General features: G+C 42.3%; 1 protein-coding gene across 2 annotated transcripts; it reads left to right on the top strand.

Moving 5' to 3' along the window:
• The first annotated feature begins 10,147 nt into the window (after window positions 1-10,147).
• On the top strand, window positions 10,148-62,822 carry lpcat1 (lysophosphatidylcholine acyltransferase 1). Of its 2 annotated transcripts, XM_061255178.1 has the most exons (15): window positions 10,148-10,502; window positions 31,368-31,507; window positions 35,855-36,069; window positions 39,653-39,765; window positions 41,184-41,244; window positions 48,299-48,357; window positions 49,600-49,634; window positions 50,457-50,511; window positions 50,887-50,969; window positions 51,484-51,609; window positions 52,423-52,576; window positions 54,564-54,662; window positions 54,991-55,132; window positions 56,648-56,872; window positions 57,127-62,822. In XM_061255178.1, exons 1-14 carry the CDS (start codon window positions 10,383-10,385, stop codon window positions 56,833-56,835), a joined length of 1,590 nt encoding a protein of 529 aa, XP_061111162.1. In that variant the 5' UTR covers window positions 10,148-10,382; the 3' UTR covers window positions 56,836-56,872; window positions 57,127-62,822. The 2 variants fall into 2 exon arrangements, with proteins under 2 accessions (XP_061111162.1, XP_061111161.1); XM_061255177.1 differs by having other exon boundaries at window positions 56,648-62,822.
• Window positions 62,823-68,283: the final 5,461 nt, after the last annotated feature.

Here is a 68,283-nt window from a genome sequence, read left to right as displayed (position 1 = left end):
AAACCTCTGTGTTGCATAAAAGCTAAAAGCTGCTTCACCAGTTCAAACTATTTTTTTGTTCTTAGCGTAATTAATTGACTCAACTAATTGATGAATTAATTAAATCGTCTGTTGGCTTCATATTGCTTGAGCATTTCAGAGTTGCATTTTGGTCCTCATCTAGTGATTTCCAGACAGGTAATAGCACTTTAAAATCTATTCTATGACAGACTGGAAGCCAATGTAGAGATCTGAGGATTGGGGTAATGTGTGCAGTTCTTTGGATCGGGTAAAGAGCCCGCCAGCAGCGTTTACTTAGACTTACTACTTACACCCAGACACTCAAGTGCCAGCACTGACGTGTCACAGCCCCCTCAGAATCTCGCTAATTGTTGTCAGGAAGTGCCAGGGTGAGAACCACTGAACTGTAAAGTGAAAACCAAAGGTCGCTGCAGACGATTAATGCGTTTTGCACAGGGTAAAGGGAATAGTCATTTGTATCTGCTAGAGCCCAGATTTTTCCATCCTGTTCCTTTACTGCAGTGGCAGGGGACCTGTGGTCAGACTGCCAGCATTATGTTCCCAAACAAATATTTAATTGCAACAATGGAGAAAAAATATCCATACTGTTAAATGTTTTGTGATCTATTAAAACAGAAGTGTGATTGTAGGGTCAGTTTCATAATTATACAAGACTCACTCAATAGTCAATATAAACATGAGTAATTACACTGAGGGTTCATTAATATTAATGTACTGTAATTTGCACACCTTACTTATTCATTTGTCATACCCTGTGTACTTGAATGACCATTGTAAAATAAAACTTTATACTGAGTCTTTATAAAACGCTCATTATAATTGAGTGTGCTGCAAATCATCCAAGATCAATTGTAATAACAAGTGTTATTTGAACTGTTATTCATATATTGAACTTCAGCATCCAAATGTGCCCCTCTCCTGTGGCTTTTTTTCCCTGAAACCTGAATCTCACAGTACAAAAGTGCCCCCTTTTGGCAGTAACATATATTGCACATGGACATGGGACGGGAATTATTTAACAGCTAATAAATGATTAATTACAGTACAAAATTATGAACACATAATAATAATAATAATAATAATAATAATAATCATAATAATAATGTTGTTGTGCAGCACTGAACTTGGATAACAGATAATGGATAATCTCATGGTTACAAAATTAGTGTTGATGTTCATGATTGGTTCTGTGTCAGCAGAACTGTGACCTTCTGGTGTTATGGACTTGATAAACTCTTGTTTTTCCTAAACCATCATCTGTCTGATTTTCACATCACACCATGTTGGGTCTCATTCCTTGTCTGTTAACATATGTTTGTATGTGTGTGTGTGTGTGTGTGCATGTGTGTGTACCAGGGGTAGATGCAGGATTCGATTGTCCCCTCATTTAAAGGTAGAGCTCTTGAATAGGGTAAATGGTCTAAATGGTTATGAGTGTCTGTCGGCTCAACAGAGGGCTCACTGGCTGTGACTGCAGCAAAATTGTAAGTGGTATGTCCAAGTTAGCTTTGGCACCAAGAAAAACACTCAGTCTCGCCCCAGGCAGAATCCTACCCAGGAGTAAAGCAACTCATGGATCCTTTTAATCATTTCTGCACATGAATGCCAATCCTGGCTGTTGCTAGGACTACTACCTACAGGGCGACACACAGCTGATGGTGTCAAACAGAGCTAGACCTTCAGGATATTCCCTGTCTCAAAGCTCAGCAGCAACTCTCCTTTTTGATTGGTTGCCTGTGATCTGCCTGTGGTTGGCTCTGCGTGTTTTTGAGAACGTGCATGCTATTCTTCCCGCTGCAGAACCAATGGAGAACATAGGGAAAGACATACAGTTGTGATTGTAAAATAAGATATTACCAAAAAAGAAACAAAATGTGGGCATATTTTTTAAAAGCAAAAATTTTGTTTGGTTTTTTGGTAGTGTCACATTTGCATCTGAATGTATATAAAGTGTAGTAAATATTTAAAGTGTATTTAAATATTGTAATGCAATGCCTTTAAAAACACCACTATATATATATATATATATATATATATATATATATATATATATATATATATATATATAATTCTAAAGAAAATGCCAAAAATATTTTTTGTCATATGGGTTGAGTACTGAGGGTAGCTTTACTCAAAGGGGTGGAGAAAATGTTAAAATACATTGCCCTGCAGCTATAATGAAATTGGACAAGAAGCGCGAAATTGTGTCACCGCTGAAAACCTTTTCCTTTGCGCCTTCAAATTGCATTTTTCTTCCATTTCCATTCTCCAGTGCTGTTGACACAGGAGGAGGGATGCAGCTTTCCCGTTCATTAGAATTAACCTTGCCTCTTCTACTCCTGACAACTGCAAATGTCAACATCTGATCCAGACTACCCAAGGGCTGAGTACAGTCACAAAGACTTCAGAAATGCGATTGTTATTGACAGTGTGTGCATGTGTGTACACTACACATTTCAAAATGAAAGGGGGGAGAGAGAGAGAGAGAGAGAGAGAGAGAGAGAGAGAGAGAGAGAGAGAGAGAGAGAGAGAGAGAGAGAGAGAGAGAGAGAGAGAGATGTATATGGATGTAGGATTGGATGGATGTATAAGTGAATCAATAAATGTCCCCAGCTCAGTGGGTGAGTTGGGGTGTCAATATTACAAATACTGTCCAATTATTGGTTGCACATATTTACCTTTGAAATATAGGAATGTGTCACACTATCTGAAAAGAATACTATGCCAGGTAGCCAGGCGGACATGGACTTCACTGATATTAACCAGCTATCCACTAGGTGTCAGGCTGTACTTGTCACAGCATGCTGATGTGTTCTTTTAGTGCTAGGGAAGAGAGTAACTGCCACAAGATGGAGCCAGTGACCACATGAGATGAAGGTGTTGTTCATCAATTCCACACTGCCCACTATAGTTTTTCTAATTTAGTGTACATACTCATAACAAATCAATGCTATAATTCAAATGAATAAAATGAAGGCTGAAATTAATGTGGATATTTATATGTGTCTAAGATTTGATTCATAATGAACTCCAGATGTACACTCAGTGAGCACTTTATTAGGTTTATTAGACTTATGTTTTATACTTAATAAGTTCCTGCTCAATATTTGCATGATTTTATGCATTGTACTGCTGCCCCACGATTGGCTGCTTAGATGGTCGCATGCATAAGTAGGTATACAGGTGTTCCTAATAAAGTGCTGAGTTAGTGTATAACATCACTTTTCAGTCCTGTTATTCTCACATATATTATCTGCATCAGGATTTCCAGCAGTCAAAATGGATGTGTAAAATTTCAACCATTTGCCAATCATAACATGTCCTTCATGCAAAGAAACTTACTCTGTGGTTGTGACTGGAGCAATGATGACTCCATGCACCACAGAAACACCATGAGACCGTTTATGCTACCTGCAATTGCAGCCTGGAAATTTTATAAATGCTTCATCCCCATGAATAAAATATTCCATTTCCTTTATTAGACATATGCGCGTGAGGCGTCAGACTGTGGAGTATCGATTCCTTCCACTGAGGGGGAATAAACACCTTGACTTCCCCACAGATCTTGCGGGACAAAAATGAGTCTTTCACTGTCAAACTTTTTCTATCAAAACAGGACATATTTTCAAGGAACCAGCGAAAGACATGGTTCATCAATCTATGATTAACCCTTATTATTACTTAAACAATGTGTATTACATTCAGGTTATAGTAGGTGACTAATAATCAACACATTGCTTTAAATTATAGTTTGTGGAACATCCATGTGTCTTCATGGTAAGTAAACACATGATCGTTTCTTCGTTGTATGGTGGATTTTTCTTTATTAATCAACATTTGATTCCATTTCTGATATATTTCTGGATCCCGTATCTTGTATGGCACAGATGGAACCAGGTAGTGTAATCAATGCACCAATAAAATTAAGTCCAGCAATGAAGATGGACAGTGGGAGGGGAATCTATGTATACACAACAAGATGTACAATATAGTTGTATTGAATTTCTATTGATTATTGATGACATTAGCTGTCTGTTTATTTATATGTACAGGAGACACTGTGCATCTGTAGAGCAAACCCCCCGCATGCTATATGCTCAGTGTGCACCTCTGCATGAATCCTCCAATGTGGATAAAGGTCAGAAATGAGGAAGTACAGTAATGCTGAATCTAAGTGGTTGCCATGGAACCACAGGCGAAGCAAAGAGCAGTTTGTCTCTCTTCCTCCCCCACTTCAATGATTTTCTATTTTTATGATAAACGTATATAAATGTGCTGTCAGCATTTGTGCGCCGGGAAACGCAAATGTCAATGCTAATATTGATTTATTGCTGAGTTTTATTGGTGCATAAAGAGGCAAATGAGATCAAAAAAGCAGATATTGTTCCTCTGCATATTTATATAAGATTACATTTTATTTCATTCTGATATTAGTGTCAATAACAAGACAGATGATACGTATTTTTGTTTTTCATAATCCAAGTTAATCCATTATTATACATCTTTGCCTGTTTCGGAAATATCCTATTACTGCCCTCAAAAGTTGGAAGTGCTATTCTTGCACTGCAGATATGCGCTGGACGAAATCAATAAAGCCCGCCACAACTCAAATGGAATGCGAGATGAGATCTCGCTGTCATACCCAGTTAAGTATGCGGAACCTGCAATCCTGCAGCTTTTTGGTCTGAACGCAATCTGGACAATTGTAGCGCAGCCACGCTATCGCAATGTTTAGGAAAATTTAGGCGCCGAATTGAAACGAGAAGTGGGAATAGGGTCATGTGGCTGTTGCACAAGCGCTTTGTTTGATTTATGGGTCTCCTGCCAAACGCGCAGCCATAAATGCGCTCACATGGTTTTAGGGAAGTATTACTTTCGCACCGGCTCCCTTAAACCATGCATTATCTATTCCCACGGCAGTGTATAAATGCCAGGCTCGCACGTAAAAAAGCAGGGGGCCCTCTGTCCCCCTTGCTGTTATCCAGTGCCTCGCATGGGAGGTGTGGGTGGATGCTCCATGAAGAGTATATTATTTGTTGGTCCACAGAGGATTTGTGGTCCACAGAGGATGGACATTTGCATTTTCACTGCACAGGATAGGAGAGCATCTCAGGATATAATAATGTGTCCATTTATTTCCAAAAGTGTTCTCCCAGGAGAATCATTTCAATACACTTGGTTTATTTGCCTATGTGGTTTGCCTCTAGCCTAAAAAAGGTAAACGTTCCATTCATATCCTGGCTGGTCCACTATTTGAGGTTCTCCTCTGGTAGAACTAAGGATGGTAGGGCTGAGGATTCCATGAAAATGATTGTTTGGTAAAAAGGGAACCGTCTCGTTTGTGGGTTACTGTGGTTGAAATTGTTATATGCATCTTGGCTATGCTACTGTTCATTTCATTTGAGATCAGTTGGATTGACATGACCGTGCTGTTTTATGTAGGTATAGAATATGTAAAAATATGTAAAGAATGAACAGTACCAAATGCTTTAAAAAGGATAAACCAAAATATTGATGTCCACTTCTGAAACATTGAGCGGTACTGTAAGTCAACCCAAAGTTAACTGCAAAAGTTTTGTAATGACACTGACATTCTTTCAACAGAGTTTACAGATCCTATTTCTCTTCCCAGTTAACTACCTGTATTTGCAAAAGACAAATCAATTGTAAGATGTAATGCAATATTGACTAACCAAATGATGAAAAGCGTATTGCCCACGTAAAGGTGTTGTGTCAATATACAGTGCAAACACCAGATCGATATCTCTCTTGTTTGAACAAGTGTCTGGTGGCAGATTATCTTACTGAAAAAAACCATACCCTCATGCTACAGAGAATGTGATTTGTTCTGTCATTGATTGCATTGATTTTCAGCCTTGTCTTGTAAGATATTGTCCTTAAAATGTATTTGTTATTCTTTATTTATTTATTTAATTGGGGAGCAGATTGAAACATACATTCAGATGCTGTTAATTCCATTTCCCACAAATCATTTATTTTGCAGAGCACTAGGCTTATGGCAGACTGATGTAACGGAAGGAAAGATAACCCACTCTGTCACCACATTTTTAAGAGTGGGGGAGGCATTTTACTGAATGGAAGTCAATGGGAATAGTGCCAAGAGACAGCAAAAATAAAACAGAAATGGGAAATGTCTGCATTTGTATAGCTCCTTTATCCAAATCACTGTACAATTGCTGCTTCTCATTCACCCATTCATATACACTCACAGCAATTGGCTGCCATGCAAGGCATGACCAGCTCATTAGGTGCCTTGCTCAGGGACACTTCGAACACACCCAGGGCGGGATCGAACCAACAAATGCTCTCACCTCCTGAGCCAATGTCGCCCCCAAACAATAGAGTAACCTAACAACAACCTGTCTTTCTTTATCCTGTTATGTCGCATATCAGGGTATGTTCCACAGCACAATGTTACATGCAGATAAAGACATAATGTATTTTAAGGATGGCCACTCAGTGATCATTCTATTAGGTAGACCTGTACACCAGCTTGTTAATGCAAGTATTTAATCAGCCTAACTGAGGTTCAGCTGTTTTTCAGATCAAGTTTTAGAATGGGGAAGAAATGTGATTTAAGTGACTTTGACCACAAAATGATTGTTGGTGCCAGACAGGGTGGTTTGAGTATCTCAGAAACAGCTGATCTCCAAGAATTTTCATGCACAACAGTCTCTAAACAAAAACAAAACTACATTCAGTGAGCAGCAGTTCTGCAGACAGAAATGCCTCGTTAATGAGAGAGGTCAGAAGTGAAGGACCAGACTGGTCAAAGCTGATATGAAGGTGACAGTAATGCAAATAACCACACAACACAGCAGTGGTATGCAGAAGAGCATCTCTGAACACACAACTTGTCAAACCTCAAAGAAGATTAATAAGTCTGAAAACTAAGTCTAATAAATACCTAATAAAGTGCTCACTGAGTGTATGTAGCCTATAGTTCCTTGCACATGCACAGATACCCATAAGACACATATCTAAATGTCTGCTTGAGCTGTCTCATCACCCTGTGGCCTGTAGCATAGTGGTTAAGGTAAATGACTGGAACTGGGACTGGACTGGGCAAGGTCAGTGGTTCTAATCCCGGTGTAGCCACAATAAGATCTGCACAGCCGTTGGGCCCTTGAGCAGGCCCTTAACCCTGCATTGCTCCAGGGGAGGATTGTCTCCTGCTTAGTCTAATCAACTGTACGTCGCTCTGGATAAGAGCGTCTGCCAAATGCATGGCATGTACTGTATATGTATGCTCTATATACCGGAGGCCTTCAAAATGACTGCTAGAATATGTGCTTCTCTTCTGAAAAAACATCTTACTGTCCAGAATAGGTTGTAATATTCAAACAATATTCATTATAACTTTTCTGCAAGCAATTTTGGCTTTGATTGAAGCACAAATTTTAATCGGTTGAAAATAACTATGCACTGTGAGAAAGTTATATTCACTCCAAAGACCATTTAGCTTAAAAATGTTCCTTTGTTCTTATTTGGCACCGTTAGCTCTGCACACTGCTCTCAGACAATTTCCAACATTGCAGCAATTCATGGAGTGAACGGTGAAGATACGTAATATTTACTCAGTCTCACTAAATGAGCAACGGCCAGCTACATTACAGAAGATATAACATCATAAACTAGGTGCGGATGGGTTAGCATATGGTTTATGGATGTTCCTTCTGACTCCTAATGTGACTAGAATAGTAGTGTATCAGGGGCATATGGATTTGCTCCATTCAAAAAGGCATTATTCCTTTGCTGGGGCAATTTGAGCCGATCATTCTATGGAGCAAATGTCCCTTGCCATCATATTTGTAAGCAACATCAACCGTGTGCTGTTTCCAACCATGTAGATTGCTGTGTCTTCTGTATTTTATTCATTTGTTTATTAATTCAAGTCTTGCTTTTCAGATATATGGATATTTGGTTTCCTGCAGTAAGCTACTTTTCAGATGGATCAAATTACTATGGTGATAAAAGGACGATAAAGGATGAAGCACTTAGACACTTAAATACCTTAGATAAATAAAATACATCAAAAATAATTGTAGAATTGGTACATCGCGACAATAGAGAGACAGTGCGCAGGCTGAGCATACAGAACAGAACTACAGTGATATTTGTGATATTTAATTCCAATAAATATCTACTCAACAACAAAGCTTGTGTGGCTCAATATAGCTTACTGAGGGTAAACATGGCTGATTTGTATTTTCTCAGCACAGAGCTTGCCAGATTTAAAGATCCAGATTTGATGGCAGTGAATTTTGAAGAAGCCCTGCTTCAAAGAGCTTAAGTCATATTCCCCAGCTATCTCCTCTCTGGGCTACATCACTTCTGCACATTCCCCTGCTATAACAGCCTATGGAGAAAGTGGGGAGTTGAAAATGAATGAGACTGAGTACATTAGATATACAGTACCCATCAACCCAAATATAGACATGTAATCTTGCTGTCCTTTCTGATAATTTAGGTTGTCTGTTTATTTCCTGTATTCAATTATGAAATAATATCAGATGAGACAAAGAGAGAGAGAGAGAGAGAGAGAGAGAGAGAGAGAGAGAGAGTCTTAAGATATATTTAATGGGGGCAAGTATTATTTAAATACAATATAAGTGTGGTTGGCAGGGTATCAGCATCAATGTTCTGACAAAACCATGTTGACAGTGTATGATACGTACTTGCCTATTAGAGGGATACAAACACTACTGTATGACTATATAGACGTAGTCTATTACCTGGGATCCTATGTCAAGAATAAAATATAAACTTACACAAATGGCTAAAAATATTGCTATGCCGAAAAGCATAGCAAGTTATCTTAAAAGGTTTAAACAATCCTTTTGGACCGGGTTGTAGGCCTATTCTCATACTGCGCTCTCATACTACAGGTGGTCAGCACAATCCAACTTAATTGAATAATGAATAATGGTCAGCCTAGGACAACCACTTCTGTTTGTAAAGACAGTAACAGCTTCTCTGACAAGAGTGGTTTCATTCAGTCCGACATTATGATAACTGATTATGTAAATGTTGACTACATGGAATGTGAGCGCGACTGTTTGTAAACTTCACCTCCAAATTAGTTCGTATAATTAGGAATCGTGCCCTAACAGTAATTGCGTCATCAGCAAATAGCGATACCGTCCAGCAGGTGGCAATGTTTTCAAATACAGCATAACTACACGTTGCTGATAGAGCTGATGGTTTACTTGTAATCGCTGAAATTTCGGGGGTCTAAAGGTCTTTAATAAACACGCGGTCAATCCTGCGCTACCTTGGCACATCCACGGGTTACAATCTCGCCATCATAGCAATTGTGTTTTGCTTCCAGTACCCATTTAATAGGGTGTGTTTCTGGAAATAGTTTGACGCATCACATAATCCAAGCATTGTCTCCAAGATTCTCTGCAATTTGCACAATTGGGAAATATTAATGGTTTTGTATGTTGAAAAAAAAAAAGTTTATAAGTTTATCAGTATTAATGTATCCATCAAAAGCAGAGCAACGTTCAGCAGCGTGCAATGATTCAAAAATCAAATCAAAGATGGTTGCAGGTAACAATATAGGTCATTTAACCTGTATTTCTACAGTTCTTTAAACAACAATGATTGGAATTTTTTCTGCAATAGTACAATATATATATATTTACTATCGCAGAAAGAAAATATATATTGTACTACATATATATGTATATATTATTTGATATATATATATATATATATATATATATATATATATATATATATACTTCCCAATACAACTGTACATTTCTCATTGTGGGTTAGAACTGGTATCCATTTTCTAACTTTCATTGCAGCCGTATCCATTTGTGTGTCTAAGCGCATATATATTAATTGAAATACAGACGATTATGACATTTGGCATTGAGTATGTTCGTATGTAATTGTTCTTTTTCAGCAGTTCAACTGTTGCTGCGGTTCATGCCTTCACAAAGGGCACACCACAGCATACGCACACACAGTTGCGCGTTGTGAATCCCCATACAGTACTGTATCAAGCCGGCGCTCACCTCTCTAGTGATGTCAGTGTGGAGAGCCGCTGACGCATGCGTATTAAAGGCACACTAGTGGATCCTGTTTGTCTTCAACCCTACGCATCCACCAGCACGGACCATAGCATACGTGAAGAACTATCACCGAATTCAAATACATGATCCTCGCTTAATCACCCCAGCTCTCACCAGCAACCCAGCTGGATAACGACGAGCTATTGAAATACTTCGGAAATTTGCGAAAACAACCGACTGAGCTCTGGAGATTGGAGCAAATCGTTACAGTTTTTGTTATTTTTGGGATAAATTTCCTCCTCGCGTGTGAGGATGAGGTTGACCAACAGCAGACGGTGCTCAACAGTGGATGGGGACGGAAAGGAGCTGGCTCCCCCCTTTAGAAACCCCTTTGTGCATGACTTGCGGTTCACCCCCTTGCAGAAAGCCAAGGTAAGCACGCAATTCAAAGTGAACACGCGCGCGTAAAAAGATGTAGCAAGCAAGGTATCCGCTAACTTTGCGAGCTAGCAGTAGCTAGCAACCTACAACAAATTTTCCATTAGGATATTGTTCCAGCTAGCTACTTAGCTAACTAGCTGGCTACGCATGGACAATACAATTCAGAAGTGACTTATCGAAAGACAAGCTTCAAACCAGAACATATGGCTCCGATATAATTGTAGTTACTCAAGATATGATGTTTCTTATTTGATTTATTGTGGTCAATAAATGACCACATAACTATTGCTTGCGCAGTTTTGATACAGTGTTGCAAATCTTCATCAAATCATAGATAACGGTTACCGCGGTCGCCGACTACCTAGAAACATGGTCGCTTGGGCCCTCACCATCGGTTAATATCGGAGCTAGTCAGTTACATGCAACATGTCATTGTTCGCATATGAATTCTAGTGTACGGATTTGATGTAAACGCTTATCATTTCATTTGGATTGTAAACTGAACCTAGATTTTTAGTACCGTACCATTTACGAAGCTACAGTCAAGTTGACTGAAATAGGACGTTAAAAGCTCTGAGCGTACCGAATGTTGTCATAAATTAGAATGGCATGATACGTCTCTGATGCTTTTCCTGTATAGAGTGTTGTTGATAACTTTCCAGATTTCTGTGCCTTTTTTCCATCGTGACCACGCAACAGTGCCCACCTGTATGTTGCTAGGGTAGTTGCCCACAGCTCCATCAGCGAATCTAAGCCAGTTTCTAGCTATCACGGTTGTTGATACACGCTAGCCCGTACATACGCGGCTAGTTCGTAAATACGATGCTAGTTGTGTCTAATATGAAGGTAATGTACGGACCCGGAGTACCCTACAGACTGCACGCGAGTGTTGATTACAATGAAAGTGAATTAGTCGAGAGCAGGTCCACGTGATTGCCCCTCCACGCCCCTCATACATCACACATGTTCGATATTTTAATATTAAACTATTAATGTATACAGTTGATTGTATCTTAAGGATGAAACCAGCAAACTAATGTATTCACCTTGCTCAAGCTACATAATAATGACATGGTATATGACACAACTGAACCGGTTTTATAATGGTTAAATCTACATAAGCAACATATTTTAATTTAATATACCCCTGAGGATGGTGCAGTCAATTTTGTCAACGCTACATTTATGTGTATTTGCAAATCTATACCATTTGCGTGGACGTCTTCGTCTGCGTAGAAAAAGGGAAAATCCTTTTTCATCCTTGAAATCTGCAACCAGATGCAGTGATTTCGTTTGGCAATATAGGAAAACTAGTACTAAACGTTTATAAAAATCTTGTATAGTGTCTCTGAATTGGAAGCAGACTCTCGCACGTGCCACATTGTGCTGCATGTTGACCTTAACCACGATGTTTCTAAACACGTCCGTCTTTGATCACAGAACTAGAGCTTCCTCCTAATTCTTGCAGTATCATTGTGTATTGCAATTAACTTTCCAGTCAGGTTCCTTTCCAGCATTGTGTGCATTTCCACGGCAGTTTAAAAACGGAAGAAAAAAAAAACAATCTTTAAGATCTCAAGAATATCCATACTATTCTTTGCCTGTAAGTTTGCTTCTTCATCCTAACCTATTATCATAATGCTGCTGTGTTGTGACGGTGTGTTTTGACTGTAGATAAGGAGTTATTTCATATGCACATTGCTATTTCCAAAGCTCATAGACATTTAAAAAATATACTTTCAAATGTAAATCTGTCTCTCTGAAGATGTGACAGTTTAGACATGCCTTAATCCAACCCCTTTGTCCTGCCCTGCATGATGGATAGCTTCTTTTCAGGGTCAACTGGTAGTAACCTGTTGACCTGCATCTCGCCTCATTGATATATCTGTAAGGGAGAAGTGACCTCTTTGTCTGACTGTTCATGGTGGATGTGCTATACGTGTGCCTACTGTTGCTGATCTGCAGATGTCTGTGTGAAGGTCTACTCCTAGCGATTTGCAATTGAAATCTTCAAATGAAATCTTTTGTGGTTTCAGTTTGTGCATTCTCTCTGAGTAAGGTGAGTTCTGGCTGGCTCAATTGATAGCCTGATCATTGTATCAGTTCATTAAATCCCATTTTGTTTCTGGCACAATGGCTTACAGTGTCTTTTCTTATACATTGATGAAGCTGGACGATTGCTGGACGAAGCTTTTTCTTGCAACTTGCCATATGGCTGCGCCACACCCAAGGTTTGAAACGACACACTGTCCACAGATCAAGTTCCCCTAATCACTGTTCCTCATCACTGATGGCAAGAGCATCCCAAGAGGATGATATGCACTCAATTCTTCTATTTCGGTCTCGCACACGTCCTTTAAATATAATCTCACATTGAGTTGAATTAAGATGCATGCCCACATCCGCAGTTCGGATACGACGGCGATCATTTTAACAACGATTTATACGTCAAACATTGACATTTAGAAAAAAGAAAAGAAAAACAGGAAGTCATTTGCAGTGTACGTGCAATTAATCTCCATGCTATCAATAATAGCCATCCAGGGTTGGTTACCATAGACAGCCCCCCCTCTCAGTGTGAATTATAAGCCTTACAATGTCAATAAACAAGACGCTTGAGAGGGAAGAGCGCGTCCCCGGGATCCGACTGTTCAGCTGTAGAGTGACCATGCGCCAATGCTGAGGGACTGGAGGTACCAGCATGCTTCCTCTTCATAAACAGGCACAAAGGTCAGCCATACTTTCCAGTCAAGGCAGCAGTGTGTGTGTTATATAATGCCCGGCTGCTCTCTCTGTATCTAAATCACTTGTGCTGTAACATTAAGGAGCTGGTTTGCTGTTCGTTTGAACTGGAAATGCAAAAGAGAGAGAAAAAAAAAACATGGATAAATGTAAAGGCTGAATGTGGGAAAATGACTTTATTTTATTTTAGTGTTTGTTATATTATCAATAGAAATCATCATTGCTGAACAAATTCTGCTCTAAGATTCTTCAACTTCTGCCAATTGACTTAAATGGCATGTCAGACTGGTGGTGGTACATCAGAATCTTTGGAATGTTTGGAAACCTCCCAACTTTGGAACTTCAATCCCAGAGTGCTAGTGTTTGCCCCAGTCATTCATGCTCAGTTTTTTTTGTTAATGCTATAGACTTTCATTCATAATTTTGAAGCGGTTATGGTAACTGTCAGTGAAGCGGTTGCTTGGCTGGGGTGTGAAGTCCGTCTCCACTGGGGGTTGAGGTGTTTCCGATGACGTGGTGTTAACCCACAGAGATTCCTCCTTGTCTGTGTTAACTGGAATGTATTTCAGCCGCTTTTGGGTGGATGGATGGATATGTAGACCTGGACCATGTCACAAATCTTATTCTGGGCTGATCTCCCTTTCCTTCCCCCTGTTCCCCTTCCTCTCCACCTTGTCTTCCTTTTAACCCCATCTTCCTTGTACCTATTAACCCCCTCTTCTTTTCCTGCGTTCTCTCTATTTCCCATGCATCCTCACCCATTTTTCCGGTTTCCTCTCTCTTTACTCCCTCCTAATCCTTCATTGTTTGTCATATTGGACACACATTTGTTTTTAGAAGCGTCTTCTAAAGTATCTTCCAATACTGAAGAGTCTTGTCAAATCTCAGCAATGCACAATTACAAATGGTCCTATGAACTGTGTGTGGGGTGGTAAAGTTAGAGCAGCTGTTGAATAAGCAAAGCGCAGGTCAGGACAGCGTGTAGTCGCGTACAGTATGCAGGTTCATGGGTCATGGCTCCGTTGGGCATTTTGGGAACGGGAATGCGCCCCTCCTCACAAACTGCATTGCGACACTGAAGGCGGTAGGGGGGCGGGGGGGGCAGGGGGTTATTTGCACCGCCATGTGCTGATCAGCATTTATCAGAACATGAAGCCAAGGCTATAAAACCACATGGAAAACTCACAAAGTGTAGCTTAGGCTCCTCTTCTACAGGCAAAATGTAGGTACAGTATTACTGGTGCAGTAGATGCACCAGGATTTCTGCCTGTCATTTGCAAGGTTGATTGATAGTGTTGCTTATCAGCCAGGAAGTGGTGTAATGTTTCTGTCTACTCTTGCTAAGAATTTCGCAGGGCTGTGATACTTCTGGTCTCAACCTTGTTTTCTCATTGCTTTGACTTCTAGATCTATCTAGAGCATCTTCACTGGTAGTCCGTTAACTGTATAGCATAAATGTTGAAGGAAGCACCACTGTCAATGGAAGACAATATTTTTTTGTCTGGTGAGTTGCTACCCAATGTAGCAAGTTCAACATGTAACACAATTTTCCAATTCAATGTTTTGAGATTCTGATTAATTTACTGCCAATGCAAATGAGTGTGGTACAGTGAAAATACCCTTTCACTCCCATATGAAAATACTGTTACTTTATACTAGTTTTGAAGTGTAAAACTGTGCGGAGTGATTTTGGTAATATTAATTTAATGTAGTAATAAAGTCTAGGGATTCTCCTTTTGTCTTCACATTTGTGTGAAATGACAGATGTAGGTTCTGAACGTTTAGCCATCTGTCAACATTAAATGAATCTGTTCAACAGCTGCTTTTCATTGTTGGAGTTCTTCTATATCATTTTGATGTTTGACTTGACAGGTGTCAATACTTCCTGTGGATACTTAACTGTGAATGCATCAATGTGTTTTGCTTTAAAAAAAAAAAAAAAAAAAAAAAACAGGCCTGCTACTCTATTTGTGTCAGTGTATTGTATTGATGTTGATCGTCTGAAATGCCTGCTTTTAGCATTAAGAGCACACTTTAAGCGATCAATATTAAAGTGGAACATAGGACCATCTAATCAGAAGTACAGTAGTTCATTGGACCATGCAGGCAAATGAGGGATCCACAGCGATTTCATGGTGGGTAGCTCCAATTTCATGTGTGAGTTTTGTTCATTTTTCTGATTAAAAACAGATAATAAACACAGAGTTTATTCCTTGTGGAGTTTTGTTGTTTTGTGGTACACTGTTTGGGCGCGAACTGGTAACCGTTAAAGTGTCTCAAAGTTTCCTCAACCTGCACATATGAGAACCTTACCGAGATTAAATGTCTTGGATAACAGCTGTAGAGTTTCCAGCCCATTTCTTCTGACTGTGCCTGTGTGCAACACTCCCGCTGCCCTGAGAGTGCAATTGGGCACATTGTGCGGGCTGTTATATTAATAGTGTTAATTTAATGTTGATGCTGATGGAGTATGGGTGAAAAGTTGAGGCCTTTCATTATTCAGGAGAATAAGAGGCCCTCAGGCTCTGAAATACTGTAGTTTTGCCATATTTGGTCAAAGCTGAAATGGGTCTTTATTACTATATTTTTGTTATTGTTATTGTTATTATTATTATTATTATTATTATTATTTTATTATATATATTTCAATAGTCTTCCTCTCAAATAGAAGGCATGCGTCTTCCTTTCAAATCCTTGAATTACCTCACCACAACAGCAGCGTTATCCTACAGATGTTAATCCATCCATCATTTATCCCGTGTGTGAGTGAAATTGCCGTGTTTCATTTACCTGACACTCATATCTTGCAATGTGTCTCTCAAAAGCATAGTTTACCTCAATAGTGAACTGAGAATTGACCCAAAGTTAGTGAGGTATTACGCTCGCAGTAATATGTACTGAATACCAGCAAGAGATTGGTTGTCCCTCTTGGGCAAACTCAGTGGAAGAGGTTTAATGACAAAGGGAGGTGAGACGAGTGCAGTTACAGCAGAACTTCAGTGCTCAGAAGTTTCTAGAGAACCTGTTGTTATGAAACATTATAAGTTGTTTATCTGGAAAATGGTTTGAACATTTTTATGGAGTGGTGAAACATTTGAAGCTTATTTTTTACGTGAGGTATAGGCTACCTTTTGTTTGTTTTTGTAGTAATAAGATCAATTACACTTCTCACTTTTCCAGCAAACTGTGTACACAAAAACTTCAGAAACAATCCTTCTATACTTTTATACTTTGTCACATAGGACTCTCTTTTGCTTGCTATTTTTTACCAAGAGAAATTAGTTTTGATCTTAAAAAGACTTTGTCATAAAATGCTGTGGATAGTAATGGCAGTATGAAATTGATTTATGAGCCTTATGAGACGACAGTCCCTTTGCCAGACATTTTTTACTGCAGGAGCATACATAGTTTGATAACCCTGCACTGCTAGAGTGCCGTTTAAGACTATTTTTAAAATTAAAACATCCTCACTGCGATGAGTATAAAAACTGAAATGACAGTTATTGCTGCATTTCTCCAGACATTTACAGCCCGTCACCTCGACGGGAACTGCAGCAGATGGAAACTGCATGTGTTCCAAGCGGCAATTAGAAGTCAGCATTGATATGCAGTGAAGCAGTTGATATTGGAATGAATCTAAATATGATTACGAGGCAAAGGACGTGGTTGAGGGGGAAGTGATACAGGGTGTCTCGACCTGTTGAACTTTTTCAATGGTGTTTCGTTTCATGTCGAGTATTTCCTGCAGCGCTATCTGTACATAGCCACACTCATTCATCCAGCTTTTGACTGACGAAGGCCTTTTTCATACTGACTGGCCTTGACTTGTGTTGGTGCATTCTTCTCCTCCACCACGGGCAGTATGCTTGCATCCTGTTTTATTTCCTCTGCCAAAGAAGTTGCAACTTGCAAGTCAGTTCTTGTGTACAAATATGGCAAGTCTCTGAATGATGCATAATTGGCGTTTTGGCTCCCGTCAACCAGTAGAACACGCTGTACTTGCTCAGAGTAGCCGTCAGCTTATTTTCATGTTATTTCGAGAATGTCACTGCCACATTGTCAGCATGGAGTTTATTTGGTGTAATGACTGAACGAGACGTTGCTGTAATATCGTAATTTATTCCCCTTATCGTTTTTTTAAAATGTTTTGACAAAGGCACCTGGAGCTACCCATATCAGACCCCAGGGAGAACCAAAACAAAGACATCTTCTCAGGCAATATCCACCCTCGGCAATGGAGAGAAAGGGCAAATGAAATGTTATCACTTTCCCGCCTTGTTTTCCATTATTCTCCATTTGAGAGCTCGTTTCAAGACTAAGTTGTTTATTATTAATACAAAGATGAAGGAGTTATGGTATATATATTTGTGGTAATATATTTCTGTATCGCTGCACTGTAAACAAGCTCATGGTAACGTAATTGGCGCCACAGAAAGAAAACGAAAACAATACTGTCTTGTGGAAATTGCTTTACGCGAAAGTCTCCAGTGCTACAATAAGGTAGTGGTGTAGACAGTAATACAGGAACCTCCAGTTTCTTTTCTGCTTCAGAACTGAGTCCTTATTCTGCTCCACAGACTGAATCACTTCATGAAATTAGCATAGGTTTCAAACGAACATGTCCAAACACTCTTTAAATGTTAAAACATTTGAATGGATTTATCTTTTAGCAATTTATTTAGTTTTTTTTTTTTGTGAAATTTTAAAGACGGGTACAGTCCCATGGTGTTGAGCCTGCAGTGGGCCTGCTCTCTTCCAGGAGCCTGGGGTAATGGAGCAGAAGGCTGTAGTGTAGTAAAGGCTGATGTCCCTCCCCTCTCCACGAGCGTCAGCCAGCCCTCTGACCCAACCAGCCACGCAAGGAGCCCCACCCGCATTAACCAATGGGTCAGCTAGCTAAATTAGTTTAATGAATGGAAAAATTTGTGTTAACAAGCCCACCACCAAGTCTCAAGACTGTAAAGTTTTGGGAAAAACCCTTTATAAACAGATGGTTGTATTATACACTGGGTACATGGGTTGACCCACATCACCTTGCACATCACCTTGCAATTTGGTTTCAACTTCATTTAACCTGGAGGTGTCAGGTTTGTTTCGCAGGATATTTGTAGGATAGTCGGCACTATTTTTAGCTTGATAAAGACCTCATATGGCCCTGTAATGGCCTCTGTGCTAAAACATCATTCTGCCAAAGCTGGCCTGTGATGGTAGCAATGCAGCAGTAGTACTGCTACTTGAAGACAGCATGGGGTTTTCTGTAACAAAGATGAGTGAGAAAATACATCCCAAATTTGAGTCCCTCTTTAGCTAACCAGCACATTGTGAAAGCACAAACTAGGGCTGCACTATATGAGGAAAATATGATATGCTATAATTTGTTGTGATGTCGATATGATTTGCGATAAATATTGAAGTTTGCACAGTCCTTATGTCTTTCTGTTTTTGGGTACATTGACCCCAGCCAGTGAATAGCCTATGCACGCTGAATAGAATATTATGTGCCAATAGTGTCAATAGGCGTCAGAATTCAAAATCTTATAACAAAACACAGACACCCATACATATGGGTCCAGTTAATATGATTCTTCACTCAGTGAGCAACCTTCTCTCTGAGTGCATGAATAAATTATTTAATTATAAGAGGTTACAATAAAAATACTTCATTTAAATTGTTGGAGAGCAATACATATCACAGAAAAACACCATTAAGCCAGTCCAAATACATCCAGTAAAAGCCCATAATGAGTCACCAGCAAGAATAGGTGGTGGAGGTAGCCTACAAGCTGTAGCCAGGCGTTGAGAGAGAATAATTTAGCCATCATATAGGGAGGTAAAGTGGATGTTTCGGGAACAATACTTACGGTATACCGCTCCCTATTAAATAGATTATTAATCATTATTACATGGACAGACAAGGTAATTTGTATACACAGCATTGTAAATTCCAAGCAAATCATCTGCAAAAGGAAAGGATTCTAAATTGGTAAAGTGGGGTGGACTGCTCAGAATGTCTACAATATACAATTATAAATTGAGATCGATTCAAGCCCTGCTTGCTGTTGGGATGTGTATGAATTGTAAATTGCTGACCATAAAACCATTCTGCTGCAAACTGCATCTCATTCCAGTTTTGCTAGTAAGTGAATGGCTGTGCCCGCTAACTTAACACAGCACGTTCATCTGGCAAGCAGAGCTGACATACTGTTGGATTACAATGTTTACTGCTTACCTACGATTTTGTCCCAACTTCATCATCAAGGAAAATCTGTCCGTATATTTATATTGGTGCCGTCTGGCGAAAAGAGACCCATGCCATTTGGCACATTCAGCTGTGAGTAGTTTTACTAAGTAGTAAAGTAATTAAAATTTGGCACAACCTCATGTGTTTACTTAAGTTTGAAATGCAAATACTGAAGTAATAGTTACTTACGCAAGGAAATTACGAGGATAATCAAAAATATTAATAGCACAAACTAGCGATGTTTTAAAATACACTCCATTAGATTTCTTTGTCATCCAGTTGATATTCTGTGTCCATGCACAATTCCAAGTTGGTAAGAACCATGGGGAATGGTGTACTTTAAGTGAACTAATGTGAAACAATCACACATGGTTCTGCATTGCATGGACATTTTTCAGCCTAGAACTCTGCTCATTCACATGGTGTTCCCTTTGCCATTTCCGTTTTGATGAGGCCTCCGGCTCTTGAGTTCACTTGTGACAACTCCGTGCACTGTATGCGCTGATTTGATTGGCATCCATTCAAGTGCTGACTTCTAAAGGTGAGGGCTTGCTTCATAAATTTTATTGCATTACATTTTCTTGCCTTCCCCTTAACAGAGTAATAAAAATTCAATTTGGTTCAAAAAATTCAGTTGGTTTTTCCAAGAGAAACTGAAGTAAATTTATTTAACTGGAGGTTTATGACAGCTGTGCCATTTTGCAGTATCAGGGTTTTTTTCCTGCACAGAGAATTCTCAGGTGGTCACCCTGATCATTGTCCATGCCGTCTTGACAGAAATGTGACCAGTGTCAGTAAAGCCCATTTCAAAAGCCTCCCACACAGTCGATTGCTGTGCTTTGAATACTGTAATGTAATCAACACTAACGCTCCTTCTGAAGGTGGTGATGACAAAGAAAAACAGTTGTAAATCTGCAGGTTTTTGGCTGGCAGCAGTGCTGGCTTGGTTTTGGGAACTTTTTCTGACAAAATAGTTCTTGTTGCGTTGTTTAAGAGGTTGGAATTCTGATCACAACTGACATTTCACTTTGCATTTATGGAATTTAGAATTATGAGCATGACCACTTGAAGCCGCATGCCACTTACATAGGACTTGGCTAATATTGCCACAGCCGATGTGAATGTGTTTTCAAGATATATATTATTTAACAAGCATTATTTTTGAAACTTCACCAATATAATTAATAATTAAGTTTTATTTATATTATTTTTTATAATGAACTACTTTAAGTAATTAAATATTATTTACTCATTTTTAAGGGCAGGGGAACACTGGCATGACCTGTGGTATCAGTTCTGACTACAAATGCATAATTGTTTTTGAAGTTAATTGTCAAATTATGTACTTTGAACAAACATAAAGGATATGTAAAGAATATGTTCAGAATTCAAAATACAAAACACACACACATAAATATGGGTTTGGTTAATATGATTCTTCTAATTTCTTCTTAATTCTAAATCAGGTCATTTTCACATTGCTGTGTTAACATTGTTGCTGGGGTATAATTATTACATGGACAGACACATTTGGGCTCATGTTTATACACAGCAATGCAAATGGGCAAGCAAATCTTTCTCCTGTAAAAGTAACCACTTTTGCCATTTTGAGCCAGTAAAACCCCTGATTATGAACAAATGTTTCAAGGTACCAATAGGTAATTTCGGACTCCTAATGGTCAAGAGAGGAATTGTACCAACAAACAAGTGACTTCTGAAATCTTGATTTTGGTGTGCTACGCAACACTATTTATATTTTTTGTCTTCTAAGTTTTCATTTGAACTAACCAACTATATTATGAGCAAGCAAGGTATTTGGCTATGTAACTAGCTGGCTGTATACCTAAGGTATGATAGTCTAGCACAAATGATGCAACTGTAACTTACAGTTTGAGAGAAATAAAGGTTGCTAAACACTGATGATTGAACATGTAAAGAGATAAAAGGGACGTATAGCTGCCCAAATTGCACTCCAGACAAGCGATCACTGAAACTCTATACTATTGCTTATCTAGTTAGAAAACAATACCAGTTCGCTATCAATAAAAACAAGCAAATTACTTATTACTAGTTAGCTTCCGGAATTTACAAATAACCACCTGAGGCACAGCGCTTGTGCACTATCCATCGCGACTATGTTCGTATTGTCTCTGGCTATTTTATCGTAAATGGATATTTGTAAACTTGTCAAACAAACTAAAGCTTATTTGCTTGTTGCTACTGATAGCGAACTGGTATTGTTTTATAACTAGATGTGTAGTCTTTGCTTGGATAATAAGCAATAAAAACAGCAATTGGCTGTTGCAGTTAGAACAAATTTTCAACCAGTGAGCTTGAATTGTTGTACAACTGTACAATGTTTTGATAGATTGAGGGCCCGACAAATGTACACTTTGAAACCCAAATTTAAGGACTATAAACACAGGCAGAGGGTGAGTCAACATGTCTGTAAGCCTAATAGGAAGGATTTGCAATGGTCTTGTAACAATGTTTTAACACAAAAATCTTACCTAGTGTACCTTTAAGACTACATCAGTGACCACATTCTACCATTCTAACTTGATTAGTGACATTTCTCATGTGTTCATTAATGACCTGGTCTGGTTAGGCCTTCAGGTCTATGTTTTAGGGTATCTATAGGTCAATAGGGTGCTATAGGTTTTGAAGTAGACCAATGGTATATTAAGGGTTTATACAGTTTGCATGCATTGTTGTGTGTGATGCTATTATTTAAAGGTACAATTTGTCTTCATGTCTGACAAGTAGTGAACATGCATACATCCATGAGGTGTCTGGAGGCTGTTAAACATTGGAGTGAAATTAGTACCAATGTTCATTATGAGAGTGGAACCTGGATGACTCATAAGTACTCATAATTGTCCATTGTAAACAGTTTTGTAACCTCTCGGATGCTGCCGAATCTGAACTGAAAACAAAGCTTAACTTTTGAACCTGTGAAGCAGGCCTACGTGTAGCCAGGCAGCGAGGATCCTAATGACTCAGCATATTTTCACATGACTGACCTTGAAAGCTGCAGGCTGCTGTCATCTTTAGGGTAAGCCTACATTTCCTGATTCATGCAGCATGTTAATATTCCACATTGAAAGATCCAACCGAATCAACGAGTAGTTGTCAAAGTGAAAAAAGGCTAGCTGAAAACTCAGCGCCTAGGTTATATCGCATTCTCACCCCATGGTTCGTGGTCCCTGTGCAACAGGGGAAGTTTTAATCTTTCTTTCTCTTGAGGGCACTCTCTCACTCACTCTCACACACACACACACACACACACACACTCTCAGTCACAATCTCTCTCTCACAGACTCTGTCACAGTCTTTCTCTTTGTTTTTCCACTTATGTTTTTGCTCGATCTGTTTTTGTGCACAAAACAAAGAGCTGGTTCTGCTGAGCTCAGTTGTGTGTTGAAGCTTGGCAGCGTTGCGCTAAATGCTTAGAGGGGTTATGCAACCGCTAATGAAATGGTTCCCTCTCCAACCCATCATAATTGGGGTGCCTAACCATCAGAGAATTCTGAACATTTGTTTTGCTGTTTTGGTTTTTGCTCATTCTTATATTTTCTTATATTTTTAGTTTGCTTTTCATTTTCATTTTTCTGTGACTGTTTTTGCACTTTTACTAAGATTAGTTGTTGCAATTGAATTAGCTGACCTGAGCACATGGGTGGGCGACTAACACTCTGAAACAAACATCGTGCCAATCCTCTATTTTTAGCATAACCAAGATGGATTTTTGACCACATAGACAGCAGACAAAGCGCATTGTTAAAGAAAGAGACCGACATAAAGCACATAGTTGCAGACTGTTTAATTAACCTAATTGTGCTAATATTGTACTGACCAAATCCTCTGGGATATTTTCTACCCAACCACCATCTCTTCTTATTTATTGCATTATCTGAAATTCGGCCATTTTACACCTTTTGGAAATCAGTCTCAAGCAAAAAAATAGAACAATTGCTATAACACAAATATAAATGTTAAATAAATAGCTATTTTAATTTCTATATTATACGATTCCAGACAAGGAAAAAATCACGGTCTCCCATTTAAAATGCAGTATATGTTCAGAGTTGCATAACAAAATTTAAGTTGTGCTTAAAATTCTTAGCTATGAATATTTCTCTATCTTCTATGGATTATATAATTTAACTAAGGATGTGGAAGCGGATTATACCCATGATGCATTCTGGCCTAGGTGCTAGGGATTCCCAGGGGACAGGAGTTACAGGAGATTTGGTGGGAGGGAGGATGGATGGACGCCGTAAATGCTGTCAGCTCCACGTTAAAATTTTAATGCGGAGCACTTTGATGCGTCTCGGATGCGAGTGTTGTTGTTGAGAGGCTTGCTCCTTCGCCGAGCGCTCATACTTAACGGAGTTTCAATAGGAGGGGCGGCAGCTGGTGGGGAGGGAGCTGCTCCTTGGTCTGCAGTGCCCGGGGGAATAGGGGAGAGCGGCATCCTGTCGGGGGTGGTCGCCTCTACCTCCCCTGCCTGACAGCTGTGCTTGGCCCCAGGACCCGAGGTAGCAAGAAAAGGGCACGTTCCCCACTGCTGGGTAACAACTCCTCCCAGCCCCCTGTCTCCTCCCACTCCCGGGTCTGCCCCACCCCCTTCACCAGTGACTGTTGTTAACGTGTGCCCACTTTCCGAGACGCCGTCGTTTGACTCGCAAATTCACAGCCGGTTTTTGCACTGAGCAGCAGTTTGAGCATTTCGGGTCTACCAGTGGTTCACTGTTAAAGATACCCAGCATTAATCTTGGCATGCCGCTAAGGGCAGAGTTTCCGGCCGACTGCATTTTAACGTCTTGTTTCGCAGTGGATTTCTTTTTCTGAACCCGGGCAGACAATGCGGTGTGTTTGTGTGGGGGGAGGTGTTGTTAATCAGGGACATGTGTGTGAAAGTTGATTCATCAGCGTCTGCTGTTTAATCCCTACGCCGGTGCCGTTTGCGTAATCCGGTTACTCCCAGACTGTCGTGTCTGTCCAGCACTGACGCGTATTCGCGCGGGATCTGTCATGTCCTCTGAGAACCACGTGGTCTCCGTGTGGCTCGGCTTGCAGGATCAGTTCACAGCTCTACAAGGAAGCGTGCCATGCACTTCAGAAAAGTGTCTAATGTCCTGCAACGGCAGCAGACCTGGGCTCAAAAGCTTAATTTGCTCCGCATTTGACTAAATGCTCCGCATTTGACTAAGCTTGCCTGGTGTTTTTGGAAGAAATGAAATGATCCCAAAAGTGTAAACCCCGGCCCATCTGCTCGTCCTTGCAGGCCCAGGCAAGATCAATAGAGCATTGGACAGTATTTGAATCCTTAAACAAATGCTATTTGAACCCCGGTCTGAACTGTGGCGGCTTGGCGGTGACCGATCTAGGGCCCTTCCACTTGAGCGTCGGGCGGGGCAGGCCGCTAGGTGCAGGAGGCGTTCCGGGCATCGGCGTCAACACCTAGGAATTTCCGTCCCCCTAACTCAGTGGGCAGCGTCCAGGTGCCGTCGATATCTTTCCACATTCCGACCCTCCTCCGAGCACCCGGAGGCTTCCGACGTAAAACTGCCGGGATACACGGAGCGCATTCCTAAAAAATGGGTCACATTCGTGCTGAAAAGCAGTGTGTACGACTGACTCCCCCCACTCCCCCCCCGGTTAACGGCGAGCTGTCCAGCTCATTTCCTCTCGTCGTTGCAGTGGGGAATAAAACAAACATTAAAATGCTAAATCCAGAAAAGCAACAAGCGGCGGTACGATTACAGCGCAGTAAGCCGGGAAAGAAAGGAACAGCTTAGAGGTTTTTAGTGGCGGTGTAGCCCATCCGTCACAGTGCTTGGGCTGCGCCGGGCGTAGCGAGGGCCCGGCCTTGGAGTGACTGCGCCATCAATCACGCGGCTCGTCCCTGGGTGGAGTCAGCCGCCCCGCTGCATTACGTGCTCGAGGATGGCCCTCGGTCGCGCCGAGGAGGAAGTTCCTGTCTGCAAGATACTCGCCTTAAAGAACACAGCGGTCGAATGTTTACATGCGACACAACGCCAGGTCGACCCGTTAGACCGTGACGTTCACGTCAGAGGCTGGGCTTGGACATGGCCCGGGCGTTCTCATTCCTCGAGAGCTGGCGCTGGTTTTGGAGAAGTAAGTTCGCAGTTTTGATATCTCAAATAGCTTTGTGTGGTTGCAGCACTGGCTAATTGATTTATTGGAATGTGCATTAAAAATGCAGGATTCATTATTTTACAATCCTGTTCTTCATGAATGCTGCATTTTTATGCCCATTCCAGTAAAGCACAATCAAATTATAATTTCAGTGTATTGACATTGTATTTTAAGCGTTTGGCTGCCTCTGAAGAAATTAAGCAAAGGCCTTCAGAAATCACCACCATCCTTAAGTAGTAATTAATGATAAGTGCAATGGTCTAGCCTTAACACAGCAGCGATTGCTAATCTGCTGTCACTACAAATAAGAATTGACACAGAAGGGAAGGATTGGATTTCTGGGGGGAGGGAGGTTTAGGATAGATTGAAGGGGAATATGTGGAAATAATTAACACAATAATAATAATAATAATAATAATAATAATAATTTGTTATTTAGCTGACACATTTATCCAAAGCAACCATTGATTATAATTAGCATCCCCCGCGGAGCAATGTGGCGTAAAGGACCTTGCTCAAGGGCCAAACCGGATCTTATCATGGCTACATCGTGGCTTAAACCACCAACCATCCGGGGTCCCAGATGTGGAAGTGAGGAATGGTATTCAGGGTTGAGAAGTGGGGGGAGGTATTTCCTGAAGAGGTTTGTCTTACGGTTACGCCCGAAGGTGGGGAGGGAGGGACTCTGCTGGCCTGAGTGAAATGGGCAATTGTTCCACCATTGGAGAGCCAGTATGGAGAAGTCTGGGCTGGGAGGAGTGATGAACAGGAGGGGACGGTGAGACGCCCGGTGGCAGCAGCAGTGTAGAGCTGTGGGGTCCGTAGACCAGGACCATGGTCAGGAGATAGGGAGGTGCAGCTCCTTCAGCTTTAGGTGTTTGGGATTTAGCGGGCGCTCATAGCCAGAAAAACTCGTACAGCTTGTTTTCTTCACATGCTATCCGTTTGCACAGCTGGAAATTTACTGAAGCTGTTCAGGTTCAGGACCTTGCTCAAGGGTACAACTGCTTTGCTGAATGTGAATGCCGAATCAGACTTATACCCTCAGTGTAACGGATCTCATTCTCTAACCATTCATGCTACGTTGTTAGCCCCAACTACTTTGCTAGCTCTCTATCATTGTTGGATGAAGCAAGCCTGAGAGCACATTATCTTGTTTTTCCAAAGGCAATTATTTTGTTTTAGTACTTCAAATTTTCCAAAGTATCTCACTTATGACGTGGTAGTTTTGTGTAGTTTTCCACTGGTCATAAGAACCAGGTGGCCCAGATGGTGCTTCTTTGAGGAACCTTCCTTCCTCAAGAGCCTTATAGAGGAGTTTACCGGCAATGTACCTTACCTATGAATAAAATGAATTAATATTTTGGTTCCTTGCAGTTTGGGACAGGGCGGTACAGGTAGACTGTGCTTCAGAATGTTTTGTTTTGCATTGTGTGAAAATTGTTGTCATTTTCTATGGCATTGGATCTGTCTGGGGTCCTTCATTTGGCTGTTAGGAGCTGAAGAACTGTCCAAATGTGCATTTTGTGAGAATGAGGTCACACCTCATGATGTTGGAGAATTGGGAGTTTCAGGTTAAAGTGAAATGAAGATTGAACTGTCTCTCCTTCTCCCTTTCCCTCTCTTAGCTGGAAATGCGTGCATGTTGTGTGTAAACAAATCCATCACCCCTTCCATCTCTCTCTCTCCCCCTCTCTGTCCTCCTCCCCTCGTCCATCTCCGTGCCAGCGGAGTGGCAGTCAGGTGGTCTGTTCCCAGGAGACGCTGCTCCCCTGCTCCAGCCAGCGCCAGGAATCGTTTAATCTTCCTGTCAGCAGCAGCGGAGGCGCGGACAGCTGAGCCAGATAGATGAATAAACAGGATAGATCGTGTTTGAGCCTCTGTTGCCAGTCAGCCCCAACCTTTCTGTGCTTTGATATGAAACGGACTCATCCTGATATGAGCCTGGAAGAAAGACTGGGACATTTAGAAAAAAAAAAAAAAAAGCTGAATATTCTCATTGCAAAGGTCTGGCGTTTTGATCAGGAGGAGAAGGTGCTGTTCAGAGGGATTGGTGGGCCGGTATCGAGTAGATCAAATGAGACTGTGCTCTAACCTCTTGCGGCTTCCTGTCTCCATACGAAGGTGGCAGTCATTTGTTTCCTGGGAGTTCAAAGTAAGCAGCACATTGAAATTGGCAGCTGTTTACCAACGTTTAAAATGCACATGATTTCCCAGGGGAAAGCAAATTGAGGACTATGTGCATGTGGGACAGAGCTTCCACTGCTATTTATCCCAACATGTAAGGCATTTCTAACCAAATCAGCACTGCATTAACATGTACCTCCACTCCCTCATTCTCAATCTGACCCTGGGGGTTCACTAGAATCTCTTATTCATCACCATCTCTCTCTCTCTCTCTCTCTCTCTCTATCTCTCTCTCTCCCTCTCTCTCTCTCATAGACACAGATGCACATGCTCTCTATTTCTTTCTCTGTCATACACGCACACATGCTCTCTCCCCCCTCCCTCCCCCTGTCTCTAATCTCTATGTCTTGTGAGGTCAAAAGGCCTGTATAATTATTTTCTGCACTATACAGTAGTGTGAAAAAATTTGGGCTAATAGTACTGGTACAGCATTAAACCTGACACATTTCTTCACATTTTAAAGCAAGATTACTTTTTATTTAGATGTAAATAAAAAAGGAAAAGAAAAACCTTTGGGAATCCTGTCATTTAGTACTGTGTCTGCTCCTCGGGCAGCTATAACAGCTATAGCCTAACCTATTCTTCCAGGCAGAACACCTCTAGCTCAGAAATATAAGTATAAATTTGGCCTCCTTGCATGTGCAATAATATTCAAGTCTGGGGACCATGGTGACCCTTCCAAAACCTTAATCTGTCTTTCCTGGAGGTACTTCATGGTTGGTTCTTTAGTGGTGCCCAAATTTGAGTTTCGTCAGTCCAAAGCACGGTGTTCCAAAAGGCTTTAGGCTTCTCAATGTTTTCTTTTGCATACTTCAGATACTTAATTTTGTGTTGAGGTCATTCTTTCTGGCAACTCTGCCATGTAGGTCTTTGTTGTTTAAAGTACATTGTATTGTTGTCTTCTGGACAGCTTGACCAGTGTCTGCTAGTCTTCTTTGCAGCATTTCTCTCCAGATCTCTGGCCATTCTATCTGAAATGTTTCTTTGTCTTCCAGACCTAGCCTTGACTTCAACTGTTCTATTTATGTTCCATTTTCTAAAAAATTTCTAACAGTGGAAGTAGGTAGTTTGAAACATTTAGAGTTTTTGTAACATTCTCCTTCTTGGTGGAAATTAACCTTAATCTTCATTCTGAAATCCGTGGACAACTGTTTAGAGGGTTTACACTTTTGGGATCATTTAATTTCTTCTAAAAACTCCAGACAAGCTTAGTCAAATGCAGTTTTTGAATTCAGAACAAATAGGGGGGGGCGACGACGATGACGACTGATCTTCATTGTTCAGTACAGTGCAGTGGTAGATAAATTAGGTTTTTCAATAGTTTTCCTCCAGTTTTCTGGATGCAGATACCGGCTCCTAGCAGCAGGCCTGCCCAGATGGGCAGAACAGGGCTGTGGAGAGTCTTCTGTCCCAATGCCAAAAAGGGAGGATTTGGGAATTTGGAAGCCAAGCAGCCTATTTTTATTTAATATTCTGCAGCTATCGCATGCCAGTATTAGTTGCACTTTTTTCCTTTCAGGGGAGTTTATTTGCACACATTCCCCTATCAGTTGTGTTTTTCACACTGAAAAATTTGCGCTGTCACACATTTAAATTGCTGTCAAAGTAATCCCACGACCCCGTTTTCATGAAATGGTACTAACTGTGCAACATTAATAATGCATTATTTACTCACTGACTTGGGAACTTTTATTCATAGAAATGACTCCTCAATGCGGCATTTTCCATACATAATTGTGTGTTATTTATTTTTTGCTTAATTGTGCGCAAAATATGTGAAAGTATATGATCAGTTCATCCATGTTCAATTCATACTGTAAATCCATAATCAAAGGAAATATTTTGTAATTAAAATAATAGGCTGTGTCTGTCAGAGAGAGAAGTGAGAGTTAGTGTGGGTGGCTGTGGGTGTGTTCACATAACCCGCATGCTTAAATTATGAACGTGAGCCTGTTCAGTAACCATATTAATAGTTACAGTTTTGCTGCAGAACTGCGCAGTAGAGCCCAAAATACAGCTGCTGCTGCCTCATGTGTGATGACTTTTACCACAGTGGAGCCAATCTGGGGCCAACCAGCTATTCACCTCTCTTTGATTGACAGGCCTTGTGATTTCACTGCTAGTGTTTGTGATGTAGACTACTTATTAGTGTGGGAGAATTTTATGCTATAACCATTGCCACTGGGCGAGTAGCAATATTACACACACCACCAGACAAGTACCTACATTTCATATAGACTAATTATAAGTAATATCTTTAACAGTTACACAGTTTAACACCTGTTTAAATGTCTTGAGAATTTAAAAAGAGTTTTTAGCATCCTGTTTTTAATGATTAAAAAAAAAAAAAAAAACATGTTGTAATGCCCCTTGAGGCCTTCCTGTTGGTTATCTGATGATGTCTGTGGCATATTTCAGCCAGAAAATATCAGGAGACCCTTTTGGGGTTGGGCTGCTGTAATTTGCTGGCCGTGGTTGTTCATTGGTCTGTTATTGTAAAAGGTAGGACAATCACACAGTTACAGTTGAGTGCTCGTTTTTACTGCACCCTTTTTGGAGTATTTCCTGTAAGTGTACAGGTCTTTTTACATTTGTATTTATATACAGTTCTGTATTTAATTTTCTAAATGATACTTACCTTTTGGAAATATACATTTAAATGTTTAAACTCTGTTCTGTGCTATCCATGTATTTACAATATAATGGAGTATGTTCCATTTCCATAAGGTTAATACAATGAAGATAATACAGTGGCAAAACTGGAATATCTTGCTTAGTGTCTCCTCTGTATACTTATATAAGTGCTTTTGGGCATAGTGACTGAGGAAATGAAAGTGTGTGTTGTGGCCTTTTGTACAATGTACAATTTGACATTGTTTATTTTGTGCAAATCAAGATCTCCTTAGATTAAGTAGCTAATCTCTAGTTAAGTACTCTTCAAAGAAAAGGAAAAGTCGTAGGAAACTTGACCTGCTGGCACACCAAGTTTATTGAGGCTCATCATTGTACTTTTTACATTGTAATATTTTGTTGTGGTTCAAGTCTGGGTCATCACCCTTGTAATCTGTAAGAACCTTGGACTGTCTGCGTTTATTGAATGCACCGTTTTTACTTTTTCCTCCATTTAGAATCTTTTTCTGCGTAAAACTGCAAAATCCACTATAATTTAGTATAAGCAAATTTCTAGAAGATGGTGCTTCTCTCATGAATACATAGCACACATTTCTCATATCTCATGCTTTTCTTTGCTTCTTTAACTTTCATATTGTTGGTTTTTGATAGAATCTTGATCTTTTACATTGCTTCGTGCTGGGTCTAACCTGACATTTGTTATTGCATTGTGCTTTATTATGTGATATGTGCACGAGTGTACCAGCTCGATGTTTTTGTTAGCCTGGCATAGTGACATAGTGACTTCAATCATATGGTTCAAGGTTTTATGACTCTACTGCTTTACTCAACTGGATTATATGAAACCGCAAAAAGGTAACATTTTATATTTACCGTGTTCTTTTTTCCAGATTGCCGTCATGTCCGTGACGCTCTTCCCCATCCGCCTTTTCTTCGCTGCATTTCTGATGCTGCTGGCCTGGCCCTTCGCCTTCGTGGCCACCGTGGGGCGCTCTGAGCAGGTCGTGGAGCCACTCTGCTGGTGGAGAAGGTCAGTTTTACATTGATGACCAATGATAGCAGCTTTGGCAGTGCTTTTCATACTTCTAGTGCGTGAGGTGGAGGTTCGGAGAGGGGGAGGTGCCAAGCGGCCTGTGGAGGTCTGGCAGGGGTGTAGGGTCTGATGATTTTTTGTAGGTAAGCTGGGGAAGACCCCTTAACTGCTAGGAAGGCTAGCACCAATGTTTTGAATTTGATGCGAGCCATGACAGGCATGCAGCTTTCTGGCATGCTGCATTCTGGATAAGTTGGAGGGGTCTGATGGCGGATGCTGGGAGGCCAGCTAAGAGGGAATTGCAGTAGTCTAGGCGGGACAGAACCATCGCTTGGACCAGGAGCTGGGTCGAGTAGGGGGTGAGAAAGGGGCGGATTCTCCGTATGTGGTATAGGAAGAACCTGCATGACCGGGTCACCGCCGCAATGTTCTCGGAAAGGGACAGTCTGCTGTCCATTACCACGCCGAGGTTCCTTGCACTGGGTGATGGCGTGAGTGTGGTATCCCCGAGGGAAATGGAGAGATCCAGGTGGGGAGAGTTATTAGCAGGGATGAATATCATTTCAGTCTTGCCTGGGTTGAGCTTTAGATAGTGGTTGTCCATCCAGCTCTGGATGTCACTCAGGCAAGCAGAGATACGCGCAGAAACCTGTGTATCAGATGGTGGGAACAAGATGAAGAGTTGGGTTTCATCCGCATAGCAGTGGTAGGATAGCCCATGTGCAGTGATCACAGGGCCAAGGGAACGAGTATAAAGAGAAAAAAGAAGCGGGCCTAGGACTGAGCCCTGGGGAACTCCTGTGGCAAGGGGCCAGTCCAGGGCTGTGCCACAGGTGCCCATTGCTGACAGGGCGGACAGGAGGATGGAGTGATCCACAGTGTCGAAGGCAGCAGAGAGATCTAGACGAATGAGGACAGAGGAAAGGGAGGCTGCTCGTGCGGCATGGAGCGACTCACTGACGGAGAGGAGCGCGGTCTCTGTCGAGTGGCCCGATCTGAAGCCAGACTGATCCAGGGTAGGCTTTTTTAGCAACGGAGTGATGTGGGCCCTCTTGAAGGATGATGGAAAACAGCCGGAAGACAGGGAGGAGTTGACAAGGGAGGTGACAAATGGGAGAATGTCTGGTGTGATAGTCTGGAGAAGAGAAGAGGGGATAGGGTCAAGGGCACAGGTTGTAGGGCGGTGGGAGAGCAAGAGTTGAGAAACATCAGAGTCTGTAAGGAGGGAGAAAGTGGAAAAGGAAGGGATGGGCCTAGATGGGGGGGAAGGGCACAGTAAGGGGGGCGGTGGTTGTAAAGGATCTGTGGATGACTGTGACCTTCTCATCGAAAAAGTCAGCAAAGTCATCAGCAGCGAAGGAGGACTGAGGTGGAGGAGGCGGTGCCTTGAGGAGAGAGGAGAAAATGGAGAACAGTTTCCGGGGGTTAGAAGCGGAGTTCTGAATTTGTGTCTGATAGTATTTAGCTTTGGTGGCAGTGACAGCAGAAGAGAATGCCGCCAGGAGAGACTGGTAAATTGTGAGGTCTGAAGGGTCCATTTCCTCTCCGCTGCGCGGAGGCTGGTCCTGGATGTACGGAGGGTGTCAGATATCCAAGGACTGGGAGGGGATGTGCGAGGTGGCTTTGAGACAGGGGGGCAGAGAGAGTCAAAGGCGGAGGAGAGAGATGAAAGGAGGGTGGCAGATGCAGAGTTAGTGGGGAGTTTGGAGAAGGATTCGAGAGGGGGGAGTGAGGCGGTGACAGTGCTGGCAAAGGAAGAGGGTGAGAGGGAGTGGAGGTTACGGCGGGCTGAGGAAGTGTGGGTGGGAGGAGGGGGAGGAGGATGGGGAGGAAGAGGGAGGGAGAATGAGATGAAGTGGTGATCAGATGTATGCAGAGGGGTAACCGTGAAATCGGAGCATGAGCAGTTCCTCACAAAGACGGTCTAGGACATTGCCCGCCTTGTGGGTTGGAGGAGAGTGTTGCAGGGAGAGGCCGAAGGAGTGGATTAGCTGTAGGAAGGCAGCAGCCTGGGAGGCTTCAAGGTGGATGTTGAAGTCTCCAAGAAGAATCAGTGGGGTGCCATCCTCAGGGAAGGAGCTGAGAAGGGTGTCTAGCTCATCAAGGAAGTTTCCCAGGGACCCAGGTGGGTGCTGCATTTTGGTTGTAGTTGAGGCGAGTTTGCCCCTCATCACTGTAAGGTGCTTTGAGTGTGAGAAAAGAGCTATATACATTAATCTAACCATCTAGCTAGCTATCTTGAATTGTTTATTGGAGTTGTATTAAATGGTATGTGAACAGTCAGTCCTTTAGTTCTCCCACATCCACAAGACAGCATCTCATAGAGCATGCTGCCGTCACCGCTGTCCCCGCACTGAGACTTTATTTTCCTCTGTGGTCTAAAGGCTACACTGCTTACACTGGCCTGCTAAACACAATGTCCTACTGACACCAGCTTAGGCAAATTTGTTCATCTGATTGTTTGTGTACTTGTGTGAACGTATCCTGCAACATTTCAAGAAGCTTAGGGTTATGAGAAGGCATTCAAAAGACATGAAACACATTTTATGAATTGGAGATGTAATGTGCATTTGCAGGCAACATAACAGAAGAAATGGCGCACCTTAAAACATCTTTACAAAAATTAAAGTTGTCATTGAACCAGTTTAGCTTCTCTCCCCGGTTGTGAGAGTTCTATGTGTTTAAACTAAGCAGGGAAACCTGTTGGATAATGTCACTCTAGAGATGAGCGGCCCATCTTAAATTTGCATGTTCAAACCAGCAAGGACACCATTCTGAGTCATAGCATTTATCTGAGGCCAAGCACTGTTATTAATACCCTTTAAAATGATAAGCTAAATGTAGTGCTTTTTACTGAATTTGAAAAGATTATGGATTTTGGGGCATATGCTTGTAGAATGAAAAATGTAAAAAATGTGATCATCTTCAAATTCCTTCAGGTTGTCTGCATCTCATAGGCTGAGGTTTTTAGTGACGATTTCCTCTTGGTAGCTCATTTTAAAATGGTTCTCCATTTTTCAATGCACTGAAGATTCAAGCACCAATAACAATGAAGGAATATCAAAGTCCTTGTACGTATAACAATGTGCAAATAGCTATTGTTGTGCTATTTGTCGGTTTTTGACGGCGCACAATAAGGGAAGTCCCTATCTTCCTGAACTGAATTTATGGTACGTTTTTTGGTGTCAGATTTCAGGCTGACTGTGTCAAAAGAATGGGACACTCCCAGCCGGGAGTAACGTAACGTTGCTGTGACGTTTCAGAATCGTTTGTCAGCATCGTTTCTGCCAGTTAGGCACTCTGACAACATTACCCCCTCAAACAGTAATCTCATCCTTTCAACCTTTTTTTGTGACCATTGTATTCACCTGTCCCTCTGCTGTCATCTGATGCTACGGCTCTGCGGCTTTTTACAAGCACTGCCAAGAACAGAACGAGTGTGTAGCAAGCCATAGGCCAGCATGAGGCCATTGCAATGGCTTTACAACCTTCTTCTTCTTGGCACAATCAGACTCTCACTCAGACTCTCACTCACTCGTTGACATTCGCAGTCATGCACACACACAGGCATACTGCACACACATGCCACACACATACCGGAAGCTATGCCACCTGTGGTATTCCCACGGGGTGGGTCTAAACGGACAGCCGAAAGGCCTAGCTGCCCGTGTGTCCTGTCGACACCACAAGACCACACCCGCCATCTGTCACCAGGTGCACTGTAGATGCTATCAGTTTACTCCTGTCTTTCTGGGTGTGCGTTGGGAGAGAGGGAGAGAGGGAGAGGGAGAGGGAGAGGGAGAGGGAGAGGGAGAGAGAGAGAGAGAGAGAGAGAGAGAGAGAGAGAGAGAGAGAGAGAGAGAGAGAGAGAGAGAGAGAGAGAGAGAGAGAGAGAGAGAGAGAGAGAGAGAGAGAGAGAGAGAGAGAGAGAGAGAGAGAGAGAGAGAGAGAGAGAGAGAGAGAGAGAGAGAGAGAGAGAGAGAGGGGTTGGGGCAGCATGCTGAAACAGACACCAGGGTACAGTACACCCCAGTGATCAGGCACAGTTCCCAGAAGCTAACTAGCTTAGCGCTGTGTTCACATGCATTTCTGACACAAGAGCGCAAGAGCGAGGGATGGGGGACGGCAGTCTCATGGTTCGCTGAAAATGCGTGCACGTTGCGTGTAAACAGATCAGTCACCCCTTCCATCCTGCTCTATTTCTATCTCTATCTCTATCCATTATCTATATATCTATTCTCTCCCTTCTTTCTTTTCCTCTTCCTGTCTCTCTCAATCCCCCTCTGTCTTTCGCTCACTTACTCACTCGTTCATATCTCTGTCAATCTTCTGCCTCACCCCCAGGTTGGTGGACCTGGCGCTCAAAGCGATCATGCGGGCCATGTGGTTCGCTGGAGGGTTCCACTGGATCACGGTGAAGGGGCGGCAGGCCCCGCCCAGCGAGGCGTCCATCCTCACCCTGGCGCCGCACTCGTCCTACTTCGACGCCATTCCCGTCACCATGACGATGGCGTCCATCGTAATGAAGGCGGAGAGCAAGGACATTCCAGTGTGGGGCAGTGAGTCTCTCTCGCTCTTTTCATCCAGTGTGTCTCATCTCTGCTAATGTTAATGTGGGCTCCAATACAGCCCTGACCACTAGGAGATTAATAGAAATATCATTATATCAAGGCCAGCTAATGTAAATACAGGTCCCTGTGTGTGGGGATATACTTATGAAAATTGCTTGTGTTAAGAATAACTTGTGCTGGTCCCCAAATGACCCGAGCAATATTGTGCAATATTTCAGTGATTTTCAATAAAGGTGCTTCTTCACAAACTGGTCTATGCTATGCATGACTGTCCTTCAAGGTGTTAGCCCATACAGATGGCATATCAGTTGTGCTTAGTGCATTGTCCAGTTGTTCGAACCAGAGAGTTTAACAAAATGAGCATGCGGGTATTTCATGACACTGGATATAGCTGGATAACTGCACTACTGAATTTAAAATGGAACAGCTCTTTTTACTTCAGTCCATGTTCCAGATTTTACTTGGTGCAGTTATACAGCTAACTCTGTCATCCTTCTTTGTGAAAAACCTCCTGTGGTAATTACCCATCCGTATTAGCCATGAGATATTAGCCATCCCTTATTACCCATCCTTTATTAACCATGAGATATTAGCCATCTGTTTTTAGCCATTCGTTATTAGACATGCGATATTAGCCATCCGTTATTAGCCATGAGATACTAGCCATCCATTTTTAGCCATCCCTTATTAGCCATGAGATATTAGCCATCCGTTTTTAGCCATCCGCTAAGCGTGGAGGGCTTCCCTGGCTTTGCTGCGCAGTCGCAGTGACCGTGGGCAGCTTTGTAATGGCACAGGGTCTGGCAGCAGCAGCTGCAGCTCAGAACGCCGCTCATCGGCCGGATGATAAGAAACCGGACCAGTCTGCGCGCATTTCAGCTCATGCGCATACTCTTGTGTCACTTCTGCAGCCTGCAATTATGCGCAGGCATTCCAGTTTGTGGATAAAGACGTCAAAAGGGAGGAACCAATATGAAATGAGGACAGTGCTTGTTTATTGTTGCGTGAAGCTAGGCATGACTTCTCCAGAATTGAATTCCCCAGGTGGTTCTCCACAGACTGCCGTGGACGATGAGTGTGACTGTAGTTACATACAGTTGGTTGTTAGTGAACAGCACATCCTTATGTTACATAATATATTCTATGCTGTTTGGATAGGTAAATTATATGTGGGCAATGATATGCCATTCCTAAGATCTCTTCCTTCCAAAGAAAATGGTATTCTTAATAAAAATGTAATGGCTTTCCCTGTCAGTGGTACAACTTTTTGAATTATTTTACTTTATCAAAGCCCTTTGTTGTGTAGAAGGCATTTTTGTATGAAAACTAGGATTTTAGCCAGATAATGTAGTTTTTACCATAATTGGGGTCACATTGTTGAATTTTGATATGAATTTGGATGAAATAAGCTAATAAGCTATTTGTTTTGGCTGAGGCAACACTGGCCATTTGCTTCTTGTCATTATATTTTCTGTGACAGGTCAATTTCCCGAATCCAAGTTAAATAAAATACAAATTAATAACATTTGGTGGCTGACAGATGTATTAATCCCCCATGAGAAAAGTGAATGTCACTCCATTTTAATATAGATTTTGTATTAACCCACTACTGCTCATTTTTATCTTTTGTCACAGGAAGTGGTTTTGTGGTTTAACATATTGTCTGCCAGCAGGTTATGCCTTAGTTAAAGAATGAATGTGATCCAAAACCTCACAAATGTGATTATGTGAAACAGAATAATTATCTGTGCAACCAGCTGTATAAATCCAAGTTTTACATTACAATGTGTAATTTGCACTTTCGTGAAATTCAACTTTATATGATGATATAATATAATGTTTGATAACAATGGTTATGGTTTACAAATCAACTGTAAATGGTAAATGGCTGGCATTTATATAGCGCCTTTATCCAAAGCGCTGTACAATTGATGCTTCTCATTCACCCATTCACACACACACACACACACACACACACACTCATACACCAACAGTGATTGGCTGCCATACAAGGCACCAACCAGCTCATCAGGAGCATTTGGGGGTTAGGGGGTTGGGGGTGTCTTGCTCAGGGACACCTCGACACAGCCCGGGCAGGGGATCAAACCGGCAACCCTCCGACTGCCAGACAACTACTCTTACCACCTGAGCCAATGTTATATTACTTTGGATGAGTGTATGTTTCCTATTTCGTATGTCACCTGCTATTGCACTGTTGACAGTAGAAAGAGAGGTAACTTGGTGTGAATTTACTTGTCCTGAACTTTCCATTGTCTCAAGAAGTGATTCATTCATGAACATTAAATGTGAGTCATCTTAGTATCTCGTGATGATACCGAGTTGGCTTAAAGTCATCTTTATGTTTAGCCCTTTGGTTTAGATTCATTGTGTGCTCTGCAGGGTGAGACAGTGACTCATCTGTAGAGTAATTACTACTAAGTAAAATAGTTTTATTCTCTATTAATTGTCGTCTGTTAGATAGTCACGTAGGCACAATGTTATTTACCTGCTCTCATTTTAAATACTTTTAATGAGGCAGTCCTATGTTATTGTGACTGGCAATGTTACATGCAGTTTAAAACAGGGTTTTACAGAAGCCCCTTTGTGGTCAGAAAATTGTCTTGTCGAGTATTTAATTTAGACCTTTTTATAATTAAAGTCTGTGATGGCTTGAACAATGAAACCTATAAAAAACACATTTTCTGAAACTTATTGAAATATATTTTATCGGTTTGAATTCAACTTTTTGCAAGATGAATGTATTCTTATCATGTTCGTTCCTATCATGGAAATGATAGAATAAAGACTCTTCTCCTGAGTGATGATTGAATTTGATAGCTTAATTTTTATAATCTAATATTTACCTACTGCTAATTCAGCATACAGCATTAAAATGCTTTTTGGTCATTTACATACAAGATATCAGTTCATTGTCAAGTTCAATTCCAAAGACATACAGGTTAGGGACTACAGATGAAAATTAGCTCATTAGCTAACTCTGGTGCATTTAACTCTGATGCATTGATGTGGAAACTGAAAATGTTGATTAATGTGCACTGTCCCTGACAAAAAAAATAAAATAAAATACACTTTAAAGAAACAAGGACGTGACCTAATACCACCTTATATTCCAATGTGTCATTTTAGAAGAAAAAATACAATCATTAGTATTTTCGATGAATGTATTGGATTTGTGCAGTTTAGATTGTTAGTCTCAGATGGAACAGAATGACTGTATAACAGTAAGCTTTGTTAGTGTCTAGCTGTGGGTCTGTTTGAAGGTTTAACATCTATTTAAGAAGGCAGGTATACCTGTCTGCCTTCCGGCGCTTTCCCTGGAGACTGGTGCTTTTTAGTGTTCATGGTTAGCTGCAGCAAGCCAGACTAAAGTACAAAACGGACTCCATACTTTGAAGTCCAGTCGAATAAATGTCATTAATTTCAGCTGCGCCCTTACCATTGGGCTTTTGTAGGCCTTTTCTTGGAGGCTTAGAAGCCCACACAATGCTGTAAAGAGGAGCTTTTGTTTGTGCGGTCTGCTGCAGACACACCTCTTTTTGCCGTCTCTCAGCCCTGATCAAGTTCATCCGGCCTGTATTCGTCTCGCGGTCCGACCAGGACTCCCGCCGGAAGACCGTGGAGGAGATCAAGAGGAGGGCTCATTCGGGAGGGGAGTGGCCACAGGTAGAGACAGTCCTCCGCATGGACCGCTACACAAGTTCCACTGTGCGCTAGGTGTAGTTCATCATTAGTCTACACACACAGAGACGCTAGTTAGCCTACAGGTAGAGACAGTCCTCCGCATGGACAGCTACACAAGTTCCACTGTGCGCTAGGTGTAGTTCATCATTAGTCTACACATACAGCGACGCTAGTTAGCCTACAGGTAGAGACAGTCCTCCGCATGGACAGCTACACAAGTTCCACTGTGCGCTAGGTGTAGTTCACCATTAGTCTACACCCACAGAGACGCTAGTTAGCCTACAGGTAGAGACAGTGCTTCGCATGGACAGCTACACAAGTTCTACTGTGCGCTAGGTGTAGTTCATCATTAGTCTACACCCACAGAGATGCTAATTAGCCTACAGGTAGAGACAGTCCTCCGCATGGACAGCTACACAAGTTCCACTGTGCACTAGGTGTAGTTCACCATTAGTCTACACCCACAGAGACGCTAGTTAGCCTACAGGTAGAGACAGTGCTTCGCATGGACAGCTACACAAGTTCCACTGTGCGCTAGGTGTAGTTCATCATTAGTCTACACCCACAGAGAAGCTAGTTAGCCTGCAGGGAGAGACAGTCCTCCGCATGGACAGCTACACAAGTTCCACTGTGCGCTAGGTGTAGTTCATCATTAGTCTACACACACAGAGACGCTAGTTAGCCTACAGGTAGAGACAGTCCTCCGCATGGACAGCTCCACAAGTTCCACTGTGCGCTAGGTGTAGTTCATCTTTACTGCACACACACACAGGGATGCTAGTTAGCCTACAGGTAGAGACAGTGCTTTGCATGGACAGCTGCAAAGGTCCACTGTGCGCTAGGTGTAGTTCATCATTACTGTACACACATAGGGACACTAGTTAGCCGACAGGTACATATACGTTTTGCAGTGCACACACAAGGGCATAATTACCCCATGTTCTGGAAGCAGTGTACTCTGTTAGCTTTGCATGCACAAGGATACAAATTGGTGCAACGGTGATGTACAACAAATGCTGAAGAAGAGTGGACAATAGAAATGAGCTTTCACTACAAAGCAGAGTGAGTTATCAGAGTGTTTGAGGCAATATACATTACTGAAGAGTGTAAGAGCTGTGTCAGAGCCATAGTTTAAGTGCTCAAGACTCCCAAGTCTCAGGTTTTTTGTGATTTTAAAATCTACCATTTTCTACTGTTACCATCTGGAGTTTCAGATGCATGTCAGTAATTGTTGAGAAACGATTGTCAAACACAATAGTTGTTTATAGCACAACAAAGAAACATAATACTATATGAAAGTCCATAAATTATGGGGGAAAATGCATGTTACCTTGTAGCTTGTCACTGATGTGCCAGACAGCGGTGAAAATACCTAAATGTCGACTGTTTTGTTATTGCAGATAATGATATTCCCTGAGGGGACGTGCACCAACAGATCCTGTCTGATCACATTTAAGCCCGGTATGTACCTACCACCAGCTTTCTGCTGACTGAGCGCACTGCCAGTGTAGACAGAATCATGGCCATCCTCTGTGCTGAACTCAGGCGGAAACAGGGTTGTGAGAGTGCAGGGGTGTGTGTGTGTGTGAGAGAAAGAGAGAGAGAGTGAGAGAGAGAGTGTGTGTGTGTTTGTGTGTGTGTGAGTGTGAGTGTGCGCGCCCGTGAGTGTGCGTGAGTGTGTGTGTGTGTGTGTGTGTGTGTGTGAGAGAGAGAGAGAGAGTGTGTGAGAGAGAGTGTGAGAGAGTGTGAAAGTGTGTGATTGAGAGAGACCAAGTGTGAGAGTGAGTGTGCGTGTGCGTGAGAGTGAGAGTGAGTTGGACAGGTGTTTGTTTGTACTTTACAGGTATTTATTTGTGTTTGTTTTTGCCCGCGGTTGTGTTCTGCCCACTACATGCACAGGGGCCAGTATCTGCAGAGCAGAGCACAGCTCTGGACTGTAGAACAGAACACACAGTTCAATTCAGTCAGCACCCCCTTGGGTTCACCATGGGGTCACGGCTCTGCCCTGCCCATCTGATCCCAGATCAGTGCCCCTGCACCTCTCCTCTCACTGTCGCCACTCTGCGTGAGTGTGATGTGCTTCCTGCGCTCCCTGCTTCTGCAACAGCTCCTGACTGAAGTGGAAAAATCAGTCCCCCCCTCCTACTTCTGGGCTCTTTCAGCCAGAGTTGTATACTGCATTATAAAAAAAGCAGTGGCTTGGCTGCTTCTTCTGATAGGCACTGGTTGGATTTATCCCGTTGTTAAGCGATGTAGTAATTACCCTTGCTTATCCATTCCTCTTATGATGGATGTGCAATTCAGCAGAGCTCTGCGTTAAAAGGTACAGAAATCACTCGGCAAGCGTTTTAAGGTCGCATGTACGGAGTGTAAGTACACTGAACTGGGCTACCTTTATAAAGTGCGTTTAGGCCTATGGCCTGGGTGTGTACCCTGCTAATGGGCTGCTTCTTGGTGAGTTATGCAACACATGCTGCCTGACATTGAGCATAATCATTCTGTGCCCTGATTGTGTAAGATGCCCTGTCATCTGGATTAGAGTTAGGGTTAGTGTTTTTGGAGCTTTGTGGTTTTGGGGGATGTCTGTTGGAGGATCTTGCAGAAGTAAGATGATGCTGCAGTTACAGTCAAACGTTCAGAAATAGGAACTGTAGCCGAGTCCTTCGGCCATTACTGTAGGCTGTTTTTGGGTTTAAATTATGACTAATAAAATAGACACAAATAATTGGGAAAATGGGGATTCAAAATGTTCAATAAAATATAATTTAATAAGCATTTAACCTCATGTTTTCATACTTTTTTCTGAAAAGTAAAATTCTGAAATGATCCTCTAACCCCACACTCAGTGAGCATGTCGACGTGTTGAGCATATGTATACCTGCTCCTGTAAGCAGATCTCCATTGCTGCTGGTTCTCTGTGTCTCGCACACGGCCTGCATGACAGTCACGTCTCTTTGAAGGATTCCGGGAATCCTCACAGACGGCGGCACTCATACATTGACGCCGTCGCTAAACGACTTCCAGTCCCGCTGGTCTACGGGCAGTCGGCCGAGCAGGAGTCTAGATTCTCAGGGTCACAAACGTCGCACTGTGACCCCCTGGGAGTCCTGTCTGCCAAAGACCTTCACATTCCAGCTAATAACGCTTCCCTGTCTCTTCCTTTATCTCCGCTATCTTTTTTCCAAAAAATCTCAGGGTAATACCTTCCAGCCGTTGGTTATGTAATTGTGTTATGCTGCGGAATGGAAGCATTGCCCACAACTTGTCAGTCTGCAGGAAATAATTTCATTTGGGAGCAGATTCGCCTGCCAATGAGGAAGAGGAAGGTCAGACGGGATTTGGGAGCGTTTCGCTGCAGATGTAACGCGCACGGAAAGCAGCAGACCCCTCAGGAGGCTCCCGGCACGGTATTATGAGGGCTTTGCCAAGGCTTTTTTGGAGCTAGTGCACCAGCTGCACAGAGGGGCACCCAATTAACAGAGACAATGAGAGCGCTGTAAAGTCCAACGAAGGAGGAGGAGCTCCGCTTTCATCTCACGCGCCTGTCATTTTTAAGAAAACGTCAGCTGAGAATTAGAAGGTTCTGACATTTAAAAAAAATTCGAGTTTTTAATAGAGTTAGTGAATGTGAATATGTTGTTTATCAGGCATTAAATACAGATGTTAAATGCTGTTCACAAGTATGAAAAAATGCTAAAAGTGGAGCCCATTCATTTTGCAATCTTTGAAGCTCAGTATCTCAAAATTCTCTGAACGCAGATAGAGCCTTCTAATTCTCAGCTTACGAAATGTGAAAAACACGGTCCTTTTCGTGTTTTGACAAGATATTGAGAAAAGTGAAAACCGAAAGAATTTGAATCTTCTGGCAGGAAAGAAGGCTTACCAACTTCTAGTTTGCCTATAAGGCATGTAATGTGTCTATACCCATACTGGAACAAAAATGTAAATGATTTTAGGCGCTTTACACACACACTCACTGGATTTTTGTGGATTGCCTCAACTCCTTTGTTTATGAGCCGTTGGCATGCGCTGTACTTGGCATGGGTTCACCAGAGATAGCAAACATCTTTTTTATTTATTTTTCTCAATGACATCATTCTGATTTTGCGTATACCTCATTTGGCAAAGGCTCTTTTGAATTACAAGTACAATATGGCATCACATTTAAATTTAGAAAGAAAAACACAATACTACATGACTACTCCCTATTCAATGTCACATTGTCTTGTGATATCAGTTTTGAGAGCTGCAAATCTGGTTGTTCCTGTGATTGGATGAAAAGTCGCAGGCTATATTGGTGCTCTGTAGGGTGTGACCAAGGAGTGTGAGTGTTTCTAGGTCAGGATAGGGCTGTTACAAGAATCAGACTCACTCACTCAGCTTTGCAAGAGTACAGTGAGGAGAGTCATGTTACATTACATTACATGTCATTTGGCTGACGCTTTTATCAAAAGCGACTTACAGTTGATTAGACGATTCTCCCCGGGGCAATGTAGGGTTAAGGGCCTTGCACAAGGGCAAACGCTTATTGTGGCTACACCGGGGATCGAACCGCCCAGTCCCAGTCATGTACCTTAACCACTATGCCACAGGCATTGTGGTGACAATCATGTAATAAGGCAGACTATTGAATGTAAGGATAGAGTGCAGCTTATCAGAATTCCTGTTAGTGTAACAACTGTCACTTTTGCAAGACAACACTATAAACAAAGGCTACGACTAGTTAGCTGGCTCGCTTGCTAACTCCCATCAACTAGCCAATAGCCATCATGTTGACACACCTGCAAAAATACCACTGTATATACTGAGCTGTACATTTTTGGTGATTGTACAGTTGTTGAAGTAGGAATCCAGGGCAGAGGTGATAAGCTATTTGGGGTTTGAATGGCGTTTGACTGGCGGTGTGCTCGGCTCACTGCTTCTTGGTAAGATCTTGCTGTATCTCTTCCAGGACTCAGTGATAGGTTAGAAACAACAGGCCTCAGTAAGGTTGCAGCTCTGGTAACAAAATCACTGTTCTTCTGTTGTCATCAGTGGAAGAGATCAAACATGATTTCAAATGTGTCCACTTTCTTGAAGTTGAAATGAAGCTACCTAACGATGTAACCCTTTTCTGATTTTGTTCACTTATCAGATTGACGTAAATGATGTGGATTGATCTTGGCCGGTGATGAGATGCAAGTGCTGTTATACTGTATATCAGCACTCATGGAATGCATCTTAATGGGCAATGCTCGGTCGGAAATAACCTGTGTAAAATATTTTGAAGGATAATGGAGAGCTCTTTGTGGCAGGAGGAAGCCCTTTGTTCTCATTTAGTCAGCACGCGGATCACAGTGGCCTCTAGGGTGCTACACTACAGAACCACAAGGGCTTCTGTCTCTAAGAGGCATGCAGAGGGATGCCAAGCCACCCAAAGCATCCTCACTTACAGCAGAATCAAAATGGAGTCCTCACCATGGGAGCAGCCTGTAGCGTAGAGGTTAAGCTCCGTGACTGGAACCCGCAAGGTCGGTTGTTCGTTCCCCGGTGTAGCCACGATAAGATCCGCATAGCTGTTGGACTCATGCGGCAAGGCTCTTAACCCCACATTGCTCCAGGGGGAGATTGTCCCCTACTTAGTCTACTCAACTAAGTCGATTTGGATAAAAGTGTCAGCTAAATGACAAATTATTATTTGTATTATTATTATTATTATTATTGTTATTGTTATTATCCACATTATCTCCATGCGACATCCTAATTTTTACAGCCGTTCAGTTTGGCAGGACCCTTCACAAGACTGCTTTGTCTGAGATTGGCAAAGCGTCTGGAGCCAAACATGATTAAAGTGTGAGGTTGTCTGTTTCTCTTTAACAGACAAAATGGAGTCTTACGTGTGTGTGCTAACCCGGTTGGGTCAGGAACACTTTATTTTAGTGTTGTTTTTAAATCAAGTTTTTTGGGTTGTACACCTCATGCAGTCTGCATGTTGAGAGAAAATGAGTGCTTTGTGAGTAATTCCCCTTCTCACCAAACTAGTTTTCTGTGTCTAATTCTGGCTGATGCAGAGCAATTGCCTCTTTGGATGGCGAACCACACTTGGTGTGTAAGAGCCATGTCCCTTCGGTGCAGTATTGTGGACATTCAGCAGAACTGTCTGTGGATTAAGGACAGGCAGGTTTTAGACATGGCTCCTTCCCTCTCCGTTCCTTCCAATTCAGTTCACCAGCATTCATTTTCTGCTCATTTAAAAAAGTTTTATTATCCAACATTTCCATCCTTCTTTTGATATCGGGTGTCAAATTTGACTCCTGTTGACGCTCCCGCTTAAGGGGCCAGGTATCACAACACAAATACGCAAATGGAATTTGAAATGAAATTGAGAAGCTGTCATTCTGAGCTGCGGTGTTGATATCTACTGCTGTCATCATTTGCGATTTAGTGGTCTTATTCAAATGGGATTCATCTGTCAGGTGAGAGAGAGGCAGAATCGATGATAATGCCTTTTCTGTGTCACATGTAATAGAAGCTATCTCTGGCAGTAGATCTTGGTGTCACGGCATGCAAAGCAGTCTCTTAAGCAGACGATTTGGAAGAACCTGTTTGCCGGCGGATTTTACTTCAATGCTAGAAGAGTGACCTCGTTTCTCTCTGGATTCCTTTGCAATAGAACAATGCTTGAGTGGGACCCACCCAATGGTACCCGCAAACAATACGGGACTACATTGGTGTAGTTCTATACTCGGGCCTGGCACTACAGTGAGCTATGCTTCTCATAGGACTGGCAAACCTTCTCTCACATTAGATTGCCTTAAATGTTATAAGGTAGCTGATTGTTGGGGAGAACAATATAATTCAAGCTCTAGATGAAGTATATTAAAACTCACCACCTATTAGTAAGAAAGCAGGTGTTAGCCTGGGGGGTAGTTCATAATGATAAATACATGTCTTCATTGTGCACTTGGCTCATTATACAGTCCCACCTTCCTTTAAGTTTGACCTGAATAGTCAAACTCAGGAGTGATGTACCTCTTAAGTTTTAGTACTTACGCTTTATTGCCTGCGTGTAATGTTGTCCTACTTAATATACATGTCATTCTTGCTATTCTAATTGTCAGTGATATCATAGCATATTTCTAGCAGCCACCTAACCACATGCCTTCATATGGGTTGCGGCTGCCATTAATTTTAGTCTTATCTTTATTAAGCCGTTAATAGAGCTGTTGCTTTCTCCAGTCCCATGGCGCGTAGACTGATGGCTAACTGGGACAGTTACTGGTGCTTTCAAAGCTCCGAGGAGGACAGAGGAGACTCAGGGAGAACGTCTCCTCCTCCTGGCCCAGGGAGCATGTCTCCTCCTCCTGACCCAGGGAGCACGTCTCCTCCTCCTGACCCAGGGAGCACGTCTCCTCCTCCTGACCCAGGGAGCACGTCTCCTCCTCCTGACCCAAGGAGCACGTCTCCTCCTCCTGACCCAGGGAGCTCGTCTCCTCCTCCTGACCCAGGGAGCTCGTCTCCTCCTCCTGACCCAGGGAGCCCGTCTCCTCCTCCTGACCCAGGGAGCACGTCTCCTCCTCCTGACCCAGGGAGCACGTCTCCTCCTCCTGACCCAGGGAGCTCGTCTCCTCCTCCTGACCCAGGGAGCTTGTCTCCTCCTCCTGACTCAGGGAGCACGTCTCCTCCTTCTGACCCAGGGAGCACGTCTCCTCCTCCTGACCCAGGGAGCACGTCTCCTCCTCCTGACCCAGGGAGCACGTCTCCTCCTCCTGACCCAGGGAGCACGTCTCCTCCTCCTGACCCAGAGAGCACGTCTCTTCCTTCTGACCCAGGGAGCATGTCTCCTCCTCCTGACCCAGGGAGCACGTCTCCTCCTCCTGACCCAGGGAGCACGTCTCCTCCTCCTGACCCAGGGAGCACGTCTCCTCCTCCTGGCCCAGGGAGCACGTCTCCTTCTCCTGACCCAGGGAGCACGTCTCCTCCTCCTGACCCAGGGAGCACGACTCCTGCTGACCCAGGGAGCACGTCTCCTCCTCCTGACCCAGGGAGCACGTCTCCTCCTCCTGACCCAGGGAGCACGTCTCCTCCTCCTGACCCAGGGAGCACGTCTCCTCCTCCTGACCCAGGGAGCACGTCTCCTCCTCCTGACCCAGGGAGCATGTCTCTTCCTTCTGACCCAGGGAGCATGTCTCCTCCTTCTGACCCAGGGAGCACGTCTCCTCCTCCTGACCCAGGGAGCACGTCTCCTCCTGACCCAGGGAGCTCGTCTCCTCCTCCTGACCCAGGGAGCTCGTCTCCTCCTCCTGACCCAGGGAGCACGTCTCCTCCTCCTGACCCAGGGAGCCGGACTCCTCCTGACCCAGGGAGCACGTCTCCTCCTCCTGACCCAGGGAGCCGGACTCCTCCTGACCCAGGGAGCACGTCTCTTCCTTCTGACCCAGGGAGCCCGACTCCCCCTGACCCAGCCGGATGGGGCCCTGCAGGCTGGTAGTGACGTGTGAGGGGGGGATTCACAGTTGTGTCTCTTCCTTCACAGGGGCCTTCATCCCCGCTGTCCCCGTGCAGCCTGTGGTGCTACGCTACCCCAACGAAATGGTAAGACCCCGCCCTCAGGCTGCCGCTCCACACACACACGGTTTACAGCCGACCCAGACAACACGTATGTATGTTATATATTTAATGGCGCTTTTCTTAAGCGTGAGTAGAATAATAGGCCATCTTTGGTCTTTTTCCTTTAATCGTACCTGGTGCGACCATGTGAAGAGCTTCTGGGAAAAAAAACATCACTGATATCTATTGGGAGCTGATAAGAGAGCCAATCGGCAACAAGGCCTTGAGGCTTCCATGTGATTGAAAAAAACAAATCACATGATCAGAAACTGTATGACCTCGCTACTGATTGGTATGTTATACACATGCATGCACGCACCCAGTGGTATCAGTGATATCAGTGATATCAGTGATATTTTTTCCCAGAAGCATGTCATATGGCCTCATATACACCCCATGGGGACAGCTGTGATTTGATATATATCATGCAGCCGTAATGCTATGTCAGGAATGCTCCTCTACGTCCAAGTCCTTCTATAAGGCCGGAACAGGTGTCACTTCCTTATTCTTTGTGCGAGGTGTTTTCAGTCGCAGCATTGGATTCTCCGCTGCTTTCCTCAGGCGTCATTACCTGGTTTCACCGCACGGCAGCATGAATAATGCAGTGCCACTGCTCCAGTTACGCTTCCTAGAAATGCTCCTGGACGCGTGAGCTGCTCGCTAGCGCTGTCCGTGTTAGCGCTCTCACCTGCTCTGTGTTACTGTTACCGCACGCGCTCTGCTACCTGAGTCCTGACCCTGTAGTGGAAGGTTTTGTGAAGCCTCCAGCTGTGCCGTTCTGAGCTTCAGCCGTGTTAATACACTGGCTATTAACCAGAGTTTTACTCTTCTTATCCTGTCTGTGCTATTGCGCTGACCCTGACTGCGCTACAGAACTGACTGTGTGTCTGTGTGTCTGTGTCTGTATGTGTGTTTGTGTCTGTGTGTCTGTGTGTACGTGTGTGTACGTGTGCTTCTACTACAAATGGTGAATTATTTTATTAAGAAATACACCCACAGGTATTACACAAGTAATTATTCATATTAAATGTAAACCATAATAAAAACCAAATCATTGCCTAATCTGGTTTAGCCAGATTAATTTGTTTCAGCTGTTACAAATGAGAGACAAACAGCTGCTCGTTTCTGCTGTGGCTGGGAGCGTGTTGGCTGTGCACGTCACGCTTGCTTTTTTTCCTGGCGTCCTGGGCTCATTGTGAGTTAATGTCGCCGTCTCTCTCGTTGCAGGATACGATCACATGGACATGGCAGGGCCCTGGAGCGTGAGTATGGTCTTAACTGCACCAAACTATGAGCACAACTGCCTCATAATTATGACCTCTGGGGCTGCTGTTAAGAGCAGAGCTTGTCTCACTAGCAGTCTGGAGGAGGGGCGGGGGGTGGAAGTAAAAAATGTAAATAAATAGTAGGAAAACATGTCAGTACCAAATCAATAATTGTGACTATATAAAAACAGCACTGAAAAGTCTAAAGACATTTCATTAAACAATGAGGGTGAAAGATGGAAGTTCTGGCTGAACGAGTTAACGAAATGTGCAGGGTACGTCTCAAGGGCGTGAAACTCTGTTATGCATGTCTGGGTCTTGTGTAAAGGAAGGAGTTCCTGGAACTGCAAGGCCGTCCCCGCTACAGGGCAGGCCTGCGGGACCGACCCTCGTTTGGTTTTGCTTGAAAGCATAGCGCTTGGCGGGGGCAGCCCTGGCTCATTGCCCAGAGCTGGAGCTGAATAAAGGTCACGACCCCACCACAAAAGTGCGGGGTCAAACACACAAGAGCGTTTCCTCAGCGCTTCGCTCAAACCCACGTTTACGCTCACTTGTGTTTTTTTTTGTGCGAGACCTCATTGTTTGTCTCTACGGTGAAGTGCTTTTGTCGTATTGCAGTGTTTGTCATAGCTATTGGCACGGCAGGAATATCTGTGTTTGTTTTCGTAAGCGAGAGATTGTTTCACTCACACCACTTTCTTTCTTTATCTCTTTCTCTCTCTCTAACTCTCGCTCTCGGTCTCTCACTATCACTCACTATAGTACTCAGTTGGTTTTTTGATAAATTGATATAATAGACCAAGTGTTTCTTTTATTCAGGTTCAAAATATTGTGGCTCACACTTTGCCAGCTACACAATGTGGTGGAGATTGAGGTGAGGATGTGGGAATGGCACTTACATCTAAATGCTATTATTCTTTTTATTATTATTATTATTATTATTATTATTATTATTATTATTAAATGCTGTGCCGACAACACATTTAAAGGTTTTGATTTAATTTGTTTCCTTTTGAAATCGGTGATTTTATAACCTATAGAAAGCATGTTTGGAATGTGTAGTGTATTCTCAATGATATGAAAAATGTGTTATGTTTGCCTAGCCTGATTAGTGAAGATTAAACGGTAATATGAACACAATAGAGACTGTTTGTAACTGTAACTTATTCAGACTGCTTTTATTTTTGTTAGTTAGGCTATGCCCTAGGTATGACTGAATGTTTGAATGCACATTTTTCTTTGATAATAGTTCTTGCCCATCTACACTCCCTCTGAAGAGGAGAAACAGAATCCTGCTCTGTTTGCCAACAACGTCAGGCGCCTGATGGCCAAGTGAGTTTTGGTGCCATTACTGTACCTATGCCCTTTTCCATTAGCAAAGGTTTTCCATTGAGATCGTTTGCATTGAAATGTTGTAATACATTGAGATTGTTTATTTATTTTTTGTTCAGTGTTATTGTATGTGATAATGCACAGTTTGCATGGGTGCACATGGGTATGTGTGTGTGTGTGTGTGTGTGCGCATGCACGTGTGTGTATACATGTCCGTGCATGCATCCGTGCATGTGTATGCGTGCACGTGTGTATGCGTGTGCGTGTGTGTGTGTGTGTGTGTGTGTGTGTGTGTGTGCGCACGTGTGTGTGTGCGTGCGTGTGTGTGCGCGCACGTGTGTGTGTGTGTGTGCGCACGTGTGTGTGTGCGTATATGAGCATGCGCGTGTGTGTGTGTGGAAGTGGGTGTGTGTGCGTGCGTGCGTGCGTGCGTGCGTGAGTGCATGTGGAAGTGGGACTTGGTTAAGCTCCTCGGAGGCTGTTCTAATTGAGCCGTGCCTGTGCTTTGTGACAGGGCTCTGGAGGTTCCTGTCACAGATTACTCGTTCGAGGACTGCCAGCTCGCCATGGCCGAGGGCCAACTGCGTCTGCCCGTCGACACGTGCCTCCTGGAGTTCGCCCGGCTCGTCCGGAGACTGGGGTGAGTCCGCGGAGCGTGCCGGATCCGCCAGAGTCAGGAAGGCCGGCCGAGCCCTGGCATTGCGCTCGGATCAAAGCGGCTGCCGTTTGATCCAGAGCTCACCCTCCCCGGAACAACAATAAAGCCAAACGGAATATTTGATTCTTAATACAGGCCCGTCGTGTTTGTGCTGACTAACGTTAAGCCGAGTGCTGATCTCCCTGCAAGCCTCGAGCAACCTTTAATTAAATCTAAATTAAAATGAGCAAACCGAAGCATAGGTTCAGTGTTTGGCTTTTATTAAAGTTAGGAATTGATTACTCATGGCAGGGATCCCAGCTTACGGTTTAATCATGCCTGGGAATCCACAAAAAAGCGTGTTGCGGTGACATCTAGTGGCTGCACGTCGAAGGTGCAAGCGGAGCATTAAGGGGGATTACGTGTCCCCTGTGGCTTAACCCTAAGTGCTTAAATAGCAAGATAAGCTTGGGAAAGAAGCGGCAAGTTAGTTTGTCTCAGGAAGCCGCGGCTAATAACGGCACCTGCTTGTGCGGCAGGGGCCTCACTGGCTGTTTGGTCGGTCCACATTAGCTTTAGCTGTGGGCTAATTAGCATTAGCAGTGGGCTAGTTAGCATTAGCACTGGGTTTGCTCTTGAGGTATGGCCTAAATTGAGCTGTACTGTTGCAGGTCTGAGGGCGGCCTGTAGCGCGGTGGTTAAGGTACATCACTGGGACCTGCAAGTTTGGTGGTTCAATCCCCGGGGTAGCCACAATAACATCCGCACAGCCGTCTGCCAAATGCCATTAATGTAATGTAATGTAATGTAATGCAGGTTGAAACCCAGGAAGAGCGAGGAGGTTCTCTGGGAGTACGGCAGCAGGGCTACGAAGGTGAGGGGGGAGAGGCTGACCTTGGAGGACTTTGCGCAGTTTTTGAACCTCGCCGTCTCGGACATGCTGAGAGACATGTTCTCCCTCTTCGATGAGGTAAGCCTTAACGTACCTTCTTCCAGCTGATTCAGACGCGCGTTTCCACCATTTCACATGGATCACAGCAGGCGGTTGGCGGAAGAACGGTTTTAGGGCGGTACAGGGTTCTTTGCCCTCCTAATCACATTTTACCATTGTGCTCTAGTCCACTATAATGACATCCGTTTTGCAGTCTACCGTGATCCATGTGAGTGCAGCATTATTTTGTTTTGACGAGTAGATGTTTTTAACGCAGCTGGTTTGTGTTTGTCTTAAAGTCGCCGTTAGCCGTACACACTGCATGCTTGCAGCAGGGACAGAGTCAATATATTCTGCAGCTGTGAAATGCATTAGATATGGGAGGTAACGTTTTTTTATTTGATTATTGAACAGTCTGCTGCAAACACTTCATGCTTCATTGTATGGATAATCTGTCAAGGGGCTTGATGTATTGAACTCTTGGGAGTCCTGTTATTATATTACTTCGGTGATTCATAAACTCCAGAAGACATAATAACATTAAAAGGGACACATGGCATATACTAGTCTGTGGTTGTCCTACTTTGAAAACATGGTTGAGGAAGGTGGTTTTAGTAGTTACACATCACACAGTCATTCTTCCTCCCAAAGCGGCCCCAGGTATAATTGTACATTTCATCTCACACGTACACACACGTGTGCACACGCACGTACACGCACGCACGCACACGCACGCACGCACATTCTCAAGCAAATTGCATGCGCAGTAGGGGGTGCTCATTAGCATGAAATGGGCAGAATCTTTACCCCTAATTTGGTGCTTTTCCCTTATCCTTCATTAGCAAACATGCCAGGTAATGCAGCTGCAAAATCCATACCCAGTCCATTATCCAGCTCTCCTAATTGGGTCTCATGTCATAGCCTTATTTTTAATGGCATTAGATCTTCACAAAATGTTGTCAATTTGGAAAAAGTGGTGTAATTAATACAAAGACAATGCATTATACAGTGTAACTGCATATTGCTTTGGTTTTAAGGGCAAAGCACAAAATCCATTGTGAAATTCCATTTCCTTGAGCATTTGAACTACGGAGCTAACTGAACTTGCTGTGGTTTTAGACATGGATGAATGAATTCGCAAATTCTGTACAACTACATCATGCATAACAATCTACTGAAGTATTTGGCAACCTCAAGTGTGTGTGCGTGTGTGCGTGCGTGTGCTTCCTTCCTTCTTTATCACTTCCTTATCTGTCTTTGGCATAACTCTGCTCCTCCATCCATCCATCCATTATCTTAACCCGCTTATCCTGAACAGGGTCGCAGGGGGGCTGGAGCCTATCCCAGCATACATTGGGCGAAAGGCAGGAATACACCCTGGACAGGTCGCCAGTCCATCACAGGGCACACACACCATTCACTCACACACTCATACTCATACCTATGGGCAATTTAGACTCTCCAATCAGCCTAACGTGCATGTCTTTGGACTGTGGGAGGAAACCGGCGTACCCGGAGGAAACCCACGCAGACACGGGGAGAACATGCAAACTCCGCACAGAGAGGCCCCGGCCGACGGGGATTCGAACCCAGGACCTCCTTGCTGTGAGGCGGCAGTGCTACCCACTGCACCATCCGTGCCGCCTTCTCTCTCTCTCTCTGCTCCTGACATGCCAATAACAGGCTCCAACGGCAATCAAAAGCCTAGTATCAGGACTAGATACTGAAAGCGTTCTAAAACAACTGATAAGCCGGCTGTCCAATTACTTTGGGTCCCATGAAATGGGGGGCGGTGGGGACTATGTATAAAAGGGGATGCAATTCCTACATGAATGGATGATAATAGCCTGAAATGAAAGGTCTGCACTTTAACCTCATAGTCATTGTTTCATTTCAAATCCATTGTCCTGGAGTATAGAGCCAAAGGAACATAAATTATACCACTGTTCACAAAAACAAACTGAATTGCTATCTGCATACTGTACTTCTGCTTTAAGTTTTTTAAATCTGTGACTGTTTCTTTTAGCACGAGGACGGGACAATGGACATCAGAGAGTATGTGATTGCCTTGTCTGTTGTATGCAGGCCATCAAAAACCCTGGAAACAATAAAACTAGCCTTCACGGTAAGTACCTCTCACACTATGAGGCTATGGAGCCTCAACCTCGTCAGCCATTATTGTCATTTTCACACTTTATCACTGCGCAAATATTTCCATATTATCTCTGACTTACTGATTACAATAAGTCAGAGTAATGTTAAGTGCTATAGGGAATGTGATTGTAACCTTTCCCAACATAGACATGTTTCGAAAAATGAGAACAGTTATGACACAAGTGGGCATGTGCAAAGTGCACATTAATTTAAATGCAAATATTTTAAACTGTGCATGGTGATATTGGAATGTTTTTGCAGTGTTTATAAAATGATTGTGTGAATGTGATTTTAATCAGATGTTCGAGGCAGAGGAGGACGGTGCTATCGTGGAGGATGAGCTGGCCTGCATATTGAAGACTGCTCTCGGAGTGCCAGACTTGAACGTAACGGACCTCTTCAGCGCCATTGACATCCAGGACAAAGGGAAGATCACCTTCGGTAAAGAATGAGAAAATTAGAATTGTGACCAAGAGTACTGTGAAATAGATGTTCTAGGTCCGTGGTTCCCTGCCTCGATCCTGGTGACCCCTTGTGCATGCTGATTTATGATCCATCTGCAATTGCAATCCCAGAATTTCAGCTAGCTGCTAATTTCTTAGTGTGTGCATTGGATATTACCTTAGCATAGTGGGGGCAGGATGGATCACAACCAGATAACATTCCACCAATATGGGTTAAGAGAGCAGGGTACTTAAACACATGTCTCTCAAAGGCAATATTCAGCCTAATTACCTGACAATCAACAGCAGCATATCAACCCCTCCCAAATGCCCACTCTTGACTCCCTGAATGTGTCTTGTGAATAAGCCAACCAAGTGAAGGAAGGCCTGCATTTTTATGTGCTTACCTTGCCCTCAGAGGGGCACAGCTGGACTCTTGAAGATGTGGGGGAGGTGAAAGTGTCTTAGCTGGAACTGGCAATCTACTTATTAAAGTTCCCTTATGGTGTTAGAAGCAGGACTGAGCAGTATGATATTTTCATCAAACGATTCATGATTTTAGTATCTTTCTAAGGGGACCAAACATGAATATGCTAAGAGGTACACAAGTTCAGTTGTTGTATGCTTCTAAAGAAAGAGTTTCCTTCTTGTAACAATAGAGCTGATACTTACACTTGCAACCTGCACCTTCAAGAAGCACTTGTTCCATTTAACAAAGCCAAATCGCACCACGTTGGTTCCAGCTCAAAGCTGGAATTGCTGGAATTCTATTTCAACTGTCATGATTCAATGACCATAATTCTGTGTATCAATTTTGAGATTTTCAATCAATGATTTCAGTTTGATGCCTTCACTTAAAATTAAAAGGTCTTTATTCCTTTCAGCATGTGGGCAGTGGGGTTGGGAGGCAGGATTGAGGACAACATACCACAAATATGGTTTAAGAGAGCAGGGTACTGAAACACATGGTCAATGAGAGAGTTTGCTAAAGTAATAATAATCAAGGCGATTTCTCTCAAAGACAATATTCAGACTTGTTACCCGACAAGCCACGTTGTCAGAAATGGCTAGCATTCCATGAACAATTTTCATGCTGTGCTTATTATGCTATATTGAAACCAATTACATAAAAAGTGGTAGATAACACAATTATTTAACTGATCAAATTAAAGACCGGTGAATCAGTAGATACAGTGAGTTAGGGAGTGGAGGGGAAAGGTGCAGCCTGAAAAGGTTCTGACCTCTGCAGGTTGTTCATTCCACCACCGTCGGGCCAGAACAGACAGCTGCACTTTATTTGTGCCTTTCAAAATAGAGAAGAAATTTGTCCATCAGCTACATTGTAGAAACAAACTTTTTTTAAGAACATTAACGTGGGCAGTCTTCACGGTTAAAATGAGCCACAATGCAGTGCGCATATTTCTGTAGCTGTAGATTGTCCCTAGCTAAAAGTAACAACGTTATCGCTGTGCCGTTTCCCGCCATTAATCACCGTGCCTTTGTGATGTCACAGAGGAGTTCCGGAGCTTTGCGGAGGAGCGCCCAGACTTTGCGGAGCACTTCCTGTACCCCCACCAATCAGGCTTCCAGAACGGCGGTGACAGCCCCTCCCCCACCGCCATTTGCAACGGGTTCTGCACGGACTTCACCCCCGAAGGGCACATGGGCGCCGGAGATGAGTCGCGGAAGAAGGTGGACTGAGCGGCTGGGTGAGACCAAACGGCTTTCGCCGGCGAAGGTGTGCCGCGTCTGAACAGTCTGATGAGTCAGGATCACGACCCCCCCCTCCCCCCGCCACCACGTCCCCAGCTCCCCCACCTGACCCTGTTCCTATTTATTACTTTTTTAATGTTCTGTAGTCCTCTCTTTTCCTTTTGGGAGTCTTATCTGTCAAAGAAAGGAACTTGTGAATGTGCTACATGAATTCTTGAAGGGGCACCAAACGCTTTTTACATTTCCTTGTTCCTATTTCTGTTCCTTGTTATGGCCAAGGTGGAACATACGGACTTCATGTTTAAAACCGAACAATCAAACTTCACTCCACGTGCATCAGCTCACCGTGATAATCTCACCACCGTCGTCTCAGTAAGACGTCTTCAGGCGGAACCTTCCCTGAAGATGGGAAAAGAGCATTTGCCTAGGATGGGTTTGAAACGTCATTGAAACAGTATTGGGGAATACTGAACGCATCTGAATGGCCTTCATGCACCGGACAGGATTTGGATTTGGATTTGTCTGTACATTTCAGTGCATGTAGGTAAATTGGCGTTTTTTGGGCTGAATTTGAGATAAGCTCAGGGGATCATTAATGAGCCATGGTATTTCTTTGATAAATTCACATCCTGTGGTTATTATGGTTGTATTCAGTACATTGGCCAGAGATCACTCACCAAAACATTTTTGTGACACTGCCGTTGTTTTTCGCTCACCACGAACGACCGATTAAATTCAGCCACAATGTGCTTCTCCCTCATCTCTGAAATACCATTTTAGCAAGTTTATTTCTGCAACTGCTGTTAAACTGTATGTTGCATTACCATCTAAAAGATAACACTCGCTTAATTAATGCGTGACTAGGTTAAGGGACGACGCACGTTACGGTTAATTGAATTCATACGCAAATATATTAAGTGATAAGCAATGCCGATTTCATATTAAATTACTGAACTGTTGTGGACCAAAAAGAAAATAAACGAACACTGACTAACTGAATGAACAAACGGTGACAGGAGATCAATACGGGACAGTTATGACAATGACTTTAGATTTTTGTTTTTTTAGGGATCCCTATCCCAAGTATATTTTTTTATTATTATTTTCTTCATCAATGAGATAAGCATCTACTAAGGAGTTCAACGTGAGACATGTAAGAGGGAAATGGTCTTTTGCCTGCCTTTTTCTATGTGTTTTGGTTTTAAATGAATGGTTTTTTCATATTACTGTGGTTCAAACTCAGATTTAAAAAAATAATGGTGTTTCTCTAAAACATTTGAAGCATTTGATGCAAAACATCAACAGATTTTTCTCCCCTTCCCTCTTACACACAAACTACTATGACATTACCAGGTAATCTACTGAGAGAGGTTTCTAATATATGTCTTCCATTTCATTTTTAGATGTGATTTGTAGTGATTGTTATCTTTGGACAAAATTGTGAGGGAAAAAGGCCCATGAGTCTGGCTTTTAAGCAACGTTTATACCTTTAGTATTAAATAAGCTTTGCACCTTTGTTTAGTTTGGCACCTTTTTTAATGCACAATGCTTTAAACCCTATGTGAATAGCCCCTTGGTCAAAGGATACTTTCCTTTGAATTGTTCTCCATGAACATGTTCCCAAATTTATAAGTATTAATTGGAAAATTACTTTTTTGTATTTGTTGTTTAGAATTTTTAATATTTAAAATGTGAATAAAAAAAAACCAGTAGGATTCAATTTAAATTACGAAACACCTTATTACAATGGTACAGTCTCTGCCAGTTTCTGGTCTTGCAAGTATATTTTATCTTTGATTACCAGTGCAGTCATTTAATTTTTCCTCCTGCTTTTATTTTTGCTCTTTGGTCATTAAAATGCAATATCTACATTTTAATGACCAAATGGCAAGCCGACAAACATTAAAAACTGAGAATTTTACTATTTCCCCCCTTGTTACATATTTAATACAGAGGTAATTGGTTTTATGTATTATTGTTATTTTTTTAATAGAGACGAGATGAACTCCAATGACTTTATGATCTATACAACTTAATAGTGCTCTTTTTCATAACATTACTTACTGTGAGCACAAGCTTAACTGGTTAAATCAAATGGCAGGTGGTTGCACCTTTAGATATAAAAACACCCTTGTGTACAGTGTCAGTGTGTTTGACGATGGCAACACCAGTTGCGCTCAACATTTGGTACAGGGAGTGCAATTTTGTCTCTTCTGTTAAGATGCCCCAAAAATACAGCCAGTGAGCACTTTATTAGGTATTTATTAGACTTATTTTTTTGACTTTCTGGTCTTCTGCTGCTGTAGCCTATCCACTTTGACACATTGTGTGTTCCGCTCTTCTGCATACCACTGTTGTAATGTGTGGTTATTTGCGTCACTTTCCTTTGACCAGTCTGGCCATTCTCCTCTGAACTCTCTAATTAGCATGGTGTTTCTGCCCACAGAACTGCTGCTCACTGGATATTTTTTGTTTTTCACACCATTCTCTGCAAACTCTAGAGACTGTTGTGCATGAAAATCCCAGGAGATTAGCAGTTTCTGAGATATTCAACCCACATTTTCTTGCGCCAACAATCATTGAACATAATTTTGTCATTTAGATCCCATTTCTTCCCCATTCTGACATTTGGTCTGAAAAACAGCTGAACCTCTTGACCATGTCTGCATGCTTTTATGCATTTAGTTGCTGCCACATGATTAATAAGCTGGTGTGCAGGTTTACCTAATAAAGTGCTCAGTGAGTGTATATTTCTAATACGACCGCTAAGAAAACACATTATAAAATCTGCACTAGCAGGGAATTTGAATCACAGTATTTTGGCATTAGCCACAAGACAGGTGGACCAGGCACTGAACCCACCCCATGGAGCAGGGATGGAGGCCGCAGTGTCTGCTGGTATTTGGAGTTTCCTTTCATTCCACTGGAAAGTGAAGCATTGGGAACAAGGTGTGTGAATTCTTTAGCCAATCGATGACTTGAATGAATCACAGGTACTGAAAGAGAGGAAACCGGCACACACTGTGGCTCCCAGGACAGCATTCCATACCACGGAAACCACGCTAACACACATTGATGCACATTAGCATATATGATTACAGCCAAATTATAGCAAATTATGTCTGATGCAGAACCTCTGAAAATCATCTGCCGATTCGTAGTAACCTGTTTATTCTCCTGGCTTGTTATTACCTTAGACATGTTGCTCATTGTCTTCAGGACCCAAGATTCTGTATATCCATGACGATGCATCCACATACTGCAGATGGTATAGAAAGCATGCTTTTAAGGGTTTTATTCTTTTCTCCTGTAAAAATGACAGTACTCGTATCTCATTTTTTTGTTGGTGCATTGAATAGTATTCAGAAGAAAGAATAAACGTACCATTTCGATAATAACAAACTCACTTTACAGTGAAAAACATTTTTTATTGACTTTTTTTTTTTTTTTAATTTTTTTTTTTACTTTGACTTCTTAAAGATTCTTTTCTTTCAATCATTTTAAATTTGAGTGATGTGTATTTTGAACATTCCAGTTGCAAGATTGTTGCAGTTGCATTTTAATGTTTATGAATGGACCTATATTTTATTCCCCCCCCCCCCCCCCCCCCTCTCCCACTGCCATGGCGATAGATCTTTCATTGGAAAGAGCAGTGAGCGTAATTGATCTGTACTGCTCATTGGAATATAATGCTTCCCTTCTAATGACCTTTGTGGGATATTGGAAAACTGCATTTTTTTGTGTGTTCAGCTGTATGAACTTGTACATTGTTACTCTTGATATTGTTCCAGCTACCATTTCTTTCTGACGTTTTTGCCATTCCTGTGTATGGTGTTGTGGTTCATTTAAGTTATTAATGATCGCCGTGCTACTGGCGATATTCAAAAGTCTCCTACAGGCAGGAACGAAAGTATAATGCGAGATGCTGGGGATTTATTTTTTTCGACCATTGCTGCCAGTGACTTGATAATTTTCTTTTTACCCAGTCTATTTGCTCTTAATAAATCTCTTCTGTGTGGAAGAAATGGTCAGTTCAGTACAAAAATTTCAGATATATGAAACAATACCTTAAACAATACATAACTAGTGCTGTTATGGTAAGAAGGAATGTATCCAATATGCAATCAATGTCTGTCAACAATCAACACCTGTCTGGGGTAACAAAGAAATTTATATAGCATTGTAAAAAAGGTTTTTTGGTCACCTCACCTGTTTATCTTTCACGCTCCTGTTCTCTTGGTTTATCATATATGTGTTACCTGCAGAAAAAAAGGTACCTGCAGAAAACGATGTCATTTTGGCCTAGAGTGTTTTCTTACTTAAATGAATGATTGAATTAAGTGATTGTTTGGCCAGCGGTCCCTGAGGTGCAGTTACCTTGCGTATGATGGGACCGAACCTTGGCTTTCAGTGTGTGCACAGCTGTGGGTTGTTCTTCACTATTGCCTCTTGTGTCCAGTAGTATGCTTCTTGCTGACACAGTCCTATTGTTTTCTTTTTCCCTGTGAAATGTGACGGAGAATGTTTTCTAGCATGTGAAGGCCTAGGATTATTGTAGACAAAAAAAAAAAACTGAACATGAATGGTTTACCTGCTTTCATTGAATATGTGAACGTCTAACTATCTGAATCAAGGATTTTATTTGACTTTTTTTCAAAGGGAGTGTTTTCATGTGTAACTAACCATGTAGTCTTGTACTCTGTATCAATTCTTTAGTGAGTGCATTGTCTCAGGATTATATTCAAGTGGGTTATGACAGGAGGAATGCAGATTTAAATATCTATGAGTTATTCGATTGGTTGGTTGGCTTTGGCAACCTGTCTGGACCGGAAAGCCTGCGTTATGGCTGTGCTTTTTAGTGCACAATGTCTTAATATAGCGTTATGCAAAGCTGCCACCTAAAAAGCCGAACAAACGCGAGACCCAATACAAAACACTTCATTTATAAACGGTTGACTGCACAAAAAGTCCTTATTCAATAGAATTTGAAATGGAATTCAGACATTTATTGAGGGATACTTGATCTGAGTGGTTGGGTCTCCTGTGTGTTGTTGTTGAGGTCGGGGTGGGGCTCGTTTATATGGTTACACATTGTTTCATTGACTTTTTTTCCATTTTCGGGGAGGGCGCAACGATTGTTTTTTTGTTGTAACATTTGTATTTCTGGGTAGGTGTCAATTATCCTGGGTGACATCGATTCTCATTCCACAAACATGAGTACAATATTTGGGAGGTCTGTTTCGGCAGGGTGAAAGAAATAACCCCCCCCCCCCCCCCCCACCAGAAGCCATCTTGCTTGATGTGTCAAGTGTGTTAAGACTGGTTTCACCCTCTGAAATACATATAGACGGTCAATCCACCCCCTTCATGTGTGACGTCTCTTCCATTTATATACCTCATGAGAAGGAGCTCTTGTTCTTGCTGTTTTTTTTTTTTTGTTTTTTTTTTAACTTTATAAAAACAGATGTATTCTTATTTATTCTACTGTTGCCTGCTTCCTGTTATGTCCTACTGTAAGTTGAACTGAAGACGAAAGAAATTCAGTTTACTTCTCTTGCTTGGAGTATTCTCTGTCTTTCTGATGGTTCACTCTGGGGACCGCATTGCAGAATTTACCCTAACTCCTCCCCCTGCCCCCCAAATTATATTTTTGATGTATTGAAAGGAGCTCTTCGACAAAAAAAATATGATTTGATACGTTGTTTCTTACCTTAAAAGAGAGAGAGAGAAAAAATCTCATGTTTTAATTGATCCCTCGAACCTCTCCAAGCAGATTGTGTGTTTCAGGTCAGAGGTACTAGGAATGATTTGAGACATGATTGTTTTTTATTATTTTCTAGGTATGGTAACATCAAATTATAGTTTTTGAAGAACTTTTAAGAGTCATTGCTCAAGCTACCTTGAATTGTCTGGTGAAGACTGCTATGATTTAACTTGTTATTGTGAAACTTAATAATAAAAAAAAATGAATCAAGTATTTATTCACCTGGAGTTGTTTTTCCCCCCCCCCCATTTGCTGTTCACTGTGGAATCCTACTGTGTTTGTTAAAAAATATAACTGCAAGCAGCAATTTACGGGGTCCAAGCAGCATGCAACAATTATGAATTTTTATGCTGTAAAGATGCATATTGGATGAATGGTAAGAACATTTTAGTCTCTAAAAATGGTATTCCCTAGCATACAAAGTTGTGTGATGATCTGCCATTGCCAAGGCTGTTGGCCATGTTTTGATTTTTGGCTCGGCACAAGCCAAGGTATCTTAGGAAAAAATAACTTTGATTCTCGACCACACGGTTCAGGAGGTAAGGGCAAAAATGTAAATGTGTTGCGTTACAGTGCCACCATCTGGCCACTAGGCATTATTGCTATTACCTGCGTGGTGGGTGGGCAGACCTGCCAAGTTTCATAGCTCAAGGACCTGTGGTTTTTGCAGCTCATTCCGTTTTAGGGAAGAATGAAAACAATAGGGTTTAAGCTCCTTCACTGCTTGGACCCCTAATAACTACATAAAGAGTATGAATAAAATTGTGGCTAGGATTGTAGAAGGATGATGATGATGCTTACCGTATATTGTGAAATCAAGCCATTGCCCAAAAAGAATGCAACATCTTGTGTGTGTATGTGTGTATATATATATATACATTTAGCATTTTAAGAGAATATACAGTGAACTCCATCATTCTTGGGATGATGTAATACCCCTGGTTTAATACTTTGTGCAAACACTTTGTGCAAACAGATGGTGTGGATTTTTATCTATAATTTGTTATTAGAGAGCACATTTGGAGGGATTTTTGACCATTCCTGCATGCAGAACTTTTCACAATCATTGATATCCCCCTCTTCAGTTCAGACCACACGTTTTTCGTGGGATTTAAATCTGGAGACTGAGACTGTGATGGCCATGGCAGAACAGGTTCCTAGCTGAGCCAACCAGATTTTCTGCCAAGATTTCCTGGTACTTTGTTGAATTCATTGTGCCATTGATCTTAAATAGTGTCCCTGGACCACTGGCAGTAAAACATCTCCAAAACAGCAATGACCCACCGCCGTATTTGACAGTAGCACATGTAACCAAAGCACTCTCGTCCAGTCATAATTCCAGTGAGGTTAGACAAACTCAAGATGCTTGGTTTTGTTTATTGTTCTCAGTAAGGGCTGTCTTTGTGCAAGTGCCTTGCAGCGTTCTGGAAAAAGGTCTTGTGGACTGATAAGACCACGATTAACTTGTATCAGAGTGATGGCAAGACAAAAGTGTGGCGTCTCAGAGAAAATGCCCAAGATCCAAAGCACCCCCCAACTGTGAAACGTGGTGGGGATGTTAAATATAACATTTTGGTGAGGGGGTTACAGCTTTGGCATGTATGGCTGCCACTGGTGCTGGCTCACTTGTCTTCATTGGTGATATAACTTAGCAGTGATCTCTAACCCTGGTCCTGGAGAGCTACTGGTTCTGCTGGTTTTCGTTTTCACCTTACAATCAGCACCCTGTTGAGACCCAGGTAACCAGGTGAGGTGAGCTAAGTGTGTTAACATCTGCTCTAATTGATTAATTAAGTGTAGAGTAACCATGAAAATCAGCAGATCCTGTAGCTCCCCAGGACCAGGGTGGAGACCGCTGTTTTGTAGGAACAGCAGAATAAACTCTGAAGTGCACAGAAGCATCTTATCATCTTAAAGCAAATGTAAAATGGGGCTATGTATAGGACATGCACTTAAATTAATGCTGGAAATGTACCCCTTAACTGTACACCTTCTGCCACTTCTAGATCTACTTGTGGTGTTCACTGTGGTTTGCATAATGCTGTTTGCATACAGTACCTCTGCTCAAGGGTATAACTGTACTATCCCACTTGTGGTCAGAAGGCCAGTGCCTGAAGACACACTTTATCACCCTCCCACCTCTGTTCAGATTTACTGAAGATATTTCATGTGGGAGGAATAAATACTATATTTTTAACTTGTTAAATGCCCCCTGTGCTCCTTGTGTCAGGCTGTATGTGGGAGGAGTAAATATGATATTTTTAAATTGCTAAATGCCTGTGCTTGTTGTGTCAGACTGGTATCTAGTGTTGTTAAGAGAAGCATTGCCCGCCCACATATTGAAGTTCGCTCACCAGGTGCAGAATATAGCAGAAGAAAGAAAGCAAATAACAGCTTGGTAGTCCTTGCAGAGAATATAGTGTATGACATGCTGCTAGAATATGTCGTCATTGTCGACTTGACACTGAAAGTTCCAGGGATGCATACTGAGCCCTACCTCTGTGTAGATGTGACAGTATGTGTGTGCCTGAAGAAGTAACCCATCACTTTGCATTGATACAGTGGCCATTATCAGTTCACCACTACAGGCGGACAGTAAATCTTTACCATCTTAAAGGTCACCAGGGAGAGGCAAATTGCCTCCGTAAGCTCCTGGTAATCGCAGAGCGTGAGATTCAGACGGTTATTACCTTTCCTTCACTCCGCTCCCTGCCCGTAAAGTTGAAAAACCTGCTATAAAATAGTGCAATCTGACTAGCAGCACAAAAGACTGATGTTCACCATAATGTTATTCATCACCCACTGGTTTTCCGATACTGTACGGCAGGTGGCTGGGGTTTCAGTTGGAATTTTATGACTAATTAAAACGCTGGATTGATGTCTTGTGTGCTGCTGCAGACTTATGTTGCGCTGACCTCTTGGATGAACCCCTGCAACACCAATTTCCTCAGGTTTTATGTTCTGTAAAGAGCACCTGAAAGCAAGAAGAATGGAAGAAATAAAATCCATCCTGCTGGAGAAAAAGAGACGGAACATGTATGCGTTCTATTCTGCCTACAGTATGTGCCTGTTGACATTTGAATTTGTTTATATTTGCCATTAGGCATGAGAAAGTCATGCCGCTGAATGGATGGAACTGAGTGGGCAGTGGCATATCCAAGGACAGACCCTTTGCTTTACTCAGTTGAATGCAATATATCTCCTTTTCAGCGACTGAATGATAGTTACCGTAACAGTTGTACAATTGTAGCCATTTTAAACATGTATGTGGGCATGCATTTCATGTGACTAAATGTAGGAGTTTACTATTATAGTGAATAGGCCGGTTCATATTTGTCCCTCCACCCACTTTGCAAAGGTAAAGGTGTCATCTATGTCAGAGTATAAGGAAAGCAGGAACGTGAACATAGTGCCTTGCTTTTATACAATGTAAAACCTTATCAGCATTTCCATGAATAATGGAGAATAGATTGAATCAAATTTATCTGTACACTTGTAACCTTTTATAGGGTTCACCCAAAATGAAATTAAAGTATGTTTCCACTCAAACAGAATGGTATCGACTACATTTTCATTTACATTTTCAAGCATGAAAATTTACATTTGAACTCTAAATGAAACAGCAGCTTTTCTTTCCAAATATATTGGCACGGTTACTCGCAAACACCAATAGAGCTAAAAAATGCACATTTTAATTGTGTCGATCAATCATTTAGTCAGTGTATTGGACATCAAATCTTTATATATCTAATCATAGTAAATGAGGTATATGCTAGGAACATTTAAGTTGTGGTTAACTGCTTTTGACAAATACTGTACAAACATGTCTGTTTTATGTATGTATTTATGTATGTGTTTTTATGTAACTAGGTTTGCTTTATGTGTATATCTTATATGAAACTATTAAGCAATTGGTATGGGCATGGTTTTGTGATAAATTATGAAATAAATCCTGTTCTTTAAAAGGATCCATCAGTCATATCAGTGATTTTAGATGACATATTTGCCTTAATGGAGCCCCTTTTCCTGGCTTTGGGTGCAGTAGGACACATGCATAACAAGCAATGACAACCAGGCAACAATGCACAATGCATTAATTACAGGAACATGCTGTAGATTACAATTAGACACGTGCTTGCAATGGCTGTTTTGTGAAATTAGTCTGTATTCAACCATTCAACAGTGCGTCCATCATCTTTGCACTGAGAGCGGTTATCTTGGCTAATAACAGCTATTTTCCTCCATCTTTTGTGCCGATCCCATGGTGTTTTGGACCGTTGAATAGAGTCTGCCACTCATCTGTGTGGGAGTTTGGATTTGCATTCTGCAGTTGTAGCCTTTTCCCAGTGCTAAATATAGCTACCTCACAACGGCTAACTTCTAGTTTATACAAAGGCCTGAACCAAGATTCTAATTTTGCAGTCGTCACATTGTGTGTTCATTATTTACAATTCTTTATTTTGAATCACCATTCACACGTTTTTGTGCATTCAACTAATTCAGCTATGTTTGTTATGTACTGAATGTACAGTGTGTATGTTTGAAACTATGGAAATTAGGGCCCTGATGTGCATATCTGAGAGATCTTCATGGGGCCCACAATCTCTTTGTGTGTGTATGTGTGTACACGGCTGGCCTGTAGTGTAGTGGTTAAGGTACATGACTGGGACATGCAAGGTCGGTGGTTCTAATCCCGGTGTAGCCACAATAAGATCCGCACAGCCGTTGGGCCCTTGAGCAAGGCCCTTAACCCTGCATTGCTCCAGGGGAGGATTGTCTCCTGCTTAGTCTAATCAACTGTACGTCGCTCTGGATAAGAGCGTCTGCCAAATGCTAATAATGTAATGTAATACACTGAATGTCTAGTAATCTGTACACTGTATGTGAAGAGTATTCTGGCCTGATTACAGTCAATACATTTTTTATTATGAAATCCAGATTCAATGGAATCTGTTACTGCTCAGCTTAATTTAAATCAAATGTCCCCCTCAGTTTCAGATGTATTACAAAAATTGACCATACTCATGTGTTATGAATAAAATAAGTTTCCCCATGCACCTGGACAACACAACGTGAAACATTTTTTCTAGGAAAAAAGGCGCTTCTCAAGTTGGTTGATTTTAGCAAATGTTAGCAGACATTTTAATTCCAATCGTATTTATCTGTCAAATAAATCATGGAATATACAATGGTCTTACATTGTGCAGAGTATGCATGAAAAATAGAAGAATATGATATTGAAAAAATATATTTTTGATACAGTGCCATCTTGTGGCACTAGAATAAAGTACATTATCTTTTAGTCACACTGAAATCTCTTTGCAATGATATCATTAATTTGCGAATTTGAGTGAAATGTATGAATATGTAAATACAATACAAATAATTGGCCTGGTATTTCAGGTTGTTGTGTGGTTAGTTCAGTGTATGAGTCACTTTATTTGACAGTAGCTGTCCAGTCAAGACACATTTAATGAGAATCTGTGCAAGCACTCTTTTTTAAAATTATTAATTCACATGGGGTATAAATATGTAGCAAACAAAATAATACATATTGTGCTAATTAAATACAGTCTGTATTTATTGTACCAAAATAAAAAGCAAAACCACAGAAAGATGACAGCAGCTTCACACATGGTGCACTTTCTTAAATGTATCCATAGAGGGCGATA

Source organism: Conger conger, chromosome 9 (assembly GCF_963514075.1).
Source record: "Conger conger chromosome 9, fConCon1.1, whole genome shotgun sequence".
Lineage (NCBI taxonomy): Eukaryota > Metazoa > Chordata > Actinopteri > Anguilliformes > Congridae > Conger > Conger conger.
Note: the sequence above shows the minus strand (reverse complement) of the source record. Positions and strands in the feature narration are given on the sequence as shown.

What these genes read in the sequence shown, in the direction of transcription:
- lpcat1 (XM_061255178.1), top strand. Translation starts at nt 10,383, where the DNA reads ATGAGGTTGACCAACAGCAGACGGTGCTCAACAGTGGATGGGGACGGA. An exon ending in ACAATGTGGTGGAGATTGAG is followed by an intron (nt 50,512 to 50,886) that starts GTGAGGATGTGG and finishes CTTTGATAATAG; the next exon opens with TTCTTGCCCATCTACACTCC. An exon ending in GTCAGGCGCCTGATGGCCAA is followed by an intron (nt 50,970 to 51,483) that starts GTGAGTTTTGGT and finishes GCTTTGTGACAG; the next exon opens with GGCTCTGGAGGTTCCTGTCA.